The sequence below is a fragment of the Musa acuminata genome, chromosome BXJ3-7, assembly GCF_036884655.1.
Source record: "Musa acuminata AAA Group cultivar baxijiao chromosome BXJ3-7, Cavendish_Baxijiao_AAA, whole genome shotgun sequence".
Taxonomy (NCBI): domain Eukaryota; kingdom Viridiplantae; phylum Streptophyta; class Magnoliopsida; order Zingiberales; family Musaceae; genus Musa; species Musa acuminata.
In genome coordinates, this window is record NC_088355.1 from 14,608,531 (window position 1) to 14,680,619 (window position 72,089).

The 72,089-nt window shown below is 38.2% G+C and overlaps 3 protein-coding genes across 5 annotated transcripts; all 3 read right to left on the reverse strand.

The window, feature by feature from the left end:
• Window positions 1-4,880: 4,880 nt before the first annotated feature.
• Window positions 4,881-19,296, reverse strand: LOC135643416 (transcriptional repressor ILP1-like). 3 transcript variants are annotated; one of them, XR_010498244.1, is made up of 6 exons: window positions 19,087-19,296; window positions 16,063-18,925; window positions 15,081-15,174; window positions 6,847-6,943; window positions 5,776-5,877; window positions 4,881-5,291 (listed from the first exon to the last, which is right to left on the reverse strand). XR_010498244.1 is itself a non-coding variant. In XM_065160319.1 (2 exons), exon 2 carries the CDS (start codon window positions 18,902-18,904, stop codon window positions 16,085-16,087), a length of 2,820 nt encoding a protein of 939 aa, XP_065016391.1. In that variant the 5' UTR covers window positions 18,905-18,925; window positions 19,087-19,292; the 3' UTR covers window positions 15,903-16,084. The 3 variants fall into 3 exon arrangements, 1 of the variants encoding a protein (XP_065016391.1); XR_010498245.1 differs by having other exon boundaries at window positions 5,952-6,943; XM_065160319.1 differs by lacking the exons at window positions 4,881-5,291; window positions 5,776-5,877; window positions 6,847-6,943; window positions 15,081-15,174 and having other exon boundaries at window positions 15,903-18,925; window positions 19,087-19,292.
• Window positions 19,297-20,174: 878 nt separating this feature from the next.
• LOC103991992 (altered inheritance rate of mitochondria protein 25) lies at window positions 20,175-35,924 on the reverse strand. The gene is made up of 13 exons (XM_009411543.3): window positions 35,773-35,924; window positions 35,067-35,496; window positions 34,906-34,988; window positions 33,897-33,983; window positions 32,278-32,319; window positions 32,129-32,173; window positions 29,652-29,717; window positions 29,500-29,556; window positions 29,337-29,398; window positions 28,176-28,296; window positions 27,825-27,902; window positions 27,640-27,746; window positions 20,175-20,613 (listed from the first exon to the last, which is right to left on the reverse strand). Exons 2-13 carry the CDS (start codon window positions 35,458-35,460, stop codon window positions 20,583-20,585), a joined length of 1,173 nt encoding a protein of 390 aa, XP_009409818.2. The 5' UTR covers window positions 35,461-35,496; window positions 35,773-35,924; the 3' UTR covers window positions 20,175-20,582.
• A 1,250-nt stretch (window positions 35,925-37,174) lies between these two features.
• Window positions 37,175-42,845, reverse strand: LOC135641991 (WEB family protein At5g55860-like). The gene is made up of 3 exons (XM_065157723.1): window positions 42,712-42,845; window positions 40,025-40,211; window positions 37,175-39,063 (listed from the first exon to the last, which is right to left on the reverse strand). Exons 2-3 carry the CDS (start codon window positions 40,184-40,186, stop codon window positions 37,285-37,287), a joined length of 1,941 nt encoding a protein of 646 aa, XP_065013795.1. The 5' UTR covers window positions 40,187-40,211; window positions 42,712-42,845; the 3' UTR covers window positions 37,175-37,284.
• Window positions 42,846-72,089: the final 29,244 nt, after the last annotated feature.

Sequence of the window (72,089 nt, forward strand, 5' to 3'; positions counted from 1 at the left end):
TCTTGAGCTCAAAATTGTTGAAAAGCCTTTAAGTTCTCCTCCTTCTGTTCTTCAAAGTCTTGAGTTGTAAAGAGAGGAGAGAAAGGTTCTGTAAGGGTTGTCTCCTGATCCCGTCAAAAGGAGTGAAACTGTAAAAGGGCTGTTGGCCTTCGCCTATTGAATGAAGGCCTCTAGTTGACGTCGGTGACCTCGTCGGTGGAGGAAGCCAAAAGTGGAGTAGGTCAAGACCGACCGAACCACTCTAAATCTCTGGTTTGCTTTTACTTTGAGCACTTTATCATTACTGCAAACCTCCTACATAGCTACTGCCCTCTGCGCTTTTACGAACAAGTCTCTAAGTTCTGATTTTTCCGAATCTGCATTCAGACGTAAATCGGTGTTTTCGTACGATCTTTACATTGCAGTTTACGTTTACATTCTGATTCTATTTATAATTGCAAACTGTCTTCTGTGCTTTTACGAACGAGTTTCTAAGTTCAGATCTTTCTAAAACTGCGCAAATTGCGTTTAGACGTAAAACTACGTTTAGACGTAAAACTGCGTTTAGATGTAAAACTGCGTTTAGACGTAAACTACGCAAACTGTGTTTAGACACAAATTGCGTTTAGACATAAACTGAGTTTAGACGCAAACTGTGTTTAGGCACAAACTGTGTTTAGACGCAAACTGCGTTTAGACGTAAATTGAGTTTAGACGTAAAACTACGTTTAGACGCAAACTGCGTTTAGACGCAAACTGAGTTTAGACGCAAACTGCGTAAACTGCGCTTAATCTTAAGATCAGCTTTTACATCGAAATCGCTTTTATTGAACAAACACAGCTTTCGTTTTTAATCGCTGAAAGATTTCCGCTGCACTAATTCACCCCCCCCCCCCCCCCCCCCTCTTGGTGCTCTCGATCCTAACAAATTGGGCAAACGACCGTAAAAAAGGATGATGTGCCAAAGGATTGGACGAAGTGTTGATGAACCAATGATATGCTTGACAACATGTGATTAATGCTTTGTAATAATTGTCTAGATCAAAGTAGTTTTAAGTTATAATTGAGTTATAATTAGGTCAACTCAATTAGCAGTCCATTAGGCCTAAGTTAAGGTTGAGTTAGGCTAGATGGATAGCCCACTCGGCCACTCGGCCACTTGAAGTCATGCCAAGTGGTGGAATTGCTTGAGGTTCAGCCTCCCAAGAGGTTTGGGCGATAGTACAACCCAAACTAGGCGATGGTACTGCCTATACTAGGCGATGGTACCATCAGTAGTTAATATTGCCAAGCAGTAGTACCGCCCTGTCACGTAGTGGTACCGCCAAAGCCTAGTCTCTGAGATTCTATCAAGCGATGGTACCACCAGACTAGATGGTGGTATTGCCCAATATCAGACTAGCAGGCGGTGGTCCCTCCCAATACTAGTGGTGGTACCCCGAAGACCCGGGATGAGACTAGTTTTGGCTCCAAGTTTAAATTCATTTAGGGCCTATAAATACCCCTCTCATCCCTGCTCAGAATACACAAGAATTGAGAACAAAAATAAGAAAAAACTCTGTTGTAATCTTGTGAGAGTTCTCCTCGTCTAATCTAAGTATTGATTTATGTTTAAGAGAGTAGTGAGTGGGGGTGTAAAAGTTCTCTCCTAAACTTGTCAAAAAGAGAATAGAGTTGTCAAAAGGAGTGAGTGGGGATGTAAAGGTTCTCTCTTGAGAATAGAGTTGTCAAAAGGAGACAGATCTAAGAGGATGCTTGCTTGGCTTATCCCAATCCAGGTACATAGATACCAGTGTCAAAAGGTTTGGCATAGAAAATTCTAAGAGATGTCTCATACCGATGAGATATGGGATATCACTTTCTAGGAATATGTCCCCAAAGACTCCTAAAGAAAGAGTAAAAATTGATAAAATACCCTATGCCTCAGCGATAAGATCTATCATGTACGTTATGCTATTTACCAAGTCTAATATAGCATATGCTCTAAGTGTCATGAGCAGGTATCAAGCGGATCCAGACTTGAAGCATTAGAAAGTAATAAAGTGTATCCTTAAGTACTTAAGAAGGACTCAAGTTTTCAGTCTAATGTCGATGATAGCAAGTCAAATTCGGGGTATGTGCATACCCTGAATGGAGGAGCAATATGTTGAAAGAGTCCTAAGTAAGATACTATTTCTAACTCGACCACAGAGGTGAAGTACATTGTTGTAGTAGAGGCAGCAAAGGAGGGAGTTTGGATGAAGAAGCTCATTATAAATTTTGGGAGTCATGCAAGATAGCGAGGAGTCGATTACCTTATATTATGACAATTACGGGGTGATTGCTCAAATAAGGGAACCAGGGTCTCATCAAAAATGTTTTAGGGAGGTTCCAACTTATTAGAGATATCGTGGCTCGAGGATATGTAGAAGTGGAAAGAGTTACATCCGAAAATAACATCGCAAATCCACTAATAAAGTCGTTATCTCATATTATCTTTGAGCATTAAAAGGGTCTGATAGGGATCAGACACATAGGTGATTGGATTTAGGTCAAGTGGAAGTTTGTTAGTCATAGGTGCCCTACAAGCCAATCACGTGAGTGATGACACGTGTGACATGATACGCATTCTAATTGCTTATTATATATTAACATTTTTATCACTTTATATTGTTTGTTGCATATATGTATATATATTGTGATGTCAATGGATTTATGTAATGGGAATTGGATCATGACAATGAAACTGATTCACCTTTAAACATAGACCCTAAATAATTCTGATCATAGATTACTCGAGAGGGACATCGAGATAACTGGCTAGATTAGTATATTGTATACTCATCTATATGATGGAGATAGCTAGTCTGATAGCTACTTGTACGGGGACAATAAGGATACAGTATCAGATAACAAAGAATCATATATTTCAATTCTACATAAAATATACAAATTGTGGATGGATAAGCTCTTGCAGGACACTTAGGATTCTACAAACATGACGAACAAAACAAGAATTGAGTATGAGAATATTGCATTCTATATATAGAGGGAGCTTGGCTACATAAAGTGATAAAGGACGAGGAACAGCACTAAGAACAGTATCGTTCCAAGACCGTAGCCTTCGTCATCACAGCTCGAGTTGCCTTCTTGCCCGCCTCCAAAAGACCACGAGAAAGAAGGGAGCGACTCACTACAGTAATGAATCATCAGCAGGACCAGGACGAGAGGGATCAACATAAGGAGGAGTTTGTTGCTGCCTCCGCCTACCTCTTCGTCTTCACCTCCTCCTCTTTCCCCCGCGCCGGAGAACGCCTCGAACACGCCCAAGCCATTGATGAAGAAGCACAAGACCACGATCGTCAGCAGAGGGATCAGCGGCGACGGGCCACCTCCCCTGTTGTTGAACCAGAGCATCGGAGCGAGCAGTCTTCTTATCCTTTGATGAAGCCAAGACAACTGAGTCACAGAGGAGCTGCTGCTACTCCCTCTGCTTATAGAGCTCACAAGTGGGTTATTGCTTTTAGGAATTAGGTTGATGTCGATGGAGATGGATTACCGACCACACCATGTGTAATAAAACACCTCTCCCTGTTTTGGAATTCCGTCTCATTCCCGTACCAGCCTGATGATTGGGAAGAGTTATGGGGCGCTTCCGGAGCCCACGTCCTTTTGCCACCCGATAAAAAACGGGTGAGTAGTGTCGTGGTGTGCGATGGAGACTTGGCCTACATACCGGTGTCTATGATGTAATATAACGACAAAACTGGCGTCTTTTTTCTATATTGTCTGTTTGCTGGTAGTTGAACTGCTGACGTATATCCTAGTGTGTTCATCATTATTATAGGTGTTTTTACTTATATATCCTTTGGACTTTGAAACCAACCTATGGCATAACTATGCCTTAATATTATCATTAACATAAAAGATTGCAGTATCTGATTCCACAAGAACTCATTGTAAGGCATGAATCAGCCCGTCCCCCCTATTTGCAACTGCTACTACAAAGTATAATGTTACTTCATAGGCCGTCCTAATAATAGAACTTTAAATTATAGTAAACACACTAAAGAGCCAAAATCATATTTGGATTCAGTATGTGTGAAGCATATGGATCAAAAATCTATACCAAGTTTGGTAAGGAACTACTAACTGCAAGGCCTTCCGTTCCAAGCTTATGTGATAATGAATAGAGGAGACTGAGCAAATTGTGATGATGATGATGTTGTATTCCGATCAAGATGAAGCTCCATGCCAAACCTAGACTTGTACTGCAATTAAAAGTACATGATGGTGGCCGCTGACAACGAGATGGGAACGAAACGCTGCTGCAGAGATGGATTGCCGTGAGAAGAGCTGCGGAGATGGATTGTCATGAGAAGAAGGACAAGGAAGACAAGTATAAAGGGCGAGGTACGTCCCTTTCTTCCCTCTTCTGCTGCTGCTGCTTCTGTTGTTAGCATCTTGATGATCTTGAACATGCCAGGGCCAATGATGAACAAGAACAGGATCAGGATCATGCAGAGGGGAATCCATGGTGATGGAGCACGTCGCCTCTTGTTTGACCAGTGCATTGCTTCACAATTTTTAAGCCTTCTTCCTAGTTCTCACAATCTGCTCCCTGTTTATTTCAGCTCATGAGTCCATCGCTTAACAAAGTATACTAGATGAAAAGACATGATTAAGATGGTGTATTGTCTTGCCAATGATCATATAAACAATACTAGTCTTATCTACTGCACAAAACATGATTTAAGTTGCCTGTATACTCTCCTATTGTTGAGAAAAACAATCATGAGCTAGCATTGAATTCTGCTGGTCCTGATAACATGGGAATCAGATCATGTTTTGTGCAACAAGAATAAACTAAGGGGGCATGAATTTTTAGTATAATCAATCACATTGAGTTTATTCCACCATCATGAAACTATTAATCATGGAAATGATATATTAGGGAGGATCTCAAGATCAAGAGGCACAAGTGCAGAAGAAAGACTATTTTTCTACCCCTGCAGCTTCCTGATATCCATCCCAACAAGTGAAACCCATTATCACAAGCATGTGCCTTAATGTATACAATAGGGCTGGTCTTTGGAATAGAAAATATATGTTTTGAAGCACATCCCTGTTGGCACCATCACACAACCATGACAAAGACTTTTATATAACTCCACCTGCAAAATGGCACCAAATCTGAAGATGATAATTTGTCGGTGAACTATGATCCTCGGTCTTCAGATGATCCCATGAAGGAGCAAGTTGATCTTCATTAAATCGATTAAAATACCAGGCTATAGAAATCCATAGTTCTTGATGGTCGCAACATATATTTTCTGCGATACAAGGAAGAAGATTTAGTATCCACCCAAAACCAAGAGAAGGTTAGGAAAAGGAAATATTGAAGCAGATGCAACCATTTTCATCATAAAAACACAATTAACATGTCCAAAATGACTATGAAAAAAAAACATTAATATCCAGCAGAAAAAGATTGAAACTCTTAAGATCACCATTATGTGAAGAAAATAAATCAGACTTTTCATTTCATGAGATGTCAGACAAGTTCCTCTGTTAGGGAAACCTCTTTAAGTTCACCATTATATGAAGAAAATAAATAAACTATTCATTTCATGAAATCTTCTGTTTACGGAGCAAAGTAGAACATCCACCAAGGTAGTAGGACCAGGAATAGTAAGTTAAACCTTCTTTTCCATTCATCTAGGTATCAGCTTGATTGTTATTCATCTGGTACATAGAGCTTGGAGGAATGAGAGAGACGAGCAAACCAGATCAAGATTATAGAAAATGTTACCTTACCTCAAATTAGTACCAAAGAGACTAAAAGAAATGAGGCACAAATTGCACTTAGGAGGTCAGGATTCAACACAAATTTCTCGGCCTTCATCAAGTGGATGTACCCTGTACAGAAAACACAAACAACTACTTATAGTAAAAATAAAGCACCTCATCATAATTCCACACTGGGCACTTACAGTCTTGTGATTCTTTTGTGCTCCAAATTTTTTTTGTCAGAAGTGGCTACACACTATAACTGCATTAGGATGGTGCATTGAAAACATGCATATGATTATTTAATACAGAATCAATGCACCAAAGGGAAAGGACACCATTTGGTTCACTGTATTTCCATCAAAACATACTTTGTATTATTGGTACAACAAAAAATGACAAGTATTCATGGAGATAATGGCAGGATACATCCAAAAAATTTTACAATCTGAGGGGCACCATGATCTCATAACAAAAAGAAAAGATAAAAACTGATTGTAATAAGTTATTTGTATGTATCATACACTGGATTCCATAGGTTTTAGTTGCAGTCTTGCATCTTATTTGGAAAGTACAGCAAAAACAGGAAGCAAATCAATGGTTCTGATATGAAATTAAGATGCTACGGAAACCCTAATTTCACATTCATTAATATAATTAGTCCCACCAAAATGGAACATTCTACAAGCCAAAGTTGTCATCAAAAATAGAACTGTCACATGTATAAAGTAACAAACTTGTCATATAAACTGAATCATAATTTGAAACAACAATGAATTTATCTCTATTAACATGTTTTGATAATAATTCTTACTCATTACCACTAGCTTTTTTTTTAGGATAAATAGATATTATCATAACTTCTTCCAATGGCCAAGATGGCTCGAATTTTTTGTGCTTCTAATATTGATTTTCAGTGAAGAAAGGTAGTACATTACACAAAATCTGTCAAGAATGCAAAACTGAGATACTCCAAAAAAACAAAATTAAATTATCCCTACACAAACTAAACAAAAATCTGAGAAACATATGCTATAGAATTTTTTTTCTTTACATGTGAAAAAAATGCAGCTTTGTCTATTCATAATTAGGACTTACAGTTTTGTTATTGTTGTTGTATCACGGTTGACTTTTGCCTATCGAAGTATACCAGCCACCGTCATCTGTTATAATCTTGATTTTCTGTCCAATGAACCTGGCATAAAGGAATTGCAATGATAAATTATACAGCACAAGGAATATAATGGTGGATGCAATTCATTTTCAGGATTTATTAAAAATCTACTCCTTGGTTAATTGACAGATCTTATTATTGAAATAAGCAATATGCCAACTATGGTGTATGGAAGTCATACATGAGAGCAAGGTATACAGTTTCAAATAATACCGTTCGTACCGAGCGGTACATACCGGTCCGTCAGCTGACCGGTACATGGACCGCCTATTACCGGATGAAATATATATATATATATATAAACGAGGCAACGTCGCGTCGCCTCGATGATGTCGCCCCGCATGGGAGAAGGAAAAGGTGACGTCGCCGAGGCGACACGATGTCGTCTTGGCGACGCGACGTCGCCTTTTATAAAAATATTTATATATAAATAAATATATAATCTTTTATATATAAATATATATATTTATTAATTTATATATATATATATAAACGAGACGACGTCTCTTCGACGACGTCGTTGAATTTTATATATATATATATATATATATATATATATATATATATATATATATATATACACCAAACTGTCACGACCTTAGCTGGTTTTGCCTAAGGCGTGCGGCACCCTCGCGCGTCCGTCCGCAAAGGTCAGCCTCCCCGAAGCCTCCCATTGTCCCTTAGGACCAACAAAAGAGAGAACGGGTTAAAAGAACGCCTCAATCGGGATCCACAAGCAAACATGTCCGAAAAACACTTCATAGACAATGCAAATTACAAACAGACTTTACAAGCTCTGAATAGTTGCACAACAAAGGGTAAAATGGTCCATTACAGACCAAAAAAGCTCTCGAACGTGTCCACATGACACAACCTTTATTTACAAGCCTAAAGAGGCCACCAACCCAACTAAAATGGGACTTATAAGCCTTCGGCCGCCCCTCTACCTGCTATACAAGGCATGAACATGCCAAAAGACAACGGACAAACATAAGCATTACATCCAACAACTTGTTTAGAAGTTTGTCCGTTACATTCTCCCCCACTTATCCCTTTGACGTCCTCGTCGAAGCCTTTGTGAACACTGCAACTCTTCGCCTTTGCTGAGTCTTCAATCTTCTGCTCCAGCTGCAATACGCCTCCTGGCTCCCAGCTGCTCTCCGCTGCTGTTTCTGAGTAGTCGAACCTTTTATCCGCCATGTTGCTTCAACTCACCAATGACTCTGACTCTGGTGGGGGGTTTGGCTGAGTTGTGTTGATCCTCGTTGATTCCTGCGGATCCACCAAATGAAGGAAAAGACCATTTTTACTGCGCCAGTTTCTCAAAATTTCCACACGCTGCTTGAACTGGGTGGATGCTTGTTGGAGCTTTAACGAGCATCGCCTCGCAAACTTCTGAAGTTTTGGGTCCTTCCTCCACAAAATTTGCTCATTGACTCTTCTTTCAGTTAGTTGTCACATCCAAGTAGGTTCGCATCACTTCCGCTTTCGATTGGCATTTCGTTGGGAAATGAAGCGGACAATCTACTCTCAGTAGCACTGATCACCGTTGGTGAGGATTTGACAACTATTGTCTTCCATTATCTTCGAAGGGTCTTTGAACTTGTACAGAGCTCCTCTGCTGGATAGATAAGAGAACTGGGGTACTCGGTTTCGCCCATTCTCCTAAGGATTGAGAAGGCAAAGGTTACTTGACTTCGCCCGCCTCCTCGAGGTTGTACTTCACGCATCGAGCTGGTTACTAGCCTTCGCCTGCTCTTTGCTCACACTTCTGAAGCACTTGAAGTGTTTGCACTCCTTGCGTTGAGTTAGCTACTGTGATTCACCTTCTCAATGCCATTGAACTTCTGGAATGCAGGAAGTTTTCACCCCAACTTGGAGTAATTCTCTGATAGATGAGGTCGCCTCTGGGATTGTACCGTCTTCTCCATCAACCCTGCCGCCTACTCCACTGAGTAGCAAAGGTACAGCACCACGTACTGCTTGCTTCGTTCCTTGGTCGTGCACTCTTGCATGACCCGAAGTCCTTCACTTACGGCTATCTTGATGAGAAACTTGTTGACACCGGTCTTACGAAGTTTCTTGGCCTCTGCCCTTCAGCCTTGTCTCGGTACTTGGAGATTGCCTCTGCATGCTCCACCTCCTCGGCCCCTTTCACGACCAAGCGCTCTCCCTCCGTGAGAGCAAGGGATCAATGACTTTGACGGAAGTCCCGCCTCTGCGATACCATGGCGCTGCCATGCCCATGGCCCTACTATCCGTCGCCTCGCATCTGCATCCCTTTTCTTCACGATCAGTAGATATGTCTCCGTGGCACTCCTCTGAGTCCACCTCCATTCTAACTGATGCTTGATTTTGGGTAGCTAAGTCCCTCTGGACTCGTCGTCGCTTCCTCGCCCCTTTCGACCCCCTGCTTCAACACCTCTGTGTTCTCCAAGCAGTCTGTTTGGTCGATGGAAAGACAGACTGCAACTCCCATGCATGGCCTCTGCCATCGCGTTGTAGGGTTTGCACCAATTCTGTTCTCCTTAGCTTCCTTGGTAGCAACGTTCGCTTACTCGACCTTGTCCTCTGACTTGTCGGGCTCCCTTAAGCGAATATGAGCTCTGGAGCAGTCCAACGCTCCAGCTGCTTCGATCATACCTCTGCATGATCAAGTCCCTCCCATGGAACTCACTGGTACTTGCATTCGAACTTTTCCCTTGGTGGCACCCAGCCCCCATATGCTGATGACCAAGGTTTTCATCCGATGCAAAATTCGGTGCACGCCCGGAAGACCCGCCTCTGCGGTACCATGGCCTTCACTCCTTGAATCCATAGCCCTTCTTGCCGTCGTGTTGTTCACCAAAGCGGAGCTCCCAGTAGCTCCCGATCATACCTCCATATGATCTCATCCCTCACGGGACCGATTGTGTGTATCGCATTGCCACGAACTGTTCCACCACGATCCGCTGCACCATGTCGCCTCCTGGTGACATCTCCATTGCATTCTGATCCTTGTGGAATAAACTCGAATTGTGAACCCTTCATGTGTGGCCACTGCCAATACATCGCAGGGTCCCTTCCACCTTCGATTTTGTTCGCTCCTCTGGCAATCGACCTTCATCCATCCACTCCTGGGTCACACCTAGATGAAGCACCGCTCTAGGACAGTCCGTCGCCTAATAACTCTCGAAGTCCACCGACTTCACTGTAATCTGTGCACCATTGTCTGGATCCTGGGCCTCTGCCCCTACCAGCACAATCTCCACTGCGCACTGCTTCCTTCATAGCAACTTGAATGGCAACACTGTGGCATATTCTTCAAGAGTACTCGCCTCTGCGTCCTCTTGCCCCGTGCTAAGGCCTTCTGAACCCAACTTCGCCTCCGCAAGTTGAGTCGCCTTAGTTCCTCCATCAAATGCTCTTCCGAGTTAAGGTGCATGTGCCGCGAAGCTCCCTTCGTCTTTGGCACCATGCAAGATGAGTCCGCTCCGTCAGGATGAAGGACCCATGGAACAACATGATCCTACCCTTGCCTCTGCAAGAGTTCATGTCTTTGACCTCTGTCTAAGGAAAGCACTGTGCTTCTGCTCCATGTTCCAACTTCTCTGCTGGCTCCCTTCAGGCGGCTTGGGTACTTCGCCAAGTTACACCCAAGTTGCTCCGCTCCTCGTTTTTGCATTGAGTCGATGGTGGCCCTCGCGCCCACCATTTCACGGGTCAGCCCTCCTTTGAGTCCGATCTCCATATCGACTCTAAGTGTGCCTTCATTTAAGTTGCTTCAGGTCGCTCCCCCACTTGATCTCGCAATGCATCCACCAATGCATTCTCTCGAGCGAGATCAAGCGACAACTCCTCGCCGCTTGCTCGGTCCATCGAGCTTCGTGAAGTTGTTGTTTGTGAGTTCCATCTCCTCAACATGTGAAGTCCCTCTCACATGATTCTCCCTCTGGAGTGCCGAGACTTATCCCTCCTAGATAACTGTCCCGTTGGAGCAACATCTCTCTTCGTTTCGGAGACCACCATCCCCTTGGACTACTCCGATCTGCTGAACAAACTGTGCATTGTTCTGCCTCTTGCAAACGCACTTGCTAGATTGCGCCTCCACGTCAATACAGCCACCACTGCACCCCTCAAGGCCTAGCAACATGCTAAACTCGTTGCACACTTCAGCCTTCTACGGACGTATCCTTTGCATGCCAAAGAGAAAGTTTTAATGCTCCATTGGCGCCGAGTCTCGGCCGCCTTGGGATGGCCACGAACATTCCATCGTCCGCATACAAGCCCATGCATGAGTACCAAATTCTTCGAGTTAGCAATTCCCCTCACCTCTGTGAGCTTTGCATAACTCTTTTGGTCGTTGGGCAACTCATTCCACCTTGGATGGTCTCATTCTTGCCAAGCGCCTCGCCTGCCTAGAGCACCATCAAGTATAGTTGTCAACGTTGAGCCGTAGCTCAAACTCAGCCATCCCAACCTTTGTGCGCTCCGAATTCTTCCAAGCTTGCCTGTTCTCGTGGTGCCTCTTGCGCGAAGGGTTGGCCATTCCACTGAATGCCACTGTTAGATGCCCGCTCCTCTGAGCGACTCTTTTCCCTACATCTCCATGCCCGTTTTCCCTCAAACGGTCGCGCGTTGCTTGACTGCCCTCAACGCAGCCCCGCAAGGTCCCCCACATTTGCATGTCAAGTGTTTCTATGAGTGCTTGTCCCGCTCTGATACCATATTGTCACGACCTTAGCTGGTTTTGCCTAAGGCGTGCGGCACCCTCGCGCGTCCGTCCGCAAAGGTCAGCCTCCCCGAAGCCTCCCATTGTCCCTCAGGACCAACAAAAGAGAGAACGGGTTAAAAGAACGCCTCAATCGGGATCCACAAGCAAACATGTCCGAAAAACACTTCATAGACAATGCAAATTACAAACAGACTTTACAAGCTCTGAATAGTTACACAACAAAGGGTAAAATGGTCCATTACAGACCAAAAAAGCTCTCGAACGTGTCCACATGACACAACCTTTATTTACAAGCCTAAAGAGGCCACCAACCCAACTAAAATGGGACTTATAAGCCTTCGGCCGCCCCTCTACCTGCTATACAAGGCATGAACATGCCAAAAGACAACGGACAAACATAAGCATTACATCCAACAACTTGTTTAGAAGTTTGTCCGTTACAAAACGGTATACCGCTCGGTATATAGTATCGTACCGTACCGAACGAACATCGAAACTTTGGTACAGTATGATATTTCAATCCTTGCATGAGAGGACAATTTGAGCAAAAAATCATCATTTCAGATCCACTAGAAATAAGCTGAATGCCTTAACAGTAACTGACAGTTTAGTAAGAACTTATTCATGAATGCAATTGTATGACAACAGTTGTTCCCTCTCTGGCTTAACTCCAGCAGAGAGGGAACAACTGCCACTTATGCCACTTCCAGGTGGTTGCTACCACTTATGAACAGGTGGAGCTCCAGAATAGATCTGAGGGGTCTACTTACCATCCAGACCTCATATGGGATGTCCCATCTGAATGACTTCACTGAAACTTTATATTGGAATTATCTGATCTTCAACCAGACTCTATTCTTGCAGACACTAACACAGGCAGAAAGCTGCTGCTGGATGCTTATATGGGAGAAACCACGATGCCCTTCATGCTGAATGTCAAACTATTCTCCAAGGCCTACTAAGAGAAAGAAGGGAAGGCATCCATAACATTTGGATCAATAATGAAGCTTTGGAAGTTATCTGATATTCTAGACTTAGCCAAAGTCTAGAATATATCTGAGTCTAGAAGTCAATGGTCCCAATGAGTCTCCATGGCATATATCTGATATTCTAGAGTTGGCCAAAGTCATTAATGTTGTAAAGTCTGGTCGTCAGTCATGAGGCCGGCAGTGCAGCCCATTGACTAGCTAATTTAATCGCAGAGAAGAATTTCTTTTTGCAAAGGGGAGAATACTTCACTATTTTTGCTCCCAGACAATGTTCTTAATTTACAGATGACATCTGAATAGATCTTCCTTTTTTAAAAAGTATTAGAGTCATTGTGTCAAAATTAATAAAGCTTTGAAATAGCATGTGAAAAAAATCTTTAGTACAAATTCATTCAATTTGTAACTTTGCTCTTTGTTTTGGTGTAAAATATATATCTAGGATCTCAAATTTAAACTTGAAAACAATAATTACAGGGTATGACCACCGATGATTTCATAATAATCCAGGTAGTACCAATCTCAAATGAGTAAGAGGAGCTTGATAACCAATAAAACTAAATAAGAGGACTAAGTTATAATTTTTAAAGAAGAAACAGCTAGCATCTGAACAAAATGTATCAGGTTGTGAATTCTGTCACCAAATTGAGAATATTACACTGTGACATAAAGTGAAAACTTCGTCTTACCTAGCATATACAGAACTGACCCTTACAGACCTGATTGGGAATGAAATTGATCAAATAGTCTTGGTTCAATTAAGTACAGTCTCCTTGGACACCTGAGGCTTTAACCACAGTTACTAAAATATCTGACTCCAAAAATAAAATTCAACACTCATACACATGATCACGATCAATGTGAGAGCAATAATTATCCTCTAATATAGATTATAGATCATACATGATATTCTGCTTACAAAGGGTAATCACCACGCCGAAGAAAAGTAAACTAAAAGTATATACTCTAATCAGGTACCTGATTTCGTATATTCTAGAAATGGAAAATGTAACTTAGACATGAGTGCTGCTAACCTCAAATTTTTAATTTGTTGCTCACCAACTTATACAGCCCAACTTCTACCAATGCAATTTGGACATAAATTGTTGTGAATTCAAACCTTGATAAGAAATATAGTTAAAAGGAAATACTTGGAGAAAACAAAACAGCAAAAGTGAACTAAGATGCTAGGCTACAGTCATATCAGAAAGTTTCAGAATAATCAAATTATCAAGAGTTTTGGATCCAAATAATCATTGAACCCTCTATCTTTATGATACATAGCACAATGATAAAAATGTGAATATGACCTTCCTATTTATGAGAATATGACCTTCCTGCCAGGGATTAGACCAATTCAAGGACAAAAGTCATCCCAACAAAGAATAAGAAAAAAAAGAAACACCACTAGTCTTCTCTATTTTTTTTCATAGAAATAAAAATGGCAATACCAAGTGTAGATTCAAGGGCTTTCATCATCTCATATTCATGATTAACCAGTAAGAGACCTTGTCCGAGAAAAGTCCTGTTTCAGGAAATATTGTTACTCAACAGAATCATATCTATGGACACTTTCAGCACTTGTAAAAGAAAATTCCCGATGCCTTATGGATCTGCAACCCTATCTGTGTCCATAATGAGGCACTTTAGTATCAAAAGATGAAGTCATTAACATTCTTGGGTATCAAATACTATTTTCAAGATCATATTTATAGAAACTTGAAATTGTAACGTCAAGTTTAGAGGTATTTCAAGCATTGAAGACTACTTGTCATGTCCATAATTGTATTTCATCATTAGATTAAATCCCTCCATCTTTATATCTCAAACAACAAAACATGGTGCTCCCATTAATCCATCTAAAACACTTTATTTCTCCCCTTTTAGCCTAAAGAGTATCATAAAATGGTCAAGAGAAAACAGTCAATATCACTAGAAATTGGAGAATCCGGTCGAAAGAACCTAAACCTTATATAGCGCTGACATGACACCATCGGTGGTTCAAAGTCTGGCTGATCCAAAACAATTAAACCAAAAAACAGAAAATGCATGTGTTCACTCTGGCTTGTCATGGTCTTCACTAAAGCAAACAATGATTTTTAACAATAGTTACAAAGCAATAACATCAAAGTAATAAAACACATGAATCATCCACTTCGTCAACTTCTATTTAAATCAAATACTAATTTCATGAATGTACAAAAGTTTCCCATCGAAACATCTTCTGTCCATCAATCTTTTATTATCCAGAATGTTAATGTAGAAATTTGATCACAAATAGTAGCAATAACCAAAAAAATGGCAGGCCCTAATATTGAGTAGTATGCAAATTCTAATTACAAAATGCGGGAAGAACAGTTATTTTAGTTTGTCAGAGTATTTATCTCAAAAAGTTAACTAGAAGTACTTTCAGAAGAAAATAGTAATAATAATAACAGACTTGAGATAGTATTAGTACCTCCAATTTGTGACTCACAACTAGCTCTGTTTGTTGAAGGCTTTCTCTAAAATGCAAACCTCATCCATGCACTTCCAAAGATGTTTGAGATGACCTGTATCAAAGCGTAAGGCTAAAATGCATCATGATGTTTATATAATGTGTGATATTTTGATTAATCATGGTGTCACCTTATTCTTATTGTGATGGATTAATATTTCATAACATAAATATTATACAAACATAGCTGAAACATATGAATGCAAAAAATATGCATAGCCATATGAAGCAATATATAAATGTTTCTGCAGGGATGGTAAAGATCTGGTAGAGAAAATTTCTGCATTTAATCAAGAAATCCTTGAACAATGATCTGCCACGCCAACTGTGCAACAAACAACTTGAAAACTCAACCTAAAAAAATTTTAGGAAGCTCATTCTAATAAAACCTGTACAGATAATCATTATTTTTTAAATGTGTTCAGAATGTTTTGACTCATTGACATGGAAAGAATCAAGTTCTTAACAGAGTTTAAGTGACCTGGAATTTTAGAGATTAAAAGAGTTAACTAACAACTTTAGCAAACAACAGGAGAAAATCAGCACATGTGATCCTTATGAGAATGAGAAACACATTTCCCAGAATTAGAAAAGTAAAACTGAAGTTTAAAAAATATATTTATGAAAATTGCTTACTGGAAATTTAGTTAAGTTTAACTGGAATGACAACAACCACATTTAATTTCAGATTCGGTCGAAAAGTAGGCATGAGGTTGCAAAAAGCTTTCCAATACATTCAGTACAATGGATAAGAGGGCATTTCTTGCAAAAGCCACCATGAAGTGCAAAACAAATGGAGAATAAAAACTGTGTAATCCAATGCAAAACTGGAAGCTAGTGATGCCTTCGGAACAATTAGTGTCCTCTCTCTTTCTAAAGTACAAAGCTGAAAGACATTCAACCAGGAGATAATGCTATAGAAAGAGAAAAGCTAGTTACACACAGGTACAAGAACGTCCACAATCTCAGAGTGCTTCTTTGAGCTGAAAGATTCTCAGAATTGCTCTAGCTTTGTCATACTCATTCAAGGACACTAACATATTCTTCAAACGGCGAGCAAGCCCACAAGTCTCTTCCTCGCTCACACCTGATGCATGCCTTTTCTCCAACTTGCCCCCTAACTCTGCAATGCAATCAACCAAGGGCTGCAGCTTCTGACTGGGTCGTGAAGTGACCTCAGGACCAGACCAAACCCCTACAAGTGATGCTACGATTCTCTCTGTCCTCATGATGGCATCATGAATATTGGGCATGATGCTTTTGACATGAGGCAGGAGCTTCCCTCCCAAAAGCTCTTCAAGGGCAAGATTCTCTAAAACTGGCATGGAAAGAATATTTTTCCACAGGCAAATATTTCTAAGAAGCCGAACAGATGTACCAAACCTATATGCCACAATTTGTGCAGCGCCTGGCACAGCCTTTGTCACAACACTACTCCAAACTGGCAAATTAAGGCTACTGATGGCCTCATTCAAGCGATTGTGGACAACAGTCAACAATTCACGCAAAGGCTTGCTTGAAGCTGGAACATAGCTGATGACCATATTTGTTGCAAAGACTGCATTTTTCGTCCTTTGGGTACTCAATATGTCCCAACAGTGTGCAATTTCATGATGCAAGATAGGAAGCGCTACCTTTTCAACTATTTCTGGAATAAGATTAGCATCTGCATCATTAGGTTCAAAATCTTGACCTTTTCCTGGCAATCCATAATCAAAAAGAAGTCTGTGCCACTCCATGTCAAAAAAGTCTGTCGCATCATAAAGAGGATCCCACTTCAAAAGCTCCAATCTCACATACGGAGAGAACAAAGAGGGTATGCTTAGGGAGACATAAGCATCTCGATAACTAGAAAGGTAATGGCTCTTCCATCTTTCGAACCTTTCCTTCACAGTCGTAAGGTTAGAATACTCTTCCGATGCATCACTGAAAATTTCTTCAGCAGTTTGGAGCAACTCATTCCTGCTAGAAATATATGCATTGCTTTCAGAATCACTCTCATCGGTGCTTAATTCTCCTTCAATCTGCTGGGAAACATTATCCTTACCAATATATGTGATTCTTTTGGATTCAGCCCAAGCTTTCCTCCTTTTCCTGGACTCTGCCCTCCGTGCAAAATCCATGCGCAATTTTAGATTGATATCCCTGCCAAACTCATCCAGTTCAACAGGTAAATCTGCACTTTCTTGAGCAGCAGCATTGGCAGCCTGAGCTGCAGCTGTAGCAGCAGCAATGTAAGCCGATCCAGAGCCTTTATTCAGAACTGCAATCGCTGCATTCACAGCAGCTTCCACTTCATTGGAATCATCAGAAATATCAGCAGCTCTTCTTTCAACAACAGCTAATGCCCTCTTCTCATGGAGCTTCTGCATCTGCTCTTCCAGTTCCTCAATAAAATAAGCCTTGTCATTCAAAAAATCACACATCACCGAAATAAAGTCCCGGAATTGTTGCATAAATACATACTTATCATCAGCAGCTTTCAAAGACTTCTCAAGATTGGTAATTTCAGATAGTGCTTTGGTGATATTTGTATCTGTTTTCACCAATGAATTCATCGTCATTTTGTGTGATTCCTTAAGTTTGCTGATGCTCTCCTGCAGAGCTCGTGTTGCAACCTCAGCCTGCTGAGATATTGACATAACCTCTGCACTACGTGAAACACCAAATGAAGTTGACATGCTGCTCACTGAGGGTTGATGGGTGACGCCAGTGTAGGCAGTTGGCAGTGGCTGGATAGCAGGAATGGTTGGAATGCTGTAATTGACTCTCTGAGTGGAAGCCTCATCAATTCTCCTTCCCAGTCCCTTCCTGAACTGCTCTTCCTCCCATTTTCTCTCCTCCTCATCTTCATCATCATCCACATTGTCATGCACTTTACTGAGTCCACCATCCACAAACCTCACCTCTGCTGCATTGATCCTCTGCCCAATAGTCTCAAAAACCCCCTTCTTCGACCCATCATCCACCTTATCCCCAAACAAAGCAATCCTCTCTTGAAAATCATTGTCCTCTTCATCACTTGATGCGCCAGCAGAAGGGTGGCTACTTGGCATCCCGCCATCAAGAGAGATGTAATCGGGTGCAGCATGACGTGGTTGCTGAAGCTGCTGCCTCTTTGCCCTGATAGCTTCTATGGTTGCCTGATCAGGTATCACCGGCAACCTCATCCCAGTCAGTGGACCACCATTGTGATCATCTTCTTCCTCCTCTTCTTCTTCCTCATCCTCTTCCTGCCGTTTCGGCACAACATCCTTCTCGCTGTCTCTCCCAGGCACAACAGTGGTCGAGGTTGGTTTCAGGAGGCCTTTAAGAACGATAACAGGTTCAGCAGGGGGATCAGGTTTTTTCGACTTGGGCTCTGCGGCTGCCTGCGGCCGCTGTGGCCGTGACGTGCTGCCCAGGGGCCTGGCGTTCTTCTGGAGCTCAAGGAGCCGCTCCTTTGTATACTCGCCGACCTGCGGTTGAACATTGGAAGGGATGGGAGGAGCCAAATGCGAGGCCTTCGAGCGGTCCTTGGCGGAGGTATGCTTGTGGAAAGTGGCGGAGGAGGAGGCCGGGGTCCGGGCGGGGCGACGGACGGTGGCAGGGCGATCGTCGTTCTCCTCCTCCTCATCGTCGGCGAAGCTAAGCCGCTTCGGGGCTTCCGGTTTGGAGGTCTTGGATTTGGTTTGAATTAGGGTTTGACTCTTAGTGGCGGCCGGACTCGGTGCGGATTTCTCCTCGCCGTTTGCATCATCCGCCTCGGAGCGGCGGCGGAAGTTCTTCACTCTGCTGCTACTCATCGATCCAAGCACCTTCGTTTTCTGCCACGAATCGGACAAACAAATTGCCGTAAGCCTGTTCTCTCCTCCGACGTCAAACGGAACAAGAAAAAGAGGAAAAACAAACTACGAAAACCACAAAAGCTTCCAAGGATATGTAAAAGATCGAAAGGAAACGAAGGAAGAAGAGGAACGAAACCTACCAAGTTCAATTTTGTGCTTCTGATCTATTTCTCGTTCGGTTTTGTTTGAAGGGTTTCAGGCGGAGGCGCTTGATGATGATTAGAGGGACAGGTCGGCATGGGATGTAGGTGTGAGCTGATGCGACGAAGGGGGCGGTTTCCAAATCCAACGGGCAGTGAGGGACGTCGTAGGAGCATTCTGACCGTCCAATTGATGAGCCGAGACAAACAAGCCGAATCGACCGTGAGTTCTCCGGTTCGATTCGGCCCATGAGGCTCGGTTCACTCAACATCAATCCAACTCGCCCTGGCACAGGAATAAGAGCGTATTTTCTAATACAGCGTATATTTTCCCCTAAATACCTAGATATTACATAAGTGGCTTTACCAATCCTGGTAAACTATAAGCTAAAAAGGTAATAAATTTTTTTTAAATACCGATTAATTGACTTCTTATTTTCTGAACTTAATTTTTAAAAATATTAATTATTAATTTAGGAGCGATAATATGTACATAAAAATATATCCGGTATTAATACAAAAAAAAAATCACAGGAAAAAGATCTATGTAATTTACTTTAAATAATCAGCACATTATAGCTTGTTATTGTTATTATACTTTTTTAGGGCATTCTTGTCAGAGTTCCATCATCATTATACTGTTTAACCAAAATTATATATTTGAGAGTTTTTTAAGTTTTCATATTTGAAAATGTTCGAGTTTTACAAAGATATAAATTCTAAACTTAGATCTAAAGAGGTAAGTATGCAGCTCATACTTTTCAGTTTTCATACCATACCTACATTTCAGTAGAACGAGAACATTTTAGAAGTAGTCAAAGTAATATATTTCCTTAAAAGATTATATTATACAGAATTAAAAGACTAATACTGCAAGAACAAGTCCATAAGATACCTTTATAAAGGATAGGCATAATAGGAAGATTGCGGGCTTTACAAGTCGTGCATCAAGTTCAAAAGAACAGGTGCAGCTGAAAGGCATAATGAGGTGGTGATATCAAATGATCAACCTTCATGCAGCAAATACCAAGATCAGTTTCATCCTAAAGCCCAGCTGGCATCAAGTGATCTGTTATTAACAACTAGAATCAATCAAGATAGCAATGGAATGATATCTGCTAAACCACAACGTTAATGGAGATCACTCTTCAATAGTATCAGGAAGAAAACCATTCATTTTTATCCAACTTTAACTTGATCACTGGCTTATACTAATTTGGTGGATGGAGTTCTCCACAAGAGGGTAGAAGATACCGGAGTATGAAAGTATAAAAGGAAATATATATATATATATATATATATATATATATATATATATATATCATCAAGAACATGATGTCTGAGTTTTCTTAATATCGGAGATCTCCAAAGATGCACCTATTCTTTTTTCAAAGAAAATCTGGGTTAGACGAGATAAGAGGGTCCACACCACAGGAGAGCAAAGTCACCACTTGGAACAATAATACGAAAGCAATCTCAGAAGGCCTTTAGATTTCCTATTCACCGGCAACGAGAATCGGAAGTCCCCTGGAGACCGGAATAATAAACAGTAGTTAGCATGATCATAATTATCAAAACAAGAAAAAATCAAAACCACAATGCCAGTGACATCAGAATATGCTGTTTCAATGTGGCAGATGTAGGCATGCTAAGCCACATGATCTAAGATCTTCGCCAACTTTAAAGAGGAGAAAATTTGATGATACCTTACCCCAAAACGATGAAAGAAAATGCCATGGTTGACCAAAAAATGAACAAAGCCAAATCTGACACAATTCAGAAATTAAGATCGTTCAATTTTATTATGGTCTGTGGTTCAAACAGTATACTGGGTGCAATTTTAAGTCATATAAGTTCTAGAGATCTGAATGCAACTAATCGTATATTAAAATTTGGAAGAAATGTATGACTACGACCTATCACTAGTTTTTCAATAAAAAATCTAAGTATGGACTGATAACATAAATATATGAAGCAATAACTTGTACAAAACTTCAGTGATGGACTCAAACATCTACATAACTCATGCTAGCAATAAATCAATAACCTCACGCCAAAAATAGAAAAGTAAAACCTTAAATCATTATTTTTTTCATAAATAATAATGCTATAATTTAGTTAGCTTACAAGACCCTCTACAAATGAGAAAAGGAACTGTGTACAAAAATATGTAAAGATCTTTCTTCAAAGACTATCTAAAGTAGCCACCTAGAAAAATATCAAAAGAACAGAATTAGACACGTCCCAACCTGGACCTCCAAAATGGCTCAGATTTGCATTCCATTTCAAGATACTCCAATTCACTTACGTCAAATATACTTTTACAGTCATTGCATGCAACTCTATCCAATAACCTAGTGAGAAAATCTCTACATGGTACAATCTCTCTACTCCAAGTATCAAATATTCATCTTGTTTCTTCAAATTTGTATCGAGAATTAAGAGATCATAACAACAACAAAATCTAGAATCATGTTTCTGCCTTTATTATTTACCTCACATCCATGATTAGAACTTCCAAAATTTTGATGCTCTCACAAACGTGTAACCTTTTGAATCCACCTGAAGGAGAAGTTCCCCACTAACTAGTATTCCCTAGATGGTTGAGCTTAAACATAAACTTTGGTTTCATGAGATCACCTAGTTCTGCTTGAGAAACATAAAACTAATAGCATTAACAATATCTTTGATTGGTCGGGATTTTAATACTCTGTCATATACTCACAACATTTTCCAGAAAATCCTAACCTAGATTAATGACTATATACTTTTCTGAAAATATTATCTAGGATAACACCAACCTGAACATTATTTTACTTTATTTTCTCATCATATATTAAATATTTTTAAAGGAAATTGCCAAATTTATGTAGAAACACTAAAAATTTCCAAAACCAAGGCTGTGGCCCCACCTGAAAATGAAACTTCAAACCATGGAATGACTTGCTGCAATAAATACCAGCCATACAAGGTTGTATAAAACAAGACCAAGACAAGAACCACTAGATTTCAGGTTGTGAGAGCTTGATAAGCTAAATATGATCGATATTCTCCCTTATCTCTTCTGCAATGGCAATGCCTTCCTCTCTTTCTCCCCAAGTTTTTACTCTTCTCTGTTCCTTAAGGACAATGGTCCCTCTCACTCCAATAACCCTTTCCATAATGTCATCAGCTGACAATCAATGACCTTGCAACATAAACATTATTTTGTTATTTTTCATTTTTTTATTTTTTCCAATTGATACCATCAAGTATAATGTAACATTACCCTTTCCATGGTTTTGTTGTTGTTGTTGTTGTATAACATAAAGTATTGTGCCCACAGCAACATAACAAACTAGTCCAAGCAGTGATCACTATAATTGATACCCACGAAGAATATCCTTAAGCTAAATAACACTAATATTACTAGAATACAGCTTTGGAGCTAAGATAGTTCCAAACAAGGTTCGCAATACCGTACCGTACCGGTGTTTCGACCTGGGCTCGGTACCGGTATGGTACGGTATACCGAGCTGTAACGGACAAACTTCTTAACAAGATGTTGGATGTAATGCTTATGTCTGTCCGTTGTCTTTTGGCATATTCATGCCTTGTATAGCAGGTAGAGGGGCGGCCGAAGGCTTATAAGTCCCATTTTAGTTGGGTTGGTGGCCTCTTTAGGCTTGTAAATAAAGGTTGTGTCATGTGGACACGTTCGAGAGCTTTTCGGTCTGTAATGGACCATTTTACCCTTTGTTGTGCAACTATTCAGAGCTTGTAAAGTCTGTTTGTAATTTGCATTGTCTATGAAGTGCTTTTCGGACATGTTTGCTTGTGGATCCCGATTGAGGCGTTCTTTTTAACCCGTTCTCTCTTTTGTTGGTCCTAAGGGACAATGGGAGGCTTCGGGGAGGCTGACCTTTGCGGACGGACGCGCGAGGGTGCCGCACGCCTTAGGCAAAACCAGCTAAGGTCGTGACAATATGGTATCAGAGCGGGACAAGCACTCATAGAAACACTTGACATGCAAACGTGGGGGACCTAGCGGGGCTGCGTTGAGGGCAGTCAGCACACGCGCGACCGTTTGAGGGAAAACGGGCATGGAGATGTAGGGAAAAGAGTCGCTCAGAGGAGCGAGCATCTGAGATTGGCATTCAGAGGAATGGCCAACCCTTCGCGCAAGAGGCACCACGAGGACAGGCAAGCTTGGAAGAATTTGGAGCGCACAAAGGTTGGGATGGCTGAGTTTGAGCTACGGCTCAACGTTGACAACTATACTTGATGGTGCTCTAGGCAGGCGAGGCGCTTGGTAAGAATGAGACCATCCAAGGTGGAATGAGTTGCTCAACGACCAAAAGAGTTATGCAAAGCTCACAGAGGTGAGGGGAATTGCTAACTCGAAGAATTTGGTACTCATGCATGGGCTTGTATGCGGACGATGGAATGTTCGTGGCCATCCCAAGGCGGCCGAGACTCGGCGCCAATGGAGCATTAAAACTTTCTTTTCGGCATGCAAAGGATACGTCCGTAGAAGGCTGAAGTGTGCAACGAGTTCAGCATGTTGCTAGGCCTTGAGGGGTGCAGTGGTGGCTGTATTGACGTGGAGGCGCAATCTAGCAAGTGCGTTTGCAAGAGGCAGAACAATGCACAGTTTGTTCAGCAGATCGGAGTAGTCCAAGGGGATGGTGGTCTCCAAAACGAAGAGAGATATTGCTCCAACGGGATAGTTATCCAGGAGGGATAAGTCTCGGCACTCCAGAGGGAGAATCATGTGAGACAGACTTCACATGTTGAGGAGGAGTACCTCACGAACAACAACTCCACGAAGCTCAATGGACTGAGCAAGCAGCGAGGAGTTGCCGCATGATCTCGCTCGAGAGAATGCATTGGTGGATGCATTGCGAGATCAAGTGGGGGAGCGACCTGAAGCAACTTAAATGAAGGCACACTTAGAGTCGATATGGAGATCGGACTCAAGGGAGGGTTGACCCGTGGAATGGTGGGCGCGAGGGCCACCATCGACTCAATGCAAAAACGAGGAGCGGAGCAACTTGGGTGTAACTTGGCGAAGTACCCAAGCCGCCTGAAGGGAGCCAGCAGAGAAGTTGGAACATGGAGCAGAAGCACAGTGCTTTCCTTAGACAGAGGTCAAAGACATGAACTCTTGCAGAGGCAAGGGTAGGATCATGTTGTTCCAGGGGTCCTTCATCCTGACGGAGCGGACTCATCTTGCATGGTGCCAAAGACGAAGGGAGCTTCGCGGCACATGCACCTTAACTCGGAAGAGCATTTGATGGAGGAACTAAGGCGACTCAACTTGCGGAGGCGAAGTTGGGTTCAGAAGGCCTTAGCACGGGGCAAGAGGACGCAGAGGCGGGTACTCTTGAACAATATGCCACAGTGTTGCCATTCAAGTTGCTATGAAGGAAGCAGTGCGCAGTGGAGATTGTGCTGGTAGGGGCAGAGGCCCAGGATCCAGACAATGGTGCACAGATTACAGTTAAGTCGGTGGACTTCGAGAGCTACTAGGCGACGGACTGTCCTAGAGCGGTGCTTCATCTAGGTGTGACCCAAGAGTGGGTGGATGAAGGTCGATTGCCAGAGGAGCGAACAAAATCGAAGGTGGAAGGGACCCTGCGATGTATTGGCAGAGGCCACACATGGAGGGTTCACAACTTGGAGTTTATTCCACAAGGATCAGAATGCAATGGAGATGTCACCAGGAGGCGACATGGTGCAGCGGATCGTGGTGGAACAGTTCGTGGCAATGCGATACACACAATCTGTTCCCGTGAGGGATGAGATCATACGGAGGTATGATCGGGAGCTACTGGAAGCTCCACTTCGGTGAACAACACGACGGCAAGAAGGGCTATGGATTCAAGGAGTGAAGGCCATGGTACAGCAGAGGCGGGTCTTCCGGGCGTGCATCGAATTTTGCATCGGATGAAAGCCTTGGTCATCAGCATATGGGGGATGTGTTCCACCAAGGGAAAAAGTTCGAATGCAAGTACCAGTGAGTTCCATGGGAGGGACTTGATCATACAGAGGTATGATCGAAGCAGCTGGAGAGTTGGACTGCTCCAGAGCTCATATTCGCTTAAGGGAGCCCGACAAGTCAGAGGACAAGGTCGAGTAAGCGAACGTTGCTACCAAGGAAGCTAAGGAGAACAGAATCGGTGCAAACTCTACAACGTGATGGCAGAGGCCATGCATGGGAGTTGCAATCTGTCTTTCCATCGACCAAACAGACTGCTTGGAGAACACAGAGGTGTTGAAGCAGGGGGTCGAAAGGGGCGAGGAAGCGACGACGAGTCCAGAGGGACTTAGCTACCCAAAATCAAGCATCAGTCAGAATGGAGGTGGACTCAGAGGAGTGCCACAGAGACATTTCTACTGATCATGTAGAAAAGGGATACAGAGGCGAGGCGACGGATAGTAGGGCCATGGGCATGCCAGCGCCATGGTACCGCAGAGGCGGGACTTCCGTGCAAGTCATTGATCCCTTGCTCTCATGGAGGGAGAGCGCTTGGTCGTAAAAGGGGCCGAGGAGGTGGAGCATGCAGAGGCAATCTCCAAGTACCGAGACAAGGCTGAAGGGCAGAGGCCAAGAAACTTCGTAAGACCGGTGTCAACAGGTTTCTCATCAAGATAGCCGTAAGTGAAGGACTTCGGGTCATGCAAGAGTGCACGACCAAGGAACGAAGCAGGCAGTACGCGGTGCTGTACCTTTGCTACTCAGTGGAGTAAGCGGCAGGGTTGATGGAGAAGACGGTACAATCCCAAAGGCGACCTCATCTATTAGAGAATTACTCCACGTTGGGGTGAAAACTTCCCGCATTCCAGAAGTTCGATGGCATTGAGAAGGTGAATCACAGTAGCCAACTCAACGCAAGGAGTGCAAACACTTCAAGTGCTTCAGAAGTGTGAGCAAAGAGCAGGCGAAGACTAGTAACCAGCTCGATGCATGAAGTACAACCTCGAGCAGGCGGGCGAAATCAAAGTAACCTTTGCCTTCTCAACTCTTAAGAGAATGGGCGAAACCGAGTACCCCAGTTCTCTTATCTATCCAGCAGAGGAGCTCTGCACAAGTTCAAAGACCCTTCGAAGATAACGGAAGACAATAGTTGTCAAATCCTCACCAACGGTGATCAGTGCTACTGAGAGTAGATCGTCCGCTTCATTTCCCAACGAAATGTCAATCGAAAGCGGAAGTGATGCGAACCTACTCAGATGTGACAACTAACTGAAAGAAGAGTCAATGAGCAAATTTTGTGGAGGAAGGACCCAAAACTTCAGAAGTTTGCGAGGCGATGCTCGTTAAAGCTCCAACAAGCATCCACCCAATTCAAGCAGCATGTGTAAATTTTGAGAGACTGGCGCAGAAAAGATGGTCTTTTCCTTCATTTGGTGGATCCGCAAGAATCGACAAGGATCAACACAACTCAGCCAACCCCCCCAACAGAGTCAGAGTCATTGGTGAGTTGTAGCAGCATGGCGGATTAAAGGGTCGACTACTCAAAAACAGCAGCGTAGAGCAGCTGGGAGTCAGGAGGCGCATTGCAGCTGGAGCGGAAGATTGAAGACTCAGCAAAGGCGAAGAGTTACAGTGTTCACAAAGGCTTCGACGAGGACGTCGAAGGGATAAGTGGGGGAGAATGTAACGGACAAACTTCTTAACAAGATGTTGGATGTAATGCTTATGTCTGTCCGTTGTCTTTTGGCATGTTCATGCCTTGTATAGCAGGTAGAGGGGCGGCCGAAGGCTTATAAGTCCCATTTTAGTTGGGTTGGTGGCCTCTTTAGGCTTGTAAATAAAGGTTGTGTCATGTGGACACGTTCGAGAGCTTTTCGGTCTGTAATGGACCATTTTACCCTTTGTTGTGCAACTATTCAGAGCTTGTAAAGTCTGTTTGTAATTTGCATTGTCTATGAAGTGCTTTTCGGACATGTTTGCTTGTGGATCCCGATTGAGGCGTTCTTTTTAACCCGTTCTCTCTTTTGTTGGTCCTAAGGGACAATGGGAGGCTTCGGGGAGGCTGACCTTTGCGGACGGACGCGCGAGGGTGCCGCACGCCTTAGGCAAAACCAGCTAAGGTCGTGACAGAGCGGTACACCCAGGTGTACCGAGCGATATACTCAGGTGTGCCGAGTACTATAGCTCTGCTATAGTGCTGCAGTTCACTACTATAGTGCTACAGTACACTCGGATCGGTACATACCGCCCGTACCGGGCAGTACAGTTCGGTACTGCAGACCATGGTTCCAAACATTTAGTTCATTTAAGATGATTTGATTTTAACATGCTGGTCAAAGTCCTTTAATGTACCTTGTTCTGGGTTAAGCAGTTACAGTCTATTGTTACATTTCCATCAAAAGAACTTCTACCCAAACAGACTGGTGACCAATTGCAAAGCAATTGTCATCAATCCAGTAAAACCAAATTAGAAAAACTATTAATAAATGTAGTAATTCCAAAGAGAATGAATATCTCAACAAAGATTTGGAACAACTTTATGTTTCATACATCATAAATAGTGAGTCAAAAGACAGGTGAAATAGTAATCTAACCAGCCTCTACTCCTGGAGAAATAGTCGTTATCCAGAGAAACAGCAAGAGCGACAGCCACCGCTCTTTCAGAAAGAGTTAGTGGGCGAGCAACTTCTAACTCTTGAATCTGAAATGCAAAGCATAGGTCACAGACAATCCAACAAAAAGCTATACCTGTTTATAAACAATCATAATTTTCAGTAACCCCTGAAGCAGGCTCAGTTATGGGAAGTGAATTAGAGTCCCCAAATCGAATCACATATTGACCAGCATCGGTGAAGAGCTGCAGAACAATAAAATACAAAAATCAATGTCCCTTGACTTACTCTTTACGAATAGATATATTCATTCACAATATGTTTAAAACTGTGGATTTCCAATACTTGAAGTCTGATGTAATAGAGTCCAAGAATTGTATGCTGTGAACAAAAAAGTAAACTTATCCCACCTTATCTCCTATTCTCCCACTCATCAAAAAAGATATTAAAGATTTGAAAATCCAACAAGTGAAGAAAAAATAAATTATGAAAACAGAAGATCAAGTGAAGATGACTACCTCAAAACCAATACCCCTCCAATCACGATCAATTTGAGCCAGTACATTGTCATCTTCATCCTTTAAAGTAAATGTCCAATTCCAGAAGCCAGGATTTTCAACCACAGCAAATTGTTTGTTTCTAAAATTCCACAATAACAATAACATTTTCAGTCCAGCATTTACCCAAATATTGAGTTTAAAATTCCCAAAAATTGTTGAACAAGACAACACAATGTCTGCAAACACCAGATGTTTGACAACTTTTACTGGATTCCTACTTAATTTACTGTTTCAGTTTTAATTATTAAGTTTTCCGAAAAGTCCAAAAATGGTTCAGAAAAAATATTTTTTGTGCATCCAGATTTAGACATGCATTGCATGCTTGGGCAGCTACTTCAGTGTATAGTTTGTGATATAAGTTAATTCCAATACCATAACCTAATTTGTATTGATATAGTAAAAAGACCAATCAGGTTTGACCCAATTTCTCAGCCTTATAATTTGGCATAGCAAGAGTAGATGAAACTCAACTTGAGTTGGCCAATGTCAGCAGATCATAACTGATTTGAAAAAGAAGCGGCACAGGAGAGGATGAAGATCAGAGAAGTAAAGATAGAAAATTAACAAAAATAAAATTGCAAATATGAGAGAGGAGATGTTGCGATGTTGAATTTGATAGTTGTTGCAACTGTCACATTTATCGTCTACCACCAGTATTTTACTGTTCAGCAGTATTTGACCACAACTATTGCAATGTTCAATGTTCATTGTCCACCACTGCTTAAGACAGAAAAAGATATAAAGGGAGAAAATAGATAAATAGAGTTAACTTTTACTGTCTCAAGTAAATAAGGATGCCACCACAAAATTTGAAATTGAGGTAACTATTACACTATTAGGACACCTTAAGTCCTCAATGTTTCCATCATACTAAAACATTTCACCTGGACCTGTATTTCCAATGGCATACTTTGAGTTAATCATGAGGTGATCTTTTCATTCCAAGGCTAGTTCATGTTAACATGATGTATAATATGATATCCAAGAAACATCACTACTGGAGTTTTCATATAATAATTTGGGCCCATATTTTTGGGCTCACACTGGACAAAGAAGAAAGGAAATACTGATACGAAACTTTATCCATATACATGAAGAACAAGATAAAATTAAAATTACCCCAAGTATAAATCATAGATTCTCCGCCAAAGATGCCAACGTCTATGGACAACACCCACTTCCTAAACAAGGAAAAAAGATTGAGACCATTTAAAAATGTTTAATCATACAAAATGAAGAAAACAGTTTAGAAGCGACATGCCACTAAACATAATTTACTTACCTTACCATCTATTTCTGCATATATTGTGCTATTTATCCACCAAAATGGCCTGCGAACCTAAACATAAATTACATATAGTTTGGATGTGCACTGCAATATACTAAATTTTATATAACTTGAAATTTCTAGAAGATTTAATAGTAGTTTCATACTCTAAATATTTCATTGCCCATGGCATCAAATATATAAGCAACAAATGGACGTCTTCCACGGAGTAGCTGCAAGGCACATAAAAAATGACATGATGCTTCAGCAACTATACCAAGATGATGAATGACTTACATTCGATCAGTGTATTGTGAGCATCAGAATCACGTAAAATAATCATCATAAACAACAACAATGTGGAAGTCCATTTACGTGAGTTTAGACAAAGTTTAAGAATACCAAGCATAGAAACATGCAGAAAACTATAACTATTCAAGGAAATTGAGGATTATAGATTTCAGAGATGCCCATTATGACAACAGCTTTAGCAACTGACAAATACAAAAAAAGACAAAGATAACCTCAAACAGCATTAGTGCATAAAAGTATATTCAATCAAATTAAGCATACTAAAACTATGAAACAATGATTTGTTTGGTAATGAAAAATACAAGTCAGAGATATGCTGCAAATTATTTTAAAATGATGAAGGATAACAGGACTTATATATCATTTGCTTATAGCACATAACAGATTCAAATACCAATCTGATACTGATACTTATTAGCAGTCACAACAGTCCAAAAAAGGAATAGCAATGGAAAAAATCATACTAAACTTCTCAAAAGGATGCTTAGTTTGGTAATAGAAAATGTAGATCATGTGTATACTGCAAACCATTTTAAGGTGACCAATGATAACCAGATTTATCATATAATTATAGCATACACCATTGATTCTCAGTACTAAATTGAGATTTTAATCTTTGATCAAGTAACCAATATGTATAAGTAAGAGACAATCATAGTGGTTGGACAATGGAGAAGAGGGTAGGCATGATAATGATGAAAGATGGAAAGGGCATTTTGAAAAAGGGAGTGCCTGGTAAAAACTTGGCACTATCTCTATTTCTGGAACACATGGCTTCAATCAAAAAGGCAATTTGTCGTTCGTGAATCCAGAATCAGATGTGTGAAAGTTCTCTAATTTTGAAACACTTACCACTTTATATAGTAATCAATGACTACACTGATCCTCACACTTAATATGTCTCCTACAAGGGATAGGCTAGAGGAAACATATAGTAGAAAGGCCACTAGGACTCATAAATGTAACTAATCATCAAACCTACAACCAAAAGATATAGAGATGTTGTGCTCAACATCTAAGGTGGGTTCACTTGTGTAATTGAAAATGAAATTGCAATGCCACTCCTTTGCTCCACCATGCTCCCCCTTATCTTTTTCACCCATGTCAAATAAGATTTTTCAGCCTCTGGCAATTCCTAGCCTTAGACAAGATCTTTTAAATTCTTTAACGAAGCACCTGTGAAGCACTGAATACGTTGGTATTCAAACCACACATAGACATCATACATGAATTTTAAATAACCACCATGAATTTTGAGCATAACTAGTTCAAAACACCCTCCAACAGAATTGTACAAGCATCTATATTTTGCATCACAACAAATAGGTTAGAACATAAACTACATTATTGTTATCTGAAAAGATTAAATAGAATGGCTTGTCATAATCCAATTATGCCTATTAAGTGAGTCTAGACAAAGAAGTGCGTGCCACAAGAAATTGATGTAAATATTTTTAATTAAAAGTAAATAAAAAAGGACGTACCTAGTGCATGCAAGGAAGGTTAATGTTCGCCAAGACACTTTAATTAGAAGCAAATAGCATTTTTAAATTTGAACACCAAGACAAAATTACACTTATAGTAGATTGGTCACAAAAAAATAGCAATGTTATTTTGAAATTTAAAAAAAAAAGGAAACAATGCAATCTAGTATTGATATTATGCATTACCACTTTAATTGCAAGAGTTGCGACAATGGCAACTATAGAGTGAAGAACCAAGCAAACCAATTGCACAAATTTTGGAAAAAGATATGATAACTGGACATTCTCATACTTATGATGCAATCTAACACTCTATATCCTCATGACAAAAGCTGAAAACTTGATAAATAGAGTAGTCACATGACGATACAGAGTCATAGATTTCACTAATTTTCAACTGAAGATGGTGGCAAGTGAACTTAGTTTAGGTATTATTAGTGGTTCCTATTTAAAAGATCATGTATCAGACAGATAATAATAACAAAAAGCTTTGCACTAGAAGAGAAAAACAAGGTACATGGAACACAAAGCAAACGAAGGCTTTCTTCTATTTCTTCCACCCACTCGTAACAACTAAATATATAAAATTATACTAAAATCTAAAAATGTTAAATGAACTTATAAACAACTATAAAATATATGACAAAAATTTACATGATTTATATGAGAATTCCAATACAAAAACAAGGAATGATTACTCTTTGTTTGTATACAAAAGATGATGTGGCACAGTGAGTTAAGGTCTAAAAATCAAATAAATTGTAAATCTTATCTACTAAAATAAAACCACTTCAATTACACAAGAATTAAAATATGTTAGTGAAAACAACAGTTCGGAGATCGCGCACCTGCCTAAAGATAACATTACTACTCTCCCGAATGAAACCCACAGGCTGAAGGAGAAAAAAAATTCATTAATGATACTTTTGAGGCTAAACAGGAACAACCCACAAAATTTAGTTTAGATGGAGCCTGACAAATAACTTTAGTTACATACTAATTGGGGATAACAAGCATCCACTATCACATAGCGGTTCTCCTGCAAAACAACAAGACAAATAAATATGTATAAGTTCTGAAGAAATAACAATTGTTGAGCTGTGATCATGTGCCTAAAATCATTGGGCTTACAAAAAATTTCTGTTCATGCCAAACAAAATATTTCATTTTGATCCATTGCAGAGAACCACAAAAAAAGAGAAGTCTCAGGTTTAGAGCAGCAGCAGGTGGTATCAGTGCATTAGCAGTTATATAAAAGTTTTAACATTTTGTCTGCTGAAAAACAAATTTTCAGATCAAAAAGGCAGAAGAGATTTTATATTCATTCTTGTTATCAAATCCACTCTCATTTATACTCTTACATTTTAATTAAAAGAAATGATACAAGATTTAGTAAATGAGGGTAATATAATAATTCAATTTCCTACTCTCTCCCTCTCTCTTGTTTAAAGGTAAGGGGGAATATTTGTAGTATTTTTAGTGCTGAAAAAGATGAAGTTCAGATTAAAAAGAAGAGTTCCAATGTAATGGATGCATATGTTACAGTCTTTGTACATTTTGTTAGTTTTATTTCAAGTAATAAGCTTTCCACACAACATCTTCATATGTATTTCCACATCACTTACCAAGATTGTCCAAAAGGAAAAAAAATGAAATATGACTTGGGAAGATGTGCTTGATCAACAATGTTATCCAACTATCCAAGTAAAGGAACCAATCCTACCCAACGATCTTTCGGATAAGAAAAATATATATCATGAAGCAAGAATAGAATGTGAACAGTTCTCCAAACATGGCCAATGGGCTGTCATTTGATTACATTTTGATCTTATAAATTAGAGATTCATTGTCTAGCTTTCCTTTTTCCTTGTATTTGGTGAAAGGCAAGAAGGGTTGTAATCAAGAATGTGACTGAATAAAAATCTGACTTTTCCCACATTTTGCATCAGTAGTGTGGCCATCTTTTTCTCATTTGTGTGATTCCATCACATGTACATGTGAATCTGGTGCAAGACAAAAACCCATAAGTTTGATCCTTAGGAACTAGAGTGAATCAGATATTATCTTCTCCCTCTTTTCTCTTTTAAGATTATCAAATCCATAAATAAAATAAATATTTTCTTTGTTCTTCTAGTCCTCCATCCTCTTGATCTACATCATATACCTTATTAACCATGCATTTTTTATGCATATTATTTTGATACATAATTAACAGAAAATTTGCAGTAGCATCCAGGTTCCCTCATGTTCAAACATAGTTAACATCTCCATCTTTAAACAAGAAAGCAATCAAGTGGATACCTTCTAGGCTTAATTGATTTTAAGGGAGGACCTGAGTTTCAAATGATATGTTGCAGTGAAAAAGGCTGTAAGCTTGAGAGGTCTCTGGTAATGATAACTAGTCTTTCCAGAGATAATATCAAGAGTATATAGCACTGATTATTTGCATAAACTGTCATATGAACATCTAATTGATTCACAAGCATGAAGAGAATCAGCAGAAATAACACAGCCTTATAAAATATGCAAAACTTACTATAATTATTGCGACATATATACACTACATTATCATTTCCATGCTTAACAGCATCATTAATTATGAAAGAAAACAGTTACCTGTTCAAAAGCAAACATAATATTTGCCCACTCTATGTCTCTGGTAATAAGCAAATTGGCTCTGGAAAGAAGAGGAGCAAGTCTGACCTAGAAAGATGGAAGCCAAAGGAACAAATCATTATCAAGAGCCAGGTCATGCAAATCCAGCCTGAAAATATCACATACAACACACCAAAGAAACAAAGAAAAGGAAACAAAAAAGTTCTAGATCTTATGCAAAGAATGGTTGGAAGACAAAACATTACATGCACAACAAAAACCAAAGTCATTCCTATCAATTTGAATCTAGGTGGATCTCATATGCCACCGGTAGCATGTAAAAAAGATGATGATCAACCAGATGTCCCAGTGAGATAACCAGAACCCAAAGCATAGTGCAAATACTCCTGACTCCTGATTGGCAATGTATGCTTAACATGTACTCTAAAGTTACAATTACAAGCACTACCCAAGTTATAAGACAGAACTTTCAGATCTTGCAAGTGCTGTCCTAATGAAAGGTACTTTGATTTTGTCAATTAGTTCAGAAACCTCCAACCTAACAAAGCTGGTTTTCAAAATCTTTTCAAAGGTATCATTTCTTATGGATCAGAAATCCGTTCAGTGGCAACTAACTAACTTTTTGCTTGACTCAGCCTACTCATTCAACCAAGACCTAGATGTAATATCTTAATTACGTAAGACTAACAAGGACATGTGATATGCCTAGATGACCAATAACATAAATTTTCCCTACATGAAACTATGAGGCAAGTAGTGCATACAATGTTATCTTAAACTATATAAAACAATGAAGAAAATATCATAAAAAAATACCCCATTTGAAAAAAAAAATTGGTTTGTACTATGCATTATGCATGCTCTGTTGTGCTTAGAACATGCATGCTTCAAAGAAGAACTTAATAAAAAAAAAAATCCGTGAACTGCCAGATGTGAGATGAAACAACATCACGAACCAAATCGGAGAACTCAGCAAGATAAAAAGAATAAATTGTGCACAAGAACTCACCTCTTCAGGAGAACCAGGGGACAAGAGATCACCATCATATTGACTGATCGGCGGTTGTTGCATGGTTTCCTTGATACCAGAATCTTGTTCAGCCAGAACTGGTTTTCTTAAGACTGACTTCAGAAATGGAAGCTGAGAAGAAAAGGTGTCAAATAAAGTACCCCTATCTTGAACGCGTGGAGCAGGCTGCCTCTTTCTAATTCCCCTTCTTCTTACTTCCATGTTTCGTTTCTCTTCAACCCAAAGTCGTGCTAACCAATCCCTGCTTAGAGTTCGTTTTTTGCCAGCAGAATCTGAAAACCCTCGACAGCCAATTAGGCGACCATGCAGCACAGTTTGTGGTCTTTTAATGTCGACCTGTGAGTTGGATGCATTCCCCAGCACATTTGCACTTCCTGAGCCAAACTGCTGTAGGAGTGCAGTAACACTGTATCTTGTGTGATGCAGCTTCCCGTTCGTTATTTCCTGACGAGCCCGGTCAGTTAACGAGCCAAAAGGAGTGATCCCACCGGTAAACTTGATGGGAGATGCAAGCCATTTCTTCAACCACCTCATCTGAGCTTTTGAGATTAATGCGGATGTTTCAGGAGCCTTCAAATGGACCAACAATTACGCCAGTTATTCAAAAGCCATCAGTTTGTCGAATGTATTCATTCAGGAACGAGGCATAATCGACAACAAACCGAAGGGAGAGCCGAGAAAAGAACATCGGATCAATGTTTTGAGCCAATTTCGATCTAGGACAGCGAGCGCGGCGACGAAAGGTTTCGGCAGGCGGCCGGGAGAGGGGGAAGAGGGGCAAGCAGGGAAAATAAAGAAGAGGAGAAGAAAGAGGGGGAGGAGGAGGAGCAGGAGCAGGAGATTCACCTTCCACCGTCGACAGATGCTGCCAGCGCCGCCTGTAGCCTCTGGTCGCCGATGGGAGAGACGAGGGGGACCGACGGTGGACTCCGCCAGAAGGAGAGGGTTCGAGTGTAATTGGCGACTTTGGTGGAGGAGCTTTTGAAGCCGGGCGTCTAATAGAGCTAATGTCATTGCACTCAGTTACTTTCGATCGCTATATTTTTAAAAATTATATTGATTTAATATATAATCTTATTTTTCGTTGATTTTGTTAATTAAAATACCACACATGCCACGCAGAAAATAATACTAAAACAGACTTAAAATGATAATTTCATAATATTATTCTCATCAAGATTTTTTTTTTATATCTTTATCGAAAACAGTAGTCAAGAAATCAGCACTTTTTTTTCTTTCCATTTTTCAATAAAACTTCTAAAGACAAAAAAAAGAGACAAAATAATTGAATAGTATTCCCAACAAAATCTCTCTGCTTTTTTTCATTGATAAAAATAATATTATAAAATTATATTTTTAATATTATTTTTGGTAACAATACATACAATATTTCCATCGACAAAATCGATAACTAATTAGTTAGTCCCGTCTCCCATATATTATTAATAGTATTACTTGATGCAATGCAACCAATGTTTTCACCTAAATCGTTCATTTAATCACGCAAAGCATGATGTGCTGCTGCATCAATTTTTGCCCAGTCCCTCCCTTTATCTTGACCTCTAAAAATATGATGGATCAAAATATAAACCATAGTAGTTCCAATCTAATTTTATATCCGTCAAAATTATCTTGTAGCCTTGTTAGTTGTAAAAATTATTTTATATTGACTTGAGTAACTTCTTTAGTTAATTTAATCAATTCTCAAACTTGGGTGTTACATCTAAATGTCATGTTATTTTCATCACACTAACTCGTTTCAATATACACATCCACGATTGAAGATTTTGTCTCTTATGCATTGTTGAAAGTCTTAATTAATTACATTGTATGGAAATTTTGTACTCATTTTTTGTGGAATCACTAATATAATTATGTTCATTATGAGGTGGCTTTATGTTTTCTAGTTTGATCCTTAATTAATTCAGAAATAGTATTCATTTTTTATAGTAACGCCACAACCTCTTTACCATGACTCAAATCTTCTAAGAATCCATTCATACCCACTTCAACAATTCTAACCACATCAACCACAGCCCAGCCAGGATGCTGTTTATCTTTCTCTATGCTTCAAGGGTTTTGGTAATTTACATGTTGGGTTCCATGTCTCTAATACGAGATAAGAAAACTCTCATCTTTCTTCAATATCTATATTGAGAAACTAATAGGAGCAAGCCAGACAAGTTCCATAAAAGTGATGAGCATGTAGCAACAGTGAAACTGGAACCACGAGAACAGAGTTCAGAAATGAACAAAGAGAAAAACCTTCAGAACTATTATACATACACAAATATCTTGCACATCCCCTCAGGTCTAAAAACCCTGTCAAATCATACAAGAGAATAAGATAGCATCAGATCATACAGGCTTCTCGCCTGGGAGATGAGAAGGGGAGCCACCATCAACTTGGTTCTTCTTCCTATGAAATATGCCGCTCAAGTTTGGGAGAAGTGCCTTTTTTGAAACCGTTGGTCTAACAACCTTTCGGTTCTCTTCCGTCTTCTCCACACCCTTTGCACTATGAACCATCGGTTTTGGTGGTAGTGCTTCTGCCAACATCTGTGTCTCGGCCAGTATCCTTGAGGCAGTCTTGGCAGCCATCTTCTGTTCCTTTTCTCGCCACCTCCTCAGCTCTCCTTCAACAGCTTTCTTTGCAGCCTCAGCCATCTCTGCCCTCTTCAGTGCCTCCTCTGTCGCTGTCTCTATGTCCTCCATCTCCTTCCGAGCAGCCTCAAGTTTCTTGACTGCCTCATTCTCACTGGCCCTTACAGCATCCACCTGGGCGATCGCAGCAGCAACCTTCATCTCCGCCAGCTTCCCAGACTCCTCTACCTTTCGGGTCAATGACTCGTACTCTTCTTTTGAAATTATGTTCGCCCCAGACTCAGAAGTTGATGCACGAGCAACATTTGCTTTCTCAGAAAGTTCCTTGATAAGATCAAGGACTCTTGCCTCTGCTGCTTTTGCTTCTTCGGCATCCTTCAAAGCAACCTGCAGCTTCTTTTCTGCTTCATGTAAGGTGGTTTGGGCTGCCTCCGAATCAGCTCTTAGTTCTTCAGCACTTTTCTTCGTTTCTTCTGCTTCCTGCAATGCATTCTGGGATTCAGATGATAGCTGCTGAAGGGTTGATACTAGATCATCAGATGCTGAAGTCGCTTTGGATTCTGCAACCATGGCTGCCTCAAGCTCAGCTTTGCATTTCTGAAGTTTAAGGTGAAGGTTACCAACAACAGATTCAGTTTCTGCATCCTTCTCTTTGAGCTCTTCATGCTCTTTCTTTAGACCTTCCAACTCAAGCTTCAGGGATTCCACCAAACTTCTGAGTGAACTCTCTTCTTCAGCAAGTTTTTGCAGCATTTCTTTAGCACCATCGAGCTCACAAGTCACTGTAGTAACAAACTCCAGATCTGAGGTCCTGGTATCTTCCATTTCCTTCTGCACAGCTCCAATTTCAGCAGTTGTCTCTGCCAGTTTTGCCTCAAGCATATAATGAACTTCAGGATCAAACTCTTTCTTCAGAGATGCCAATTTCTTTTCAGTTTCTTCTAGAGCTTGTTTGTAGGACAGTTTGTCAGTATCTTTGTCAATGTGAATCTTTGACTCCTCTTGTCGGGCTTGATCAGCGGCAAGCTTCACATGCATAAGTGATTCCTGAGCAGCTGATATCTCCTTAGAAAGCTGAGCAACTTTCTCAGTGTTTGCATCAAATAGCCGCTTTGATTCAGCTTCTTGCTGAATGGCAGTGAGTTTTCCCTCCATCGAAGTCTCAAAATCCTTCTTGATTCTCCTAAGTTCCTGTTTTGCTGCATCAAGCTCCGTGATGGCAGCTGCATACTGCTCCCTTGCATTGTCAAATTCCTGCTCCCAGCCAGCATCCTTACGAGTAGTACTCTCAACAGAGCTCACATCTTCAAGTTTCTTAGTTTGACTATCTGCAGCTTCAGTAGCTTTTAAAGCCTGCTCCTTCGACTCATTTAGAGTACTGAGTTTGTAAGTCAGTTCCTCAACAGTTCTTTTAACCCTCTCTAATTCAGCAAGTGCCTGGATCCTAGTTATATCAGCATTATTAAGCTGTTCCTTGTACTTGTTAAGCTCTTTTTTGGCCAAGTGAAGCTGTGTCTCCTTGGGTAAAGCCCTCTATTAAAAGATAGAGAATGTTGGAGCATAATTTTTGCAATTCAATTGATTGATCAAATTGCAGAAAGCAGTCTATCACTAACCTATATAAAACCAACAACAAGAGCAGAAAAAGTGTCCTAGGTTGAACACAAAGAACATAGTCCAAGAGAGAATTTGACTACTCTTTAGATTATGACTCAATTATGAATGCCAATTAGGCAATTCCCAGAATCCAAAAACCATTTGCTTTTTAAATGCACGAGATTGATGATGTATTATTCTTCTTGAGCAATCTTGAATCACAGTTTGAGATGAATCACAGTGAACAATGTGCTTTTCTCTAAGACCTACCAGTTTTGAAATAAAAGCCAAAAGCTACTATGCTAAAAATTTGGCAGGACTAATACATGATAAAATATCAGCATCTATATCATGCCTGCTACAAATAGCGTCAGATATTCCATTCATATTCTACAAGATTCCAAAGAACAAAAAAGAAAAAAGTTATTATTTCCATAGATGATCATCTACTTTAAATGAAAAAATAGAAATTCAAAGCCAAATATCATTCCTTATATTCTCTTAGGCAGCTGAAACAGAATTTGGTAAAGATAAGTAATCAAACATCAATAAAGATGGTATCCAGTCACAATGGCTATGTATCATGGTGAATACAGTTATGCTTTGGAATTTTGCTATAATTGCTAGACCTTTAAAGCACTCAAGAAGTAATGCAAATGAAGGGATGATGAAAACTCGAAATGACCACCAGAGTTCGAAGTTTTGCATTTTCTTTTCATCCTAATTAAATATCTTTGATATGCTTTGCTTGATTAGCTCCAAATTACTTCACAAGAAAGGGGTATCTTATAGACTTTTTCACAAAAGAAATATATTAATATAAAAAACAGATAGCAATGTCGTTTGTGATGGAGTTAATTTAAATCTAAATTTAAAGAGAAAAAAATGTAACATAAACCTCAATGAGTGGAGGCTTTGGCTTTCTCGCAGTAGATCTGTCAGATGCAAATGCTACCTCACCAAAGAGGCTGACAGCAGCTTTGACAGATTCAAAAGGTGCCCTTGTGTCTATTTCTGCTTTAGGTGAATCTATAGAATTTTGTTGGACTTTTGTCCCCATGCTGCTTTTTCTAACCTGTGTCAGCCTGCACAACCAATAGCAAAAGAGTTTTCATTCTGGACTGATAAAAGTCTCAAGAATTTTATTAACTTCAGTTTCTAAGTGACGTAAGCAATTACAGAAAATTAAAATAATTAATATGCATAGATCTGAAAAGAAAAAAATTGTCTGAGAAGCTTGAGCATGTTCAATGATTCACGTCTATGCTACTAACACTACGTTCACACCAAAAAATGTCGAGTTTAGAAACTCAAGAGAGCAACATAGTATTTGAACTGATGGGTTACATGAGGGTCAATAATAATTACTTCAGTGATAGGATTAAAGCAGATTGGTACAAGTCTCTAAGAAATGATATCAATGGAAAAAACATATTAGAACAGTGACCAAAGGCTAGCCATCAAAATGTCAGACATCGTTGATCAACCTCGGGCAGAACTCATTTGTTAGAGATATGAATAATCAAATGAGCAAATGTTGCTCCATCCAGGCCTTTCTGAGTATCTCGATGACTAAATCTCAAACTATAGGAACATTCAACCCTAGATTGGCATAGTAGATCTTGCCCTATTACCAAGGGACAACTACTCAAAAGATCCTTCAGTTCATGGAAGTCTTAGACCTTCACATCCTAAAGTACTAAAGCTAAATAAAGATAATAAACTCGGTTCCATTGTACTAAACAAAACAAGTTTCGCCGCAATTCTTTAACTTTCAGTTAATTATCTATATCTTCTAGGATTTTCATGGCATTACTAAACATCTTGAGCTTTCAATTGTAAGTAAAAGTTTAAGAACCACTCAAACCTATAAATTATTACAAAAATGAATGGGTAAGTTGCAAAATATGAGCTAATGAGATTTGATATACAATGAAGCTCTTAGCAAAGCATTTCTGTAGGTTATGTTATTTGTTGAAAATAGTCATGATGCTTAAAAAATTATATACATACATTTTACAAATTTGAGAAGCAACATAATTTATGTTACTATAAAATGCACATGAGTTGTAATTAGCATGAAATATTCTTGGTTGTATAGTGCTAACAATAAACAGTATAAAGTACATGATGAGATGTCCATAATGATATCGTATAGACACATATACACACAGATATCAGTGTGAGCTAGATTAATAGTGCAGTTGACAGTCAAGAATAAATATTAAGATGGATGAAGAATCTTGCAATATATTATTTATACATAAACTATAAATTGACATTTACAAAGCATAAATTGACTTTTACAAAGCACTCTAAGACAACATTGTCATCAACCACTTATAAACAGATGTGGATTTCATGAAGACAATATGCTTACTGAAAATGGGGATCTTGCAAGTCAACAGATAAATTGTTATCCACGTTTGAACATCTGAGACTATTCTGTTGAAATATCCAGCTAATGCAAGACGATGCTAGAATTAGAAGTAATCATAAAAGTACATAAAAACAAACAAACTTTTGCCTGTAGCAAATGTTGAAATGCAGAGAAAGAAGTTGTCTTTAATGGTTTCCCAATGGTGTAAGCTCAAATCTTTACAGCCTTGTAAACACCATGACTCTTAATCACCTCACTAAAAGGAAGATATTATGAATGTTCCCCTTCAGTTTAGTTCTTTCAAGAATTCAGGCTTGAATTTCTTTCTTCTGTTTTTCATTAAACAAACCCGAGACAGCTTCATGGATGGCACAGGACCTGAATTTTGCAGGTTTTATTTTCTTGTCAAAGAAATAAATAATTTGATGTCTTGGCAGAAGTAGAAGTCAAAGGAGGGGCTAAAAGGCTACTAAGGTTGGTAGATATAACAAATCTAACAAATAATTCCATGAAATAAGTAGTAAAGTAGATCAAATGGTGCTTGCTGATGTAATCATAATTTTTCACAAGAAAAATGAAAGTTAAACAGACATTTCTCTGGGCATTGATTGTAAAGCCTATAATCCCAATTTGAAAGGATCATATGTAGTTCAAAAAGAAAACAACTAGTTATATAACTAACGATGCAGTCAACTCTCCGTCCTCAGCCAGTAAAATCATAATATTCTAACATGCAGTTCGTTGCTTTCTTGACACACACCAAAATGAAAAGCAATCTCTCTTTTAGTTCCTGAAGCGATCAACCATAGCAAAGGAACCACTAGACCAGATCAACAAAACATTATCGAGTCGAATAAAATTTAGTTTTTTTACTCCAAAATCATTGCAGTCTCGTACCTTCACCGAAACATTCAAATTTCTCGAGCCTCTTCTTAATAACTATCATCATAAAGATACTGATTTCACAAAAAGGAGGAGCAACTTATCTGATAAAATCAACCAAAAAATAGCCGTCGTACGTATAATTGACAACAAAATTTTATCTTTCCATCGAATCGAGTACGCTAGAAGCCGCGAAGCATGAGAGGAAAGGGAGAGGAGTCATAAAAGCACCGGGTCACAGAAGGGACTTGGATTTACGGCTCCAACCGAGGATAATAGCAGGAGTTGGAGAAGAAGGGAGAAAAGGAGATCAGAGAGCAAACCTCGGAAGGATAGTCGGCGAGAAGCGGCCGTCGAGGGTGCGAGGAGAGAACGGCCACGGAGAGGAGCGACAGCGCGCGATCAAAGAGGTCGACGGCGAACACGCCCGCCGGAGGGGACTCCGGCGCCGAAAGCTAAGAAGCCGGCGGCGTCGGGCGTCGGACGCCGGGCGCGTCGTCGGAGAGAGCAGGAGAAGTGGAGCGACGCCAGGGAAAGAGAGAGAGAGAGAGAGAGAGAGAGAGAGCGCGCAAGGGGTGAAGAAAAGGAAGGCGAAGGCAGGGGAGGGGGTAAAGCGGACTCGTCGGGATGTGCGTAAGGATTTGGATCCCAAAAAAAGTTCGGCACAGCTAATGCGTCCTAGTATGTTATGATTGATTTGTAACAGGCAGGACCACGCGGGTCCCGGGTGATACGGGCCCGTTACAGCAGTGCTCCCACGGGAATCGACCAATGGAAACGATTCCTTTCTTGTCTGGTATCTGCTCGGAGACAGTTGAGCCGAAAACTGAAATTAAAAGCACAGCAAGTGCGCGTGTTGGGACTATTTGAAGTGGTAATATATTTGGATTTGGATTTCCCGTCTCACGTAGCTGTTTCTCCTCCTTTTTTTTGGTCTGAGGTTTGTTTTATATCTCTATCCTTTAAAAGTTTAAAAATAGGTCATTCGTCCCTCTATATTATATTATATTTTTATATTATATTATTTTTATATTATATTATATTATTTTTATATTATATTTATATTATATTTATATTATATTTATATTATATAATTTACTTTTAATATAGTTAGTATTTCATACCAATTGTAACTTAATATGGGGAGCCTAATTAGTCAGCCTACCACATCATGATGAGTTGGGAAGGGGATATTGTTTGTGTAAGTGGCTCATCATCAAGTATGCTCGTTGTATGGGGGCGATGGTTACGGCACAGCGTTCCGACGACATAACGCTTTTTCACAAGTGAGCCACAACAGTTGGATCCCGTGACGTGAATCAGCAGTCAATTTTGATACCAACAATTTTCAAATATCTAAATTTTTTTATAAGTATTATTCCTCTGGAGATCCGTTCAATAAACTAAATGATTTAATTACTAAAAATTCCTTTGTTATGTTTTTAAGTATTTTTTTAAAAAAAAAATTAGTAATGTCAATTTCAACATCATCATATCAAAGGATGGGTATTAATGATACTAATGCATCGAATATCAAAATATAGCAATGAGTAAACTATTTAATTACTTCGATCATTATTTTTTAAAAGAAAAACAAATCAATGGTTAAGATGGTGGTGGGCCCTCATCTTGATTCGATTAGTTTTCAGAAGATATTTAATCATATGGATGATCAAGATAACAAGATTTGATTAAATAAGTGATGTTTTTTATGTTTTTAGATGGTTACGAATATATTATCTATTAAAATGTGCATTAGACTGATCGAAAATCTATAAGCAAGCATAATGGATCAGCTACTACTACTATGTTCCGGATCTGATATGCCACGATTGTAATTGAGCTCGGAATCGGAAGAGACACACATCGTTCTGTATAACTAACGTTTTTTTAATTTTAATAATAGTTTTCAAAGCTCATTATAAAAGGACTTTTTATACATTATTATTCTTTATTCAAAAATCTAGTCAAATAATCTGAATTATTTACTAACATGGGACATTATCATGAATGCCCTAACACAGTCCTATAGGGATTCTCATTCGGTATCAAAAAGTTTTCACTTAGATTGATTCGATTTTACTATGCTTAATGGGTTAAGAAGCGAGAGGACAAGTGTTAGAGGCATAATAACATGGCCAATATCTTAATATTAGATGATCGATACCTCAACATCATGTGATGTAATAGACAGATGTTATCATGTCTCGAATTCGACATATCACAACTAGAGAGCTAGAGAGAAACGTACTTTATTTTTAATATAGTCAACGCTTACCGTCAAAATATTAGCTTTATCGGTATCGATTTATTTATTGTCAGGAAGATTTGATTTGGGATCAAATCAAAGTAAAGACCTTGATTGGATCCGAATGCTCGGACAATCAAAATCTCACTTTGCATCGCTATTAAAAATAAATAGAGGCATATCCATATTAACAACCACTTAATTATTATTAGTCATGGTTATCTTTAATATTTTTTTATGTAAACTAAAACTTAAAAGTGATAAATAAAGAATATTAATTGATAGAAATATATGTAATATTTTTCAATAATAATTATACCATTTGGTGTTTTAATATCATGATCTAACTGAGCTAAATTGACTATAATAATATTTATGTACATCTTTAGACATATATATATATATATATACACTAAATTAGAAGTTAGAGGGGTAAATATTAAAATCATCAACTTTGAGCCATCATCACTTGTTTAAAAAGTAATAAAATAAGTATACACTTTGGTTGGGTGAGGATTCTCCCCCAAGTTTATTTTTCCAAACAGCAGTACCAAACACAAAAAAAAAGATGTTAAATCTAGATGCCAATAATGCCTCCAAATAAAGATTGTACAGTTCGATCTAGCAAAATTAACCAATTAATTGGACCTTCTCTCTACATACATGATTAAGTTTGATATAAGAGAAGGATTTGAACTAACAATTCTATATCCTCATTCCATGGGAGACGGCTTTTCTCCTTCAGCATTCGGAATACACTTGGAGCGAGCATCCTGTTAGAATATGTGGCCTTTTATTGAATAAGATATATAATAGAATTGGGTTCCGTTGCGATATTTTAGCCAAGACTAAGTCCACTACGGAACGATTCCTCGGATTCCTCGGAAATATCCTTGATGGGAGGAAATCTTCTGAGTGGGTGGTTAGTGTGTCAGAGCGTTGCACCTCTCCGTTGACTGAGTGGGTGGTTAGTGTGTCAGAGCGTTGTACCTCTCCGTTGAGGAATTCAGTTATTCTCCTCGTCTCTCTCCCAAAACTCCGCTCCCCAAATCCGAAAGGGTCTACTCTTCGCACTCCCTGTAGATTTCGCAGCGCGATCGGATTAAAGACGGAAGACGGAGCCGGCAGCAATCTTGGATCACGGAAGCAGATCAAACAAGATCTCTGAACGGATGGCATCAAAAGGTACACATCGTATAATTAGATCTATGTATTGAATTTCAATCCTGGCATATAGGTTAATTCCGCATAATTGATTTAGCATAATTACAGATTTTTATGCTCACAATTGGTATCAGAGCCAGGTTTTTGAAATCATGCATTAGATCTGTAAATTAATTTACGATGCATAATTACCTTTATCTTCCAAGAACTGCTAAGCAGTAATGGTCATCGTCGACCTCGCTGCAAATCTGCGGTTACGCAAAGTAGCGTACGCATTACAGAACTCGTCCCATATGCGGACATTATAGAACCCACAGAACTCCATCCGTGCGACGGCATCACAGAACTCCGTCCGTGCGACGGCATCACAGAACTGAACTCCGTCCGTGCGACGGCATCACAGAACTCCGTCCGTGCGACGGCATCACAGAACAGAACTCTGTCCGTGCGACGGCATCACAGAACCCCGGTCGCACACGGCCAGAATCCGTCCATGCGACGGTCGGCCGCACGCAGGCAGACAGCCCAGGTGGCGGCCATGCGTGAGTTGGCCGTGCACAGGCGGCGACCGCGTGCTGGCAGCAGCCACCCGCGGGTAGGAACCGCCGCAGCGGCACCGGCCGCGCATGAGCAGTAGCAGCCCCGCGGCGTCAGCGCCGTGACGGCAGTGGCCGCGCACAGGCTAGATCTACCGCTGGCAGCCGCGCACAGGCGGTCGCTGGCAGCCGCGCACAAGCGGTAGCCCGCAGCCGCGTACAGGCGGCAGCCGCGTACAGGCGGCAGCCGCGCACAGGCGGTAGCCCGCAGCCGCGTACAGGCGGCAGCCGCGCACAGGCGGCAACCCGCAGCCGCGTACAGGCGGCCAGGCCGCAGGCAGCAGCGGCAGCGCCGCTCGCGCAGGCGGCAGCGGCGGCGATGGCAGATTAGGGTTTTGGCATATTTACGTTTTTACCATCGAGGCTAGGTTTTGAAAATTACAGTTTTACCCTTTGCAAATATCGTAATTACAGTTTATGTTCTGTCAACATATTTATGGTTTTGCCCTCGGGTCTAATTTCTGCTAAATTACAGTTCTGCCATTCGCATATTTTCGATTTATATCTTATCAAATATTTCCGTTTTTTTATCATTATGAAATTGAGAAATTTAGGTTAAATTCTCAATTATAAAATTGATAAATATCATTTATTATAATTATGATTAATTTTAATCATGATTATATATATTTTTTTTATTTGATTGGATTTAATTTTGTTAAAAAAAAAACTATAAATTATGGTTTATTTTATGGTTTTCTCATATGAATTATTCATTATATATGTGGTAAATAAAATTAAAATCCAATTATTGTTTTTGGAATTTTCATTTATTTATTCACATGTATATGCTTGAAAATATCATATGAGTTTTATTAATGTTCAATAATTATTATGGTTATTTATTATTGAACTGTTTTACATTATTGTTCAATAATTATTATGATTATTTATTATTGAACTGTTTTGCATTAAATTTCAATAATTATTATTGTTATTTATTATTGAATTGCTTTGCATTAATGTTCAGTAATTATTATGGTTATTTATTATTGAACTGCTTTTACATAAATGTTCAATAATTATTATTGTTATTTTATTATTGAACTGCTTAGCAAAATTAAAGAAATATTGATGAATATTATTTGTAATTTATTTCCTTAAGTTTTATCTGACTAGTAGCTACTAAAGTGGCCTAGGATGATAGACTTTTGTGATATGAATTACAATAAAAGTTTTATCATTTATAGGACATTTTTATTTTATATCATGGCATTAGTCTTGTAGCCACCAAAGTGACCTGGACTAATGACTTATAAAATAATATTAAAGAATTAGTCCTAAATGATATTAAAGAAATAATATTCATAATGGCACATATAATTATGAGATTTAGATAATCCCAAAGGAGAATCTAATTCAAATAATTATGTGATGGGGTAGGATGATACTCTTTTAGATATCCTTGCAGTTTAGGGTTGTATACCCAAAGGTAACAATACTTATTCCTCAAGGATGGTATCAGTCCTCCAAAATATTCTTGAGTGAACACTAGATATGTCAATATTTCACCCAAAGGTGTAATATAGATGATATCAATAGTTCATCAACTTTTGACAAACTCAAAGCATTAATGTTGTTATATATCTTTTTGCAGTGGTACTTCCGCATATACATTCATATGCTTCAAGTGTCCCTGTACTTTCTGGATCAAATTATTCAGAATGGTTAGAGCATGTGCAATTTACACTGGGTGTGTTAGATCTTGATCTAGCATTACTTGTTGAAAAGCCTGCAGACTTGACTGATGAAAGTACTGCAGAACAAGTTAATGAAATGAAGGCTTGGGAAAGATCTGATAGGCTTAGTTTAATGTTCATAAGAATGACAATTGCAAATAACATAAAGACTTCATTACCGATTGTAACTAGCGCAAAGGAATATTTAAAGGTTATTGAAGACAGATTTAAATCTGCTGATAAGTCATTGGCTGGCACATTGATGAAAGAACTGACTACAGCTCAGTATGATGGTACTCGAGGAATTCAGGATCATATCCTCAATATGGCTGACAAAGCTGCAAAACTTAAAACATTAGGCATGAATGTTGATGAATCTTTCCTCGTGCAATTTATTCTTAATTCTCTTCCTTCTCAGTTTGGCCCATTCAAGATTCACTACAATACAAATAAGGATAAGTGGGACTTGAATGAGTTGACTAGCATGTGTGTTCAGGAAGAATTGAGATTAAGGCAGGAAAATTCATATAATGTCATGACGACTACTCAAGGAGGTGGTAACAAGAAAAGAAAGTTGAAGCATCATCCATCAAAGAGATTTGCTAAGTCTGGAAATGTTAAACAGACTAATGAAAAGAAAGCCTTTACTGTAAAGTGTTTCTTTTGTGGCAAGAAAGGACATGTGAAGAAGGATTGCATTAAACGCAAGACTTGGTTCGAAAAGAAAGGTATTAACTCGACCTTTGTATGTTTCGAATCAAACATTACAGAAGTTCCTTCTAACACTTGGTGGATAGATTCCGGTGCTTCAACTCATGTTACAAATAACATGCAGGGATTCCTTTCAATTCGGAAACCAAAAGAACATGAAAGATTCATTATTATGGGAAATCGTCTTAAGGCGAAAGTGATATCAATGGGAACTTATCGTCTACGCTTAGAGACGGGTCACTTGATGGATCTTGTTGACACATGTTATGTCCCTACAATTTCTAGAAATTTGATTTCTCTTTCTAGAATTGATGAGTTGGGATATTGTATTTCTTTTGGTAGTGGCAAACTCAGCATATTTTACGATTCAATTAAAGTTGGTTCTGGAATTCTGTGTGATGGTTTGTACAGAATTAATTTGGATCTTGAGTTTGCAAAGACACTAATGACCCTGCAATCAAATGTTGGATTGAAACGTAGTTTCAATAATGAAAGATCTTCCATATTGTGGCATAGACGATTGGGACATATCTCCAAGGAAAGAATTGAAAGATTAGTGAAGGATAATATTTTGGAACATTTAGACTTCACTGATTTTGATATTTGTATAGATTGCATTAAGGGAAAGCAAACTAAACAAATAAAGAAAAATGCCACAAGAAGCAAAGAACTCCTTGAGATTATTCATACTGATATCTGCGGACCACTCCACATTCCTTGTTTTAGTGGAGAAAAATATTTCATCACATTTATAGATGATCTGTCCAGATATGGCAAAGTTTATCTAATACATGAAAAGTCTCAAGCCGTTGATACTCTTGAAGTATACATAAATGAGGTTGAGAGACAATTAGATAGAAAAGTTAAAATTGTCAGATCTGACAGAGGTGGTGAATTTTATGGCAGATATGATGGATCTAGTCAGAATATTGGTCCTTTTGCTAGATTCCTAGAACAACGGGGTATTTGTGCTCAATATGCATTACCAGGTGTGCCACAGCAGAACGGTGTTGCTGAAAGGCGAAATCGTACTCTGATGGATATGGTTAGGAGCATGATGAGTTATTCCTCTGTACCTGAGTCGATGTGGGGTGAAGCTCTTATGACAGCTATGTACATCTTGAACAGGGTTCCTAGCAAGTTAGTTTCATCGACTCCATTTGAGTTATGGACTGGTAGGAAGCCTAGTCTGAGACATTTACATATTTGGGGATGTCCTGCAGAGATAAGAGTATTCAATCCACATGAAAAGAAATTGGAGCCAAGAACTATTTCAGGATATTTTATTGGTTATCCAGAAAAATCCAAGGGATACAGATTTTATTGCCCTAATCATAGTATGAGAATAGTAGAATCTGGTAATGCAAAATTCCTAGAAAATGGCGAAATCAGTGGGAGTGAAAAATCTCGAAGGATTAATTTTGATATTGAGGAGATTCAGGTTAATTCTCCCATATCATCTCCTGTCCGAGAGATTGTTGTTCCTCAAATCAATGAGAGTATTGATGAGGGTGAACAACAAAATAACATCCAAGAACTCTCACATGATGTTGATGTCGCCGCTGATGATCTTGTAGAACAATCACAATTGGCAGATTTGAGAAGATCTCAAAGGAAAAGGAAACATGCCATTTCTGATGATTATGTTGTATATCTACAAGAATCAGATTATGATATAGGAATAAAAAGAGACCCCTTATCGTTTTCACAAGCCATAGAAAGTAACGATTCTGAAAAATGGTATGATGCAATGAAAGAAGAGTTAAAATCAATGGTACAGAATGATGTCTGGGATCTCGTTGAATTGCCAAATGATTGTAAAAGAGTCGGTTGTAAATGGGTCTTTAAGACAAAACGTGACTCAACGGGCAGTATCGAACGATATAAAGCCAGACTTGTGGCCAAAGGTTTTTCTCAGAAGGAAGGCATCGACTATAATGAGACTTTTTCTCCTGTTTCTAAAAAGGACTCATTGAGAATCGTTATGGCATTAGTAGCTCATTATGATCTTGAGTTGCATCAGATGGATGTGAAAACAGCATTTCTGAATGGGGATCTGGATGAGGAAATCTATATGGAACAACCTGAAGGATTCATAGAAAAGGGAAAAGAAAGTTGGGCTTGTAAACTTAAGAAATCCATTTATGGCCTTAAACAAGCTTCCAGACAATGGTATATAAAGTTTCATAATACCATTACTTCCTTCGGATTTAAGGAAAACACTGTTGATCAGTGTATATACCTGAAGGTAAGTGGGAGCAAGTTTATTATATTGGTCTTATATGTGGATGATATTTTACTTGCCAGCAGTGATCTTGGTTTATTGCACGAAACCAAAATATTTCTCAACAAGAACTTTAAGATGGTTGATATGAATGAGGCATCCTACGTCATTGGCATTGAGATATTCAGGGATAGATCTCAAGGATTATTAGGATTGTCTCAGAAAGGATATATTGATCGTATCTTGGAGAGATTTAATATGCAGCTTTGCTCAACCAATGATATGCCTATTACTAAAGGTGAAAAATTCAGTCAAAACCAGTGCCCAAGAAATGACTTAGAAAAGAATCAAATGAAGAATATTCCTTATGGATGCGCAGTTGGAAGTCTACTATATGCTCAAACCTGTACAAGACCAGATATCAGTTTTGCAGTTGCAATGCTGGGAAGATATCAAAGCAACCCAGGAATGGAACATTGGAAAGCTGCAAAGAAAGTAATGAGATATCTACAAGGGACAAAAGATTATATGCTCACATACAGGAGATCTGATCAGCTTGAAGTAACTGGATATTCAGATGCTGATTTTGCAAATTGCCTCGACAGCAGGAAGTCCACTTCAGGATTTGTATTTATGTTAGCTGGTGGGGCAATTTCTTGGAAAAGTGCAAAGCAATCGCTTATTGCATCATCAACAATGGAAGCTGAATTTGTGGCATGCTTTGAGGCCACAAATCAAGCTTTATGGCTGCGAAATTTTATCTCAGGACTTGGTGTGGTCGACTCAATTGCCAAGCCGCTGAAGATATTTTGTGATAACACCGCAGCAGTTTTCTTCTCTAAGAATGGCAAGTACTCTAGTGGTTCCAAGCACATTGAGTTAAAGTACTTGGTGGTTAGAGAAAGAGTCCAGAAACAGCAAGTGTCTATTGAGAACTTGAGCACCACTATGATGATTGCTGATCCATTGACAAAAGCCTTACAGTGCAAAATATTCAAAGAACATGTTCTTAGAATGGGGCTTGTGAGCAAGTCATAAAGGATACGGTGATGCATGTTTATGTGGATGCTATTATTGACATTTTTAATAAAAGTTATCTGTTTCTGCTATCCTGTTTACATTTATGTTTATGCATATTATGGTTGAATGTAACAACAGGATTGTCTTGACAAGACAAATTACAGGGGTCATTATGGACTATGTTAGGAAAGACTAACAATGTTGTGGTATATAGAAGGGAGTATGACATTGATGAAATACAACCGCTATGACTCGCATTGATAGTTGGACTTAATATAGTATTATTGTATTTATTGGACTTATTGGCTTATTTTTAAAAACATGGCCATGTATAAAATGTTTTTTCAAAATTTTTGGAATCCAATTAGGTATCTCTTTTATATCTTATCAATTAATGGGTTAAGTGGGAGAATGTTAGAATATGTCGCCTCTCATCTCATCTTGATGGGAGGAAATCTTCTGAGATCTCATCTCATCGTAGACCCTCTGCTCTCGCCTATAAACGGACAGGATCTCTAGTGGTTCTAGTGGTTGAGTGGGTGGTTAGTGTGTTAGAGCGTTGCACCTCTCCGTTGAGGAATTCAGTTATTCTCCTCGTCTCTCTCCCAAAACCCCGCTCCCCAAATCCATCAATCTGTGTGATCCTGCGAAAGGATAGGAAAGGATAGGAAGAGAGGAGAAAGGGTCTACTCTTCGCACTCCCTGTAGATTTCGCAGCGCGATCGGATTAGACGGAGCCTGCAGCAATCTTGGATCACGGAAGCAGATCAAACAAGATCTCTGAACGGATGGCATCAAAAGGTACACATCGTATAATTAGATCTATGTATTGAATTTCAATCCTGGCATATAGGTTAATTCCGCATAATTGATTTAACATAATTACAGATTTTTATGCTCACACATTAACCTCTAACTCTACGTGAGAAACTCCTCCTTCGTGCACAGTAGTATAGCTACTACACCCTCTTTTTAACTGCTGCCAACTCGTTGTGAAGACTTCCTTTGCCCCTATTCCATTTCCCTCCTGCCAAAACACCATCGCTATTTAACTTGAAGCTATCTATCACTAACTAAAAGCTACACAATAAGGTTGTTGTTCTTAGCAATTATTGTCCTCAGAAAAATCATGCAGGCACCTTAGGTGAGAAATTAATAATTTTATAGAATATATATATTATAAGTTGTCGACTTAGCCCCACTAAAAATAACTTCATTTCGGATATTCCAGATCATTCAATGGAAATACATAATCAATGCTCTCGGTGACACAATTCTCCTCTCGCAGGAATCAGTCCCTTCCAAAAACTCAAAGTTAAATTGTTCGGTTTACACTGTAGCATTGACAATATAAAACAGGTGAAGGAGCAAAAGAAAAAAATAGTGATCCATGTCATCTGTATGGTTGTCACATAAAGTAGAATATCTCAACTCAACTAAGCTGGATGTTAAGACAACTCTACGAAAGTGATATTAGCAGAAGCCAGCGAACCAAACACAAAGTCAATTTTATCTAGGTTTCCTTCATGATTAATTAAGAGAGAGTCAACTTTAAAATCTTCTTCAAGTAGTGAATAGTTAAAATACATGGGTTTGAGAGAAATTGGGGTCTCAAAAATTCAATTATCATGAAGCATATTGATCAAAGTTCCAATACCAATTAAACAGTGAAAACTAGATCTAACAAGTTCCGTTGATTTCAAAAAGTAGCTTCCAACACCAACTAATAGTATTAGGGTAAGAAATATTCCACCGATAGACCTCGCTATACTTGGCAGTGATTACATTGGAGCCATTAAGGAGAGAGTAAAGTTCTGAATATTTTGAATACCAAAACAATCAAAGTCTCTTGGAAGAGTAACATAATCCCAATTAACCATATGGATATCAAACTTGAGCCACAATGATATATAAGAAAGGGGAGAGAGGGTCTCCTTGTCTAAGGCTCCTATTTCCCCTAAAAACCTTTGAAAATTGATTGTTGATGACACAAGAAAACTCAGGAGATGAAACACAAGAGGAAATCTAAGTCAAAAAATAATTAAGAAATTTAAAACAATGAAGAACATTGATCATAACATCCCAAGATAAATGATTATATGCCTTTTCAAGATCAATTTTAATCATGATTAAAGAAGACTTATCTATAGAAAAGATTCAGGAGAGATTGGTTTAGGTAAAAAAATATGAGAAAATTGGCTAACAACATAGCAACAATCCGATAGTTGATATTATATAATGATATGTGTTTAAAATCTATGCAAGTTTTTGGGTGGGTGCATTTAGAGATGAATATAAGATGCATTTTGAACTAATCTCGGTAAATAAAATTAGTTTAATAGAAAAGATTCAAGGGCAAGCGAAGATGACGAGAGATAGTGGCCCAACATCTGTTGTAAAATTGTAAGGTGTGTCCATTTAAGATAGACCTATTGATATATTCGAGTGATCGGATAGAATCCCACACCTCACTCTTAGTGAAGGGCATGGTAAGGGACTCAAACTGTTAGGATCGAGTTGTACTACTGGGGGGGGGGGGGGGGGGGGGTTTAAGGGGGTGAATTAGTGCTTTCATAAAAACCTCAACGATTCGAAAAGATGCTTATCTTGAAAGCGTGTTCATAAGCGTAGTGAAAGTAAATCAGTTTATAATATAAATGAAAAGTATGAAAGAAATACAAATTGAGTTTTATAGTGGTTCGGTAGTCGCGACCTATATCCACTCTTGATTCCTCTTCACTCGAGGCCACCGGCTTCCACTACTGATCTTCATTCAATGGGTAAAGATCAACTACCCTTTTATACTATTTTTTCTTTTCGCGAGCTCAGGAGATAATATTTACACCTCTCTTTTAGGCCTCACTCCTTCTATAGAAAACTTTTGGAAGAAGAGATTTTAAATCCTAAGAGAGTTTCCAATTTTTCTCAAGTATTTTTTCCCCTTTTTAAACTCAATTTCGTGTTCAATTCTTGCAACTTAACGCAAGAATAGCTGAGATATTTATAGACCCTAAATTATTTCAAAAATAGAATAAAAAAAGGGTCTAATCTTAGATTTCTCGGGTCCTAGCGGTACCACCGCCTATGCTGGGCGATACTATCGCATGCAGCTCTGACACTAGGCGGTACCACTACCCAGTCTAGTGATATCATTGCCTGACATTGGGCAGTACTACCACCTGACACAATCTCGGAGGCTATATCTTGGAGACTAAGCCTTTGGCAGTGCCACCGCCTGGACCGGCGGTGCCACTACCTAACCCAACTTTTAGGTCACTGAATAGGCCTTTCTCTTGGCCCAAAATAGCCCCAACATAGGCCCAATTGGCCCCTAATTGAGTTAGCCTAATTCTAACCTAATTATAATTTAAAACTACTTCAATCTAGATAATTATTACAAAGCTTTAATCATATATTGTCCGGCATGTGATTGGTTTATTAGCGCTTCGTCCAATCCTTCGGCACATCATCCACTTTTGCGACCTTTTGCCCAATTAGTATGTTGACCTCTACAATTCTGATCTTCTTGGCATAATGTCCACTCTTCTTGGCCTAATGCTCAAACTCACAGCATGAAGCCTTCTGCCGACACGTTGACCGATCCTTTGGCTCGATGTCCAATCTTCTAACATGTTCCACTTTGACCCAACATTGATTATTCCTGTTTTAATTGTCTCTTCATGATCAAAGCTAATCCTGCGTTATTCAAAACATAGATTAGATCATAAACGCTATCAATTGGTTTTATCATCAAAATCTGAGGTTCAACAATCTCCCCCTTTTCATCATCAAAATCGAAACTAGTCATGTATTATTCTACCGACATGTTTACCGATCCTCTAGCTCGATATTTAATCTTCTGATATGTTCCACTCTGGCTCAACATTGATTCTTCCTGCTTTAATTATCTCTTCATGATCGAAACTAGTCCTGCGTTATTCAAAACGTAGATTAGATCATAAACGCTATCAATTGGTTTCATCATCAAAATCTGAGATTCAACAATATCTCCCTTTTCAATGATGACAACCAATTGATGACGGAGTTTAAACCAAACTCCCCCTATCGATATGTCATATTGATATAAATATAAATTTAGACATAAATTATGAATCATAGCAACATGTTATCATAAAATCATGTATAATCAAAATTTTAATATATCATTCCACGTATAATCGTCATCATAACTTCTCCCCTTTTATCATCAACAAAAAGGAGAAGTATAACTAGCAAGTTTTTTATATATAATTTCAAATCATTGCATTATAAATATAGTTTTAAGTTTTTGAAACATCATTGCATATATCATCATTGAAGCTAGCAAGTTTTTTTGACATGAAAGTTAGCAAAACTTTTGCATCTTTTAAGATATGCAAGATAGCATGTTTTCTTTTCTTTGTCATATTCAAGCTAGTAAGTTTTTGAAAAAAAATATAAGATTTACATTATTTTAGAACATGCAAGCTAGCAAATTTTACATCATTTTAAAATATACAAGCTAGTAAGTTTGCTTTTCTTTGCAATGTGCAAGCTAACGTGATTTGCTTCTTCTTGAATTGTACAAGCTAACAAATTTTGGTTCTCTTTTGAGATGTACGTACTAGTAATTCTTATTTCCCCTTTGTCATTAGCAAAAAGAGGGGAATAACACAAAGGTGTAATTCAGTTCCCTTTACATCAATCTCTAAGCATCACATAAGGTATACAACCATAAATATAAAAGAATTATACATAATGAAAATCATGTCAAGAAAGATATAATATCAAAGATCATATAAATACCAAAAGATATGATTCATTTTGATCTCTTTTTAATTAAAAAATAAAAAAAATCTTATGAGACCGAATAGTAAGGGAAATATTAAGTCATGAATTCCAAAAAATATATTCTCTTTAGTAAATAGCAAAAAAGAACATAGGAGAATAAAATATCTCGATTCATGTTAAAAAAATCTCAAATTGTCAAGATCATGATTCATATATTAAAAAAATTCAAGTTATAATTCATAAGAAAAATTATTATTCATAAAAAAATCTTCTCTTTAGTAAATGATAAGAAGAAAGGAGAAATTGATTCATGTATAAGAAATATCGAGTCATCAAGTGAAGGAATCATGATTCATGTGACAAAAAGATTGTTGATTCATGCATTTTAGTAAATATTTTTTAAACTATCATTACTTCAACTCATCATGTATAATTTTAAAATGTAAAACCATCAAGCATATGTAAACATTTATTTTCAAAACATTTATCATTATTTTTAACTTATTCAATTTATCAAATCATCAAAATTACTTTCAAGGGTTTCTAAATGACATAAATAGATTTATCAATTTCTTATTGAAAAACTAATAAGATAGAGGTAGAGATATTTTAAAAATATATTTCTTTTTAAATTGTTTCAATTTATGTGATTTATTTCATACATGGAAGTCTTTGTCTTTTATACCAAATTAAAACATACATCATGTTTAAAATCGAAAAATAAGATTTATCACAAAAATCATCAAGATAAAAAATATAATACATAATTCCAAAACATAAGATTTTAAATCATCATTACTTCAAATTCTCATACATATTATAAAATCATCGAGCATGGTGTCAAAACTTTTAACATTTTTATTATATCGTTACATCATTATGCATCGTTAAATCATCAAACATAATTTCCTTAAACATAAAGCATTTTCAATCAAAATCATTTTGTTTGTCGTAAATGTATTTTTCTTTTTAAGTGAATCTAACTCTTTATGTTTAGTGCTAGGAGTTAACATGCAATTGTCATGCTCAAATTTTTAATTTTTTTTCAAAATCACTAGAAAGAAAAGCATGATATTTTTTATATTTTTTTTTTTATTTTTTACTAACTAATTTAAAAACAACTTATAAAAAGCATCAAGTAATTTCATAGTAAGATAAAGAAGTTTCGAGTGAGTCATTTACCTTATCGTTGAGAGCTATCAAGGCATAGTTCACCATTTTGTCTTTGTTGGTTTTCTCTTCGTCTTCGGAGGTACTCGATTTGTCCCAAGTCGCCTTGAGTGTATTCTTCTTCTTCTTCTTCTTCTTTGATAACCTCTTCTTTTTAAGTTCATTTTTATTTTTTGATTCCTATTTTATGAACTTTTTAAACTTTGTTGTTATGAGATCAAGTTCATCATCACTTGAGCTTTCGCTCGAGTTGTCTTTTTTGTTCTAAGTGTAAAATCCTTCTTGTTCTTCAAAAGGTTATTCCCAAGTTTATCATATGCTACATAAGTTATTTCGTAGGTCATCAAAGACCCGATAAGTTCTTCAAGTGGAAACTTGTTTATGTCATTAGCTTCTTGAATTGTAATTACTTTAGGATCATAGCTCTTTAAAATGGATCTTAATATCTTGTTAATGAGTTTAAAATTAGAAAAACTTTTACTAAGTGATTTTAGACCATTGACGACATCCATAAACCGGGTGTATATGTCTCCAATGGTCTCACTTGGTTTCATATAAAATAATTCATAATTATGAACTAAAAGATTGATTTTTGACTTCTTAACCCTACTTGTGCCTTTGTGTGTGATTTCAAGTATATGCCAAATATCATAAGTTGTTTTACAAATAGAAACTCGATTAAATTCATTTTTATCCAAAGCACAAAATAAAGCATTCATAGCTTTAACGTTCAAAGAGAACATCTTCTCCAAATCATTCTAATCGTTTATCGGAAGAAAATATTTTTGAAATTCATTTTCAATAATATTCTATAACTTGAAAATCTATAGAAATTAAGAAAATCCTCATTCTAATTTTTCAATATATATAATTCGTTCCATTAAATATGGGAGGACGTATGATAGAATTACCTTCTTGATTGCCGCCAAAAGTCATATCTCTTAGGTTTTAAACTAAATTGAGAGTAACCTTATTCTGATACCAATTGTTAGGACCGAGTTGACACTAAGAGGGGGGGGGTTGTGAATTAGTGCTTTCGTAAAAACCTTAACGATTCAAAAATCTCATTCGAGATAAAATCATATCGAAAAGATGCTTGACTTGAAAGCGTGTTCGTAAGCATAGTGAAAGTAATAAGCAAGTAAATCAGTTTATAGTATAAATGAAAAGCATAAAAGAAATACAAATCGAGTTTTATAGTGGTTCGATCGTCATGACCTACATCCACTCTCGATTCCTCTTCACTCGAGGCCACCGGCTTCCACTACTAATCTTCTTTCAATGAGTGAAGATCAATACCCTTTTAAACTCTTTCTCCTTTTCGCAAATTCAGGAGAGAACCTTTATACCTCTCTTTTAGACCTCACTCCTCCCTTAGATAACTTCTAACTCTAGGAGGAAAAGACTCTAAATCCTAAGAGAGTTTATAATTTTTCTCAAGTATTCTTTCCCCATTTTTTAACTCAATTTCATGCTCAATTCTTGCAACTTCATGCAGGAATAGCTGAGGCATTTATAGACCCAAAATGACTTCAAAAATGGAGCCAAAAAAGGTCTCATCCTAAGTTTCCCGAATCATGGTGGTACCACCGCTTGTGCTGGGTGATACTGTCGCCTACAACTCTAACACTGGGTGATACCATCGCTTGACATTGGGTGGTACTACCACGTGACATAGTCTCGGAGATTATCTTGGGGACTGAACCTCTAGTGGTGCCACCACCTGGGCTGGTAGTGCCACAGCCTGACCCAACTTTTGGGTCACTGAATGGACCTTTTTCTTAGCCCAAAATAGCCCCAACATAGGCCTAATTGGCTCGTAATTGAGTTGACCTAATTCTAACTCAATTATAACTTAAAACTACTTCGATTTAGATAATTATTACAAAGCTTTAATCACATGTTGTCTAGTATATCATTGGTTCATCGGCACTTCGTCCAATCCTTCGGTGCATCGTCCTCTTTTTGGACTTTTGCCCAATCGACATATTGACCTCCACAACTCTAATTTTCTTAGCACAATGTCCGCCTTTCTAGGCTTGATGCCCGAACTCATGGCACGAAATCTTTTGCCGACACGTCGACCGATCCTCCGGCTTGACATCCAATCTTCTAACATATTCCACTCTGTCCTAATATTGATTCTTCCTACTTTAATTATTTGTTCATGATCGAAACTAGTCCGTATTACTCAAAATGCAGATTAGATTATAAACACTATTAATTGATTTCATTATCAAAATCCAAGATTCAACATCACCATCCTCCTCATTAATACCTACAATGTAGGCCAAAAGGGCAGGGGACATTTGTTGAATCTTGGATTTTGATGATGAAGTCAATTATAATTTATTTGATCTAATCTATATATTGAGAAAAGGTGTAGGATTAACTACGATAGTAGTAAGACATAAAGCAGGTGTTGTGTCGGAGTCAAGATCAAGATCACGTTGGGAGTTTGAGAGTTTGTCGGAAGTCCGGACGTTTGTCGAAAGTTCTGTCAGAACCAACCGAGAAGTCCAGGAGCTTGCCAAAGAAGCTCATCAAAACTTGCCAAGAAGATCGTCGTAAAGTCTAGGAGCTTGCCGAGAGTCCACCGGAGCATTGCCGAGAGTTCATCGGATATTCGCCGGAAGAACGCCGGAAGCTCGCCGGAAGAGTAATTGACACGCCGAAACAAGAAGTGTTGTGATCAGGTCTTAATTATCATAGTTAGAGTGTAAATTAAGTTAGGATTGGGTGGTAATCCCACTAACTTAATTAGGGGCCAACTGGGCCCTTAACATGGCTGATTTGGATCGAATTGAACAGCCCAATCAGCCCCTGAAAACATCGTCGATGGTGGCACCGCCCAGAAGACCTAATCTCCCAAGTGGTCTGGGCGGTGGTACCACCGGTAGTTATTGCTACTAGTAGTGGTACCGCCCCTTTCAGGCGATGGTACCGCCAGAGCTCGGTCTCCGAGCTTTGCCAAGTAGTGGAACCGCCTAGTGTCAGAATACAAGCGGTAGTATCGCCCAATAATGATGGTGGTACCACCAGTACTCCAGAAATCCTGGATGAGATACTTTTTGGCTCTATTTTTAAAGCCATTGGGGCCTATAAAAACCCTACTATTTTTTAATATAAAAGGGGATGAAAGCATTGAGATAATCTTGAGTTGTTGGGGTGTAAAAGTGTTGTAAACAAGTACTAGAGTTCTCCTCCTTCCTTTCTAAGTTTTGAGATCATTCAAGAGAGGTTTGAGACTTGTAAAAGTTCTCTCCTAAACCCGTGAAAAGGAGAAAGTGATGTAAAAGGTGGTTGGTCTTCACCGATCGAAAGCCTTTGGTGGATGCCGGTGACCTCGTTGGAGGAGGAATCCGAAAGTGGATATAGGTCATATTGACCGAACCACTCTAAAACTCGGTTTGTATTTACTTTGAGCAATTTACTTTTATAACAAACTGCCTCTCCTCCTAACTATGCTTTTACTATGCCTACGTCTCACATACGCTTTCATGTAAACACCTTTCGAGATCGTTTTTAATCGTACGAAGATTTTATGAAACCGACGCTTTTCATTTGTGCAATTTACATCACTGCAAATCTCCTTAATCTTCTTTACACTTTTATGAAAAGCTTTCAAGTTCAAATTCTCTCTGAAATGGATTGAATCAAAATCATTTTCGTCAAAATCAATTTTAATTGAAATAAAGTCATTCAAAATCGTGAAAGTTTTTGCTGCATTAATTCACCCCCCCCCCCCCCCTCTTAGTGCCACTCTTGATCGTAATAATTGGTATTAGAGCAAGGTTCACTCTCGTTTGGTTTAAAACCTAAGACATGTGACATTTACCGGCAACCAAAAGGGTAATTCAATTATACGTCCGCCCATATTCAATGGGATGGATTACACATATTGGAAGACTAGAATGAGGATCTTCCTAATTTCAATGGATTTTGAATTATGAAATATTATAGAAAATAGGTTTCAAAAGTCTTCTCTTCCAATGAACAATTGGAATGAGTTGGAGAAGAAGACTTTCACTTTAAATGCCAAGGCTATGAATGCCTTATTTTGTATATTAGATAAAAATGAGTTTAATCGAGTATTAATTTGTGAAATGACTTTTGACATTTGGCACAAACTCGAAGTGACTCATGAAGGCACTAGTAGAGTGAATGAGTAAAAAATTAATCTTTTGGTGCATTCTTATGAGTTGTTTCGAATGAAACCGAGTGAGACCATTGGAGGCTTGTACACCCGATTTACGGATATTGTCAATACTCTAAAAGGACTTGGCAAAAGTTTCTTAGATTTTGAACTTGTTAATAAGATTTTAAAATTCCTACCAAAAAGTTGGGATCCTAAAGTAACGGTAATTCAAGAGATAAAAGATCTAAATATTTTTCCTCTTGAAGAACTAATTAGGTTACTAATGACCTATGAAATGATATATAAAGCTTATGAAGAGCTTGAGGACACCCTTCCAAAGAACAGAAAGGATATGACATTGAGAACACAAGAAGACCACTTGAAAGAATACTTAAATGATGAGGACTTTGATGATGACGTGACACTCTTAATAAAGAAATTCAAAAGATTCATAAAAAGAAATAAATTTAAAAATGATACTAAAAATAAATTTAAACATAAAAAAGAACAAGTGATATATTATGAATGCAAGAAGCCGGGACACTTCAAGAGTGAATGTCCTCAAGCAAATAGGAGGCAACCAAAGAAGAAGGCTCTCAAAGCTACATGGGATGACTCAAATGCTTCCGAAGAAGAGGAGCCAATCAATACCGAGCAAGTTGCTTACTATGTGCTAATAGCTACTGGAGATGAGGTAACAAGTTTATTAAATGTAAATTTAACTTTCGATGAGCTTTCAAGTGCTTTTCATGAATTATTTGATGAATGTATAATCTTGAGTAAAATGTATAACTTTTTGAAAAAGAAACATACTTCTCTTATTAGCGACTTTGATAGAGTAAAGATTGAGCATGAAAATAGCTTAGCTTCCTACACAAAATGCCATGAACTAGAAATACTTTAAAATGAAAACTTGCTACTCAAAGAAACCTTGAAGAAATTTGAGGTTGGTAGTAAGTGCTTGAACATGATCCTTGCCAATAAGGGTCACGTTCATAAAAAAAGGTGGAATCGGATTTGTGAGTAGCTCTCACCAAAATCCAACAACCTTTATTAAAGGCCATACCTTGCATGTATCACCTCACACTAAATGCAACTTTTGTTGCAAACTTGGACATGTTACATACAAATGTTCATTCAAGAGATATAGTCCACATAAATTGATTTAGGTTCCTAAAAGAACCTCAAATGACTCAATGCAACAAGATAAGCTGTGTAGTTCGATTTTTGAGGTACCCAAGGTCAAATGGGTGCCTAAAAATATCTCTTTTTGTAGAAAAATGCACCATCACAAGCTAGGAGCAAGAGATGATACTTTGATTTTGGATGCTCAAAGCTTATGACCAGAGATCCAAAATAACTCATAAAGCTCTCTAGCTAAAACAATAAAAAGAGGATCATAAGAATTAAAACTGTTAGTTACAAAATGATACTTATAAGATCATGATGTAATAATTATTTAAAATCTTATGTGATAAATACTTATAAGAATTCATATGCATAAGTTCCCTTTCTCACTTCTTCCGGATTTCTAAATTTATCGGATACATTCCCTCAATTTTTTTTCCGGATCAAATTCTATCCAACAAGATAATGAATTTATTAAATTTCATTTTTAGACTTTTCTTAATTCTTTGGATCACTCACTTAAATCATGATCTTAAAGTGTGCGCAATGAACTATATGCATTTTTCCATATGAGTTATTACGATGCTTGCGTACAAATTTTATATGGTGAATCATAAAATTATAGTATGCTTTTTTTTTTATATACGAGTTCTATATAATGTTTAAGTATAGTATGCATTTTATATGATGAATCATGAATGTACAATCTTCAATACGAATCTTCTCCTCTTATGATACGAATTTTACATGATGATGTAAATAAGCTTGTGTGCTTCACAACAATAAAAATGTTGTAAAATTAGAATCACCTATGACAGCAACACACACCAATGTGAGTAGTGCTCACTGCCTATAGGCGGTGGCACCACCCAGCTAGCGGTGCCACCGCCCGCAACCTCTGCCCTATAAAAAGGCACTTAGGGCCGGCGGTAGAACCGACCCCAAGCCCTCCTACATTCCTTCCTCACACCTCTAAAAATCTCTCCACCTCTCATTATCCTTGATCATCCTCTAGAAACTCTAGGAAACCCTCCTCTTATTCAAATCCAAGGATCAATCTCAATCTTTCAAGAAGATCACTGCAAGGGTAATTCTCAAACCTCTTCTTTCAATTTATTGATAGCCTCTTATGTGTAGTTTTCTCATCATTTATGTGTTTAGTCTTATGGCTTCTAAAAGATCCTCTAGGGACAAAGGAAAGAGGAGATTAGATAAAAATTATGACTCCTTACTTTTTGATTCTAATCAACATGCACTTAAATTTTCATCCATAGAGTCTAGGAATGTTCATAAGGGTAAATATGTTGATTTAGAGGAACTAAGTGACTTAGAACCCATTCAATGGTTTGCTAATCTAAACATTCTCCCAATCATTCAAATAAGTGAACCCATCTACCCTAGGCTTGTTAGGCTATTTTACAATAATTTACATGTAGATGAAAATAAAATGATATCTACCTATCTATTAGGACATCATATATCCATTACGGATAGAACAATTTGTAACATCATAGGAATTCCGGTAAAAAAAAGAGGATATTATTTTAGAGGATAATGGGATGAAGAAATAGTTGGGACTACTTCCATTGATGCCTTAGGAATAATTTTTGGTAATCCTAACTTAACGATTCTTCCAAAAAGCTATGAACATTTACTACTTTTAAGCACCAAAATACTTCATCACATCTTGATAAGTATCATTCTCCCAAAACAATATCATTATAATGAAGTAAGTCAAATGAAATTAGGTACTATGTATTGGATTATGAAGGGATATAACAATTATTTTGGTTACCTAATCCAACAAAACATGATAGAACTATCAAAAAGGGACATGATGCTTCCATATAGTGGCTTAATCACAAGACTACTCTATATCTATGATATTGACATTCCACCCGAAGAAGAAGTTATAAAACTAGATAAATTTAGTATCATAAATAGAAATCTACTTTCGATGGATGAGATGCACATTCAGAAATGGTATACGGACTAGACTGCTTAGAAAGACTAATCCCCTATAACCTGAACCAGAATCTAAAACACCAATTTTTAGGGGTAATCAATCTCCTCCAACTGGTCCCTTTAAGGAATCACCTCTAGTAGAGCAAGCACCTCCCTCATCTATTGACGATATAGGGACTCGGATGGATCGTTTTGAACAACGCCAAGATCGACTTGAACAACGCCAAGATCAAATCTTAACTGAGTTACAGTAGATTCACTGATAGTTTAATACTTTGTTTAGACATTTTAACTCACCACCACCTAAATAATCAGTGAATAAAATCTCTCTATTCTATTATGCTTACTTTTATGTTGTAATCTTATGTTGATTACCTTGTTGTTTGTAATCTTAAAATGCTGCTTACTTTAATGCAAAAATTTCGTTGTGATCTCTTTTATATTGTAATCTTATGTTGCTTACTCTGATAGTGAAATTCTGTGCTTACTTTGATGAATGCATCACTCTAAGAATTAGACTTGATAAATCTTTTAACTAAATAAATTCCTTGATATATTCAACTTTTGGTATTTATAACCTGACGCATTATTTGATGATGATGATCATTTGCGAAGTTAAGAATGTTAAATTGTTTGAATGCATGAATTTGGTGAATTTCTTTTCCGGACTATCTTCTTAAATGAAACTTTTATGAGTTTAATACCATATCAAGTTTATTTCATATCCTTGCTCTATCATGTAATAATGTTGGATACATGAAATTCATTGACAAATGCATCTCTTACGAATTTCACTCTTGTGAATTTTTTTATGAGAAATGAATTTAACGTGATCATTCATGAAATTTCTTTTATTCTTTCATATGAATTCTTTTTTAATGAAAGAAAATCTATATGAATTTTTTAGTATGAGATTAACACTTGCAAGAGTGAGGATTTGATTTCACATGAATATCTTGATCCTTATGAAAATTGAAGCATGATTTAATGAAATTCTTTTATCATTTTTGACTTGATTCAAATCATTTCACAAAGTTGGTTTTTAATGGATTTTCTCCTTTCTTTTCTTCTTCATGTAAAGTCTTGATGAAAAAAAGGGGAGAAGTTGATGGAAGCTATAGCTTTAATGTTGATAACATTTAATGTTGAGAACTTTTGAATGATACTATGTCATGAATGCAAGAAATATGATTGGTATTGTCAAATACAAATTGAAATGTGACATGAATCTTTACTTGCATTGTTTAATTGTTTTCTTTTTGTTAATGACAAAAGGGGAGAAATTATACCAAACTGTGGTAAATTGATGATAATGTATGTAATGTATCTTATTATAAATGCTTATGTGCTTATCATTTGAGACATATTGAAATATGGCAAAAACATATCTTATCGTATCAAATTGATAAATATCTTTCATAGAAGATATCATGAGTTGAAATATGGCAAAAACATATCCTATCATATCAAATTGATAAATATCTTTCATATAAGATATCATAAGTTAAAATATGACAAAAACATATTTTATCATATCAAATTAATAAATGTCTTTCATATAAGATATGTAGAGCTTAATTTGTAATTTTAAAAATGATATCTTGCCATGAATTGCTGTTTTTGTCATCTTTTATATTTGAAATATCTTACTTGAAAATAGATGTCATGACTTGACATTGTACTTATGTTAGATCATGATGTGAATATTGATAAGTTTAAATGAATCTAACTTATCAGTTTAATACTTGAATTCAAAGGCTTTGAATTTAAGAGTGTCTTTTCTCAAGCATGACATATAGATAGGGAGAGTTAAGGTTAACTCTGTCATCAATTAATTGTCATTATCAAAAAGGGGGAGATTATTGAATCTCGAATTTTGATGATGAAGTCATTTGTAATTTATTTGATCTAATCTATATGTTGAGAAAAGTGTGCATGATTAACTATGATAGTAGTAAGATATAAAGTAGGTGTTGTGCCAAAATCAAAATCGAGATCACGTTGGGAGTTCAAGAGTTCGTCGGAAGTCCGGACGTTCAACGGAAGTCTTGATGTTCGTCGGAAGTTCTACCGAAACCAACCGACAAGTCCAGGAGCTTGCTTAATAAGCTTGTCGGAACTTACCAAGAAGATCGTTGTAAAGTCCAGGAGCTTACCGGGAGTCCATCAGAGCATTACCGAGAGTTCGTCAGATGTTCGCCGGAAGAACACCGGAAGAGCAATTAACGCACCGGGACAAGAAGTACTGTAATCATATCTTAATTATCATAGTTAAAGCATAAATTAAGTTAGGATTGGGGGATAATCCTACTAACTTAATTAGGGGCCAATTGGGCCCTTAATAGGATTGATTTGGGCCGGATTGAATAGCCCAATCAGCCCCTGAAAACATGGTCGACGGTGGCACTACCCAGAAGACCTAGTCTCCTAGGTGGTTTGGGCAGTGGTACCGCCCAAACTGGGTAGTAGTACCATTGACAGTTATTGCTGCCAGCAGTGGTACCGCCAAAGCTTAGTTTCCGAGCTCTATCAAGCAATGGTACCACCCCTGTAAGACGGTGGTACCACCCAATGTCAGAATACAAGCGGTAGTACCACCCAGTAATAGCGGTGGTACCGCCAGTACCCCGAAAATCCGAGATGAGACACTTTTTGGCTCCATTTTTAAAGTCATTGAGGCCTATAAAAACCCTACTCTTTTCTGTATGAAAGTGGATGAAAGCATTGAGATAACCTTGAGTTGTTGGGGTGTAAAAGCATTGTAAACAAGTGCTAGAGTTCTCCTCCTCCCTTTCTAAGTTTTGAAATCATTCAAAAGAGGTGTGAGACTTATAAGAGTTCTCTCCTAAACTCGTGAAAAGGAGAAAGCACCGTAAGAGGTGGTTAGTTTTCACCTATTGAAGGAATACCTTTAGTGGACGCCGGTGATCTTGTCGGAGGAGGAATCCGAAAGTGGATGTAGGTTACATTGATCGAACCACTCTAAAACTTGGTTTGCATTTACTTTGAGTAATTTACTTTTATAGCAAATTGTCTCTCCTCCTTACTGTGCTTTTACTATACCTATGTCTCACATATGCTTTCAAGTAAACACCTTCCGATATTGTTTTTAATCGTATGAAGATTTTATGAAATCGATCCTTTTCATTTGTGCTGCAAATCTCCTTAATCTTCTCTTATACTTTTACGAAAAGCTTTTAAGTTCAAATTCTCTCCGAAACGGATTGAATCAAAACCATTTTCGTCAAAATCGGTTTTAATTGAAACAAAGTCATTCAAAATCGTGAAAGTTTTTCGCTGCACTAATTCACCCCCCTCTTAGTGCCGCTCTTGATCTTAACAATATTAAAGATAATGAAATTATTCCAAAGATCCTGATAAAATCTAACAGACACTTTTACGATGATATCAAGCTGAGACAGTAGAGCCATATGTTCAATATAAAAAAATTTATTCAAAAGTCTACTAAGGGTAATGAGATTATGGTAGCACTTGGAATTATGATCACCGTTCTCAATCTACTTGGTTTTAGCTATAGCCCAACGGTTGAGCTGATAAAGGATAGCCTTAAACTTATTATAAAGACAAGGCAATAGATTTCTCATTAGAAAGGACCTTATAGAAATTTAAGTTGAGACATTTCAATTCGAAGAGTAGCAACAATGTCCTCCTTAAGCTTACCCAAATAGGACCAGTTCCATTTGGATAGGATATCTCTAAGATCGGATAAGTTAAAGAAAAGTTAGACCCAATTTGATTAGTATTATGAGAAACCCAATTAGACCAAACCATTTCATAGAACTTTTTATATTGTATCCAAAAGTTGAAAAATTGAAAGGGCCTCTTTTTGGAGGGCCTGAAATCAAGGACAGTAAAAAACAATGGGCAATGATTGAAACAAGCCTTCGATAAATTAAAAATCAATGAATTATCAAACCAATTAAGCTAACAATGATTAACAAAACCATGGTTCAGTCACACATTAAAATTGTTACGAAAAGGGCTCCAAATATTAGCATAAACAACTGATATAATCCAAAGATTTGAGTCACGAACTTGAACTATAGTACGAACACACTGAGCATGGAAAAAAATCACCTAGATAAAAACCATTGTAGTCTTCCATGCCATTCATTATAAAGCCCCTAGAAGCACCCTTCGCCATTTGTGTAACACAGCTTCATACTTTTCCTTAACGACAAAGTAAATCTCTTAGCCTACTTCATGTTCATATATGATATCTACAGTAGAATAACATTCGGATTACATTGCATAAATAGGTAGGTCAAATAGTCCCTCACAGGTCTACGTTTGGCCTTGCAATTTCAATTTATCACTTTCATTATGAGATTACGAATTTAGATGAAATCCCCTGGTTTAAGGTTATTTTGTTCATACGAGAGACCTCCAAAGATTAGGCAGACTTCATCTTTCGTTGTCAAAGCTTTTTGCTTTTGATTCATGCTTTCATTATTTTTAAGCTTGCCTCCAAACATGAATGGGTAGATGATCTTCTCTTAGAGGAGGAGCGGGGCCTCTACCAATTCCTCTTGCAAAGGCTCTACTAAAGACACCGTAGAACAATTCCTAATAGAGAGAAGGCCTTGTAGGATTTATGGAGTCTTCTTTGCCAACCGAGCAAAAGAGGAGGATAATGGCTCCCCATCTTCCCTCTCTATTGAAGTTGAGGTTGGCGGCAGTGAGAGGACTGTAACTATTGTGCATTCCTAAGGAGGTCTCGAGCCATGTGCACCTTCAATGAGGGTGTACTTTCCACAAGACATCAAGACCTGCCCCACATTAATGGCATAATCGACTTTTGTTAAAGGCTCATGTAGTCACCAATTGAAACACCCATCCACATCATCGTCCCTTGAAGGCTTTGTCACCTTATTATTGTGGCTCAGGTCTAGCTAGATCTTGCTCCAAAACTAGCACTAGTTGTAACTCCCCGAGAGGTTCTTCCCATTATCATCTAGTTGTGTAGTCGTTAATGGCCTTAGCTAAGTCACCCAAGTCATTTGATCTTTTGACCAAAGATTCATTTGGCTTTATCACCACGTGCATGGCATATGACCTCTTCTTTAGAGTCCACGCCATCGTCTTCCCTAGAGACAAGTCGACTGTGAATGCGTATCTAAGGCCCATAGACCAATTGATTCGCTATAGTGGCTTACACTGAGCCAACTTGCTCGGACGACGAATTGACAAAAGTTCGACTCCACAACACCACCTTGCACACACACAGCCCATCCATTCAGTCTTTGTGATGGTGTTTCTCTAGTAGTAGTAGTGTAAATCTCACTACCTCTTTTGATGGATCTATCACCAGCTTCTTTTGGACATTCGAAGTTTCTATGCCCCACGCTCCCACAAATGAAATATATAAAGGAAAGCTTTTCATAAGACCAACAAACCTAGAAAATCTCCTCTTAGGGTTTCCTTATCAAATATAGGGTTTCCCCTCCCTCGAATAGTCAATGAACTTTTAGTCATAACCTTGAGAACATCACAATCTAAGAAAAATTAAAATATAAAAAAACTCTTTAGCCATATCCATGATTTGACAGGGAGAAAACAAATTTCAAAGTTGACAAACTGAAGTATGAATAACGTCCGATAAAGGTGGACGTCAAAGAAACCGACCAACCGATGATAAAGACCATGGTTTTCCTAATACCGATGGTTCATCTTCAAAAAATAAATTAAAAAAAATCTTCAATCAAACCTTTAGTTTGATTAATAATATTAAAAGTCATGGTGAAATCATCTTTAGAACAAAAAGCATAATCAAAGATTCCTCATGCCTAAGAGAGATTCTATCGTAATCCTTGATGGCCTGAGCTTCTCCACATAAGAGGGTGGAGCATTCGAAGGTGGAGTCGAAGCTTACGTCGACCCTTTTGGACCGAAGGAATTAATTGCCCGAACGCCCTCGTATAATAAAGGAGGAGCGAACGACTCGTAAGGCCAAGAACTCATCCAAGACTTTTTACCTTAGGACTAACAAAGGTTGGTACCAAGAGGATGGCTTAGCAGATAGCGAAGAACACTCGAAGACGAGGCCAATCTAGTCAAAGGCAAAGGAGTCTTGGATGGTGGGGTTTCTCCCGTCATCCATGATGATTCTCTCACTATCATTAGAGTTTCTCACTCTAGTCTCCTATTGAAGTAAATCACCCTTGTTTAGTATTTCCAAGTTGTATCTTAATATTTGAGTTCTTCTATTCTCCCATCTCACTAAATGAAAGAACAGTACAAACATGATATTAGGTGGCCATCGAGACCAAATCGATGTCTTCTCTTCCTGTTCTGTGGGTCGGCTGATGTGATCCAAGGCATGTAGGAAGTCTCCAAACACAATTCATAGTACTAATGTGCATGCTACCAATGACAATTAATGTCGTCATATGTTTATAAGATAAATATCATTTAATGCTTATCATATCGCTAACCTATATGTATCTTTTTAGCAATAATTGGTGTTATTTGTTTCTAAGGTCAAAAATGAAAACATTAAGTTTGAGTGATAGAACAACATCAATAATTTGCATACTTGGTGGTCTTTGTGGAGGGGATTCTTTCTTGATATTTGTCATTCACGAGAATAATATCATCATTAGAGAATCCAAGGTCCATCATCTTTTTTTTCTTTTTCTTCTTCTTCTTCTTCTTCTTCTTCTTCTTCTTCTTCTTCTTCTTCTTCTTCTTCTTCTTCTTCTTCTTTTCTTTCTTGAAACAAGGTTTCTTTGACTTGTCTTCTCCTGTTTAACATCAATTAAATTTATCATTTCTTTCCACCACATGGAACTCACACTACATTTTCTAATTTATTTCCTTTTCACTTCCCCTCGTTTCCTTCTCTTTATGCTTTTTTTTTTCTTAATA

Bases quoted from the DNA above. Each gene is read 5' to 3' on its own strand.
- LOC135641991 (XM_065157723.1), bottom strand. From the start codon at position 40,186: ATGGGGACAAAAGTCCAACAAAATTCTATAGATTCACCTAAAGCAGAA. The intron at 39,064-40,024 runs GTTTATGTTACA...ATCTTTTAATAG, and splicing joins CAAAGCCTCCACTCATTGAG to AGGGCTTTACCCAAGGAGAC.
- LOC135643416 (XM_065160319.1), bottom strand. From the start codon at position 18,904: ATGAGTAGCAGCAGAGTGAAGAACTTCCGCCGCCGCTCCGAGGCGGAT.
- LOC103991992 (XM_009411543.3), bottom strand. From the start codon at position 35,460: ATGAGGTGGTTGAAGAAATGGCTTGCATCTCCCATCAAGTTTACCGGT. The intron at 28,297-29,336 runs GTAATTTTAATT...GTGGAATTTTAG, and splicing joins ATCTATGATTTATACTTGGG to AAACAAACAATTTGCTGTGG. The intron at 27,903-28,175 runs GTAGTCATCTTC...ATTGTTCTGCAG, and splicing joins GGAGGGGTATTGGTTTTGAG to CTCTTCACCGATGCTGGTCA.